The sequence below is a fragment of the Crocuta crocuta genome, unplaced genomic scaffold (genome assembly GCF_008692635.1).
Source record: "Crocuta crocuta isolate KB4526 unplaced genomic scaffold, BGI_CrCroc_1.0 scaffold32, whole genome shotgun sequence".
Taxonomy (NCBI): domain Eukaryota; kingdom Metazoa; phylum Chordata; class Mammalia; order Carnivora; family Hyaenidae; genus Crocuta; species Crocuta crocuta.
Genome location: NW_027529424.1, coordinates 3,557,179 through 3,623,514, shown reverse-complemented (window position 1 = coordinate 3,623,514; position 66,336 = coordinate 3,557,179). Strand labels below are relative to the sequence as shown.

Sequence of the window (66,336 nt, the reverse complement as noted above, 5' to 3'; positions counted from 1 at the left end):
CTAACAGGAGGTAAGGAAGGGCGGTGGAACAGTAGAATTACGGAGCGCCGTTAAGGACAAGTTTGGCCACGTGATCCTCAGGGGAGTTTCCTGGAGCGAACGTAAGGGAGAGGTCTAAGAAGGGAAAGTTTGATTGGACTAATTCAAGGGATGAGGTTGAAGATTTAGGTAGTTGGAAACGGGAGAAGTTAAGGAATATGGCTGGTGAGGAAGGTAGAAGTTGGGTAGAAATGGGTCTAGACTTAAAAGTGCCCTAGAAAGACTACGAAAGCCCCGTGGGGAAATTTCCAGAAGCAGTTTCTAGATGTTCGACGTAAAAACAACCTAGAGTGAAGAAGAATCAAGGTTTTTCTCAACAGATCTTAGAAAATACCCTGTTCTAGCAAGCAAATCTTAAAAATTAAAATGAAGTCACCTCTCTGAAGTCATTATTGTAGTCATCCGTTTAAAAATTGGCTTGTCTTGGGGCGCCTGGGTGGCTTAGTCGGTTAAGCGGCCGACTTTCGCTTAGGTCACGATCTCGCGGTTGGTGGGTTCGAGCCCCGCGTCGGGCTCTGTGCTGACAGCTCAGAGCCTGGAGCCTGTTTTGGAGTCTGTGACTCCCTCTCTCTCTGACCCTCCCTTGCTCACGCTGTCTCTCTCCTAGAAATAAATAAAACATTTTTAAAAAAATTAAAAATTGGCTTGTCTTGTCATTTCTTTCCAATGTGAAACGAAGTCAGCTTTTTAAAATAGGTATTAGTTTATACACACAACTTAATTCTGTTAATTTCTGGAGTTTGTGTATCCGGCCTCCGATTTTTATCGAAACTGTGCTTGGATTTGCCAACATGATTTAATGGGGTGTTCATATAGATTGGCTTTGGCTGGTCAGGAGTCAAAAAAACAAAGGTGTAAAACTGGTCTTGATTCTTGCTTGACATGTGGCGCCCCACCCGATATACAAGCCCACAAAGTGAGCTACTACCAACCTCAAATATTTGAGGCAGGTCTAGGTTCACTCATATTCAGCATTTGCCCATTTGCTTCTATTTACTATTTTTGCTTCCCATTTATCATTAGCATGCAAATTGCCTTCACAAGTTGATTGTTAATGTTTCCTGTACTCAATTTTTCCCCCCAAAACACTACTCATAGGTCAGTCATTTAAAGGGTAGTGAAAGAGAAAGACAAATACTACAATTCTGTACCTCTCATAAACAATTAGGAGAGAACTGTCCCCAAACACCATACTGGTGATGACCACCAGCGTTCTTTTCAAAAGTATTTTACATTTTGTCTGTTTACCTTAAGAAAATTTACCTACGCTGTTAATGAATAAATTCTGCTTATCCTAATTCATGACAATCTTTGCCTTTGATCAAGTATTAAAAGGAAACCGAGTGAATACATGGGATCAAAAAAGAGGAGAGCGTTTTTATTGAGCTTTTGCTTATTTTAAATTTGTTATAATTAATAATGATAATACTGTCGGTATTATTCTTATTTTACAGAAACAATCATAGATTAATTCATTATCACAAAACTGGTAAGCATAGTATTATATGCAAATCTAACTCTAAAAACCTAAGCTTTTTTTTTTGATGTATCCTACTGCCTTTATGCCTAGACTTTTTCATAGACTGAAAATGCTTCCCATTGTTTTCTTTACAAAGAAAAATGTCAAAAGCCACTGGAGCCTTCTGATGTGGGGATATCATTGCAATCTCTTATTGGAAAAAACACGTTTCTCTGAAGAAGCCATCATTTTTGCGTTCTGATAATTCAAGCTTCGTTATTTTCTGTAACTACATTATATTTAATTTTTAAGTGTTTAAATATTTCATTATTTGAGAAAATTCTAAAAAATGCCTTTTCCTTTTTGCCTGCTTCAGTTGACAGAACTGTATGATATGAAAAAAGAAAGGATGGATATATATATATGTATATACCTATATATTTACATGATACTATTTTCTATTTAAGGGGAACCTGGGTGGCTCAGTTGGTTAAGCATCCAACTTTGGCTTAGGTCCTGATCTCCCAGTTCGTGAGGTCAAGTCCTGCGGCAGGTTCTCTGGTGTCAGCCCAGAGCCTGCTTCGGGTCTTCTGTCTTCCTCTCACTCTACGCCTCCCCTGCTTGCTCTCTATCTCAAAAATAAATAAACATTAAAAAAAAATTAAATCCAGTTACAATGCTGCTTCTCAGAAGAAAGCAAACACAAGAGAAAGGGATTACAATTTCAGGGCAAGACAAATCCTAAATTAAAACAAAAAAAAACAAAAGAACACCTCATGTGAGATGAACTGCCTGGTGCCCTGCCAAAACTGTTCTGTACCTTGAACAAATCCATCTCTTTTAGATGCTGATGTCTAGTTGGACTAAGCTAGCTTAAGCTACCTGTTTCTTTAAGCACGCACCTTTTCAAAGTGTACAGTGGAAATTTTTTAAACAACTTTACCTTCATCCCTCTACTTAACAGTTTCTCAAATGAATGTGTTGTGATATATTCATTCAATAAGAAATCTTTAAGTGATTGAGGGTACATTTAAGCAAATGTAAATATCACATATATGAAACATAATAGTACTAGTTACCAAATCATTGAGATATCTCATGGGACTGGAAGATTGAAAATCAGTTCACTAATACTGCCTTCTATTAATGTGACTAAAATAGAAATGAAGCAATGTGAGCTTACTCTTTTTTTCTTAGTTTTTGATAAATGTGAGTCAAAAAAGCAAAATAAATCACAAGACTTATGAAGTGCTTAGAACAGTGCCTACCAAATTAGTGAAAGTTCAGTAAATGAGATTACAATCTAATGAAGGAGGTCGATAGTAAATAAGCAAAAGGCTAAAGGGTTGGAATAAATGTGGCAAAGGAAATAAACAGGGTAATGTAATGGAGAGTAAGTGGAGAAAAAGAAGAGGCTGGCTATTGTAGAGTAGTCAGGAAAGGCTTCTGTAATGATGCAATTTTTGAGCTAAAACCTGAAGAGTTGAAAGATTTCAAGCTTTGCAACTTGATATATAGATATCCTATGGACAGAGAGGAGGGCTGTGGCCTAGACATGACAATTAGAGCATCACCAACATAGCTAGTATTCAAGGCCATAAGAAAGAATGAGATCACTAAAGAAAATGTAGTAAGAAAAAAGAGTCCAGGATTAAGTTCGAGAAACTTCCAAATATAGAGGTTAGGCTTCTAATAAGGAGACTGAGTAAGGAAAGGAGAAACCTGGAGAGTGTAAGTGTCATGAAAGCCCCCCCCCAAAAAAAAAAAAAGAGAGAGAGAGAAGCATCAGGAAAGGAAAAGTGGTTAACTGTCTCAAATATTGTTAACGTAATATGAGGACAGAGAAGGGCTCATTGGATTGGCACCATAGGGATCAATATTGACTTTAATTAATTTAATTTAATTCTAAGTCTTTGCTGTGGGACAGCTGTGATGAAATTAAGACAATTAGATATTCCACATATACTTCAAACATAAAATGTCCAAAATTGGACTTAATGTTGGTCTGCAACTCCACTACTTTTTAAATTTTTATTCTTTCAGTTAATGGTGCTAACGGGCATCAGGATATGCCACCCCAAATAGGACACTTCAGCATGATGATTATTTTCAGCTGAAGACAATTGAGAATCAACAGATGCAGGAAGAATTCTCTAGAACTCCCCCTATCTGCCTAAAAGCAGTGCATGAATTTCCCTTTGTGAAGGTTTCTGCTCCCCTCCCCAGCTCCAGTATCAGGAAGAAGAGCGGGATTCTATCCTTGGGGATAGTCAACACCCCGAAGGGTTTGCATAAACAGATCAACTGAAACAGCCCTCATCTTCCATCAGTTTCCCCATATATTTGCAAGTCACTTCCTCACGCTTTGTTGACCCTTGAAACGCAAGCTCCTTCTCCTTTGTTACAAGGTGCTTAAACCCTGAGTCTAACTGCTTCTTCCAGTTTTATTTCTTTTTGGTGAACTCCCGTGTGTGTAAATATTAATAAAAATAGCGTGCCTTTTCTCCTGTCAGTCTGTCTTTTGTTAGTTTAATCCACACTTCCAAATGAAGAACATAGAGGAAACGTTTTTCTCCAGTAGTTAGGTCGTTCTTAGTCTTCATCCCTTGCCAAATGCAGTCAGTATGTCTCAGAAATACCTTGCCTGGGTCCTCGACCATCTCTCTACCCCCACAGCCTTTGCTCGTACCCACGTAACTCAGACCCACACTGCTGGCAGCCGTCTCTCTGTTCTCCTTCCTAATTGCTTCTTCCCTTTTCCACTCCCAACCTCAGAGGGTCTTAGATCATTTAACCACCCTTAATGGCAATCATCCCCAAACTTTTTTGATCATATAATCGTATGGAGAGGAGACGAGGGCATCCTCCCAAAGCTTGTATATTTACTTAGGTACAAACTGTGTATATACATTACTACACAAATATATTACAGCCCCCACCAATAGAAAAGGTAAGAATAAAAAAAATCCCACAAGTTCTACTATTTTCACCTAAGTAAATCATCTTGCATACCCCTTTGTGCCAATCCACTTTGGAAGCCACTGACTTACAAGGTAAAATTCAGAGTCCTTAGCAGGAGACCCTAATAATGCATACCTTTGCCTGTATATCTAGTCTCACTTCCTGCTCTTTCCCCCTCTGGTCTAAGTTCTAGCCATAATAAATAACCTGCACAGACTAGACTTCCTCTTCCCTGAGTGTGCATATTATGCTTTTGTCTAGAATGTCCTTTCTCCTATGAATGTGTTCTAATTGGACGTTCAAGCATTATTTCCCCGGGGAAGCCATTCTTTATCACCACCACCCACATACATCCAATTAGGTCCCTGGCCTTATTTGGGTTTCCATAGCAGCCTCTGAACATCTCTGTTATAACATTCATTATATTATATTGAAATAATCTGTTTATATTATATTTGTTTTCTCATTAAAACTGTGAGCTCCTTGAAGACATGATTTATAGCTTATTAATCTTAGTGTCCTGGGGCCACAGAAGGCATTTAATAATATTTTGATAGAAGGATTATTAAGTAAATGAGTATGAAGGAGATTAGAATATTCTACTGCAAAATACGCCACTTTGGCATACAAATTATTTTGAGCTGAAGGCAATTGAGAATCAACAGACACAAAGAAGCCTTCGCGGACCTTTCATTGTCTGACTGAAAATAGAAACGTCTATGAAATGAGGACGTTCATTGATCTTCTCTCTGAGAGATTTGTGACTATGAAGAAGATGGAAAGTTGACCCTAAGAGGAGTCTGAAGAAACAAACCTTACTAAAGCAAGCCTTATGTTCCATCAGTTTCCACATATATTTGCCTTCCTACAATTTACTGCCCCTAGAAGTCCAAACTCTCCTTTCCTTTGTCCAGTCACTTTTGTATAATTTATCACCCATTATTAAAATGACATGTAAGCTGCTGAATCTACTTCTTTGGATTTTCACTTCTGTGTAGCGTCCTTGCATGTAAAATAAAAAACATAAAGTCGTAGACCATTTCCCCCTTTGATCTGTCTTTTGTTAGCTTAATTCACACACCTTAGATATAACACCTAAGAAGATAGAGGAAAAGTTTTTCCTCTTCTACAAATGCTGTCTTGGAAGAGGGAGAAATATCTGTGTACTGATGCAGGAATGTAGGATTAAACTAGAGTGAAAAGAAGGTGCTGGGTGGCTCAGTCGGTTAAACGTCTGACTTCAGCTCAGGTCATGATTTCGCGGTTTCTAAGTTTGAACCCTGCATTGGCCTCTGTACTGACAGCTCAGAGCCTGGAGTCTGCTCGAGATTCTGTGTCTCGCTCTTTCTCTGCCCTCCCCTGCTCTCTCTCTCTCTCAAAAATCAATAAACATTAAAAAAAAAAAAAACTAGAGTGAAAAGAACACAATACTTTAGAGGAAACAATCATAGACTGGAGTTTCATTTTTAATTAATTTTTTAGAGAGAGAGTGTGTGTGTGCACAGGGGAGAGGGGCAGAAATAGGAAGAGAGAGAATCTTAAGTAGGCTCCACACTCAGCACAGAGCCCAGCATGGGATTTGATCTCACAACCCTGGGATCATGACCTAAGCTGAAATCAACACTTGGATGATCAACCGACTTTGCCACCCGGGTGCCCCAACTTGTGTGTCAGTGGCAAAGGAATGGGTGTAATTTCCAACTTGTTTTTCTTTGGGAAGATTCTGTACTACAGACACAATTATGTATACATTAAACTTCCCTAAATTTCCCCATAAAAGCTGTAGAAATAGCCATGTCTATCGTGTTTTGCCCTCTTTCTTCAATCTTCATGAAAGACTCATCTAAACACTTTGGTTTAAATTTCTCATACCCAACATTCAATATCAGTTTAATAATAATGACAATAAGCCATCATCTTTTGGTACTTACTATTTTGCAAATTCTATGCAACTATTCTTTTTTTATTTTTTAGTTTATTTTATTTTTAAAAATACTTTTGTTTAAAAAATTTTTTTAAGTTTATTTATTTTGAGAGAGAGAGAGCATAAGCAGGGTGGGGGCAGAGAGAAAGGTTTGAGGGAGAAACAACTATTCTTTTTTAAAATTTTAAAACAGCTCCACTGGGTGTTATACGGAAACCAACTTGACAAAAAACTATTAAAAAAAATGAGAAAAAAAATTTAAAACAGCTCAATCATAATACAGCTAACTTTATTTCTTATGTGTCAGGCATTGTTCTAAACATTTTACATGCGCTAATTATTTAATCCTTACAATAATCCAATGTGATAGGTACTATTAAGTCCATTTTCCTAATGGGAAAAATGAGGGATAGAGAAGTTAGGGAACCTGCCCTCACTCCCAGCTGGACTGTCAGTGCAGAGCCCAGGGCGGGGCTCATCCCATAAATTGTGAGATCATGACCTGAGCCAATATCAAGAGTTCCATGCTTAACTTACTGAGCCACCCAGGCGCCCCACCCCTTCCACTCTTCCTCATCTCCCTGAATGGCATCAACATCAACTCAGTTGCTCCAGAAGCAAAGCTAAGAAGGAGACTGGGGAATGAGTCACTTACCTCAAGGATATTTTCTTAAGGGAGCCACATTTATAATAGTTTTCTTGTCTTTTCTTTATTTTTTTAAATGTTTATTTATTATTTTTTAGAGACAGAGCGTGAGCGAGGAAAGGGCAGAGAGAGAGAGAGGAAGATACAGAATTTGAAGCAGGCTCCAGGCTCTGAGCTGTCAGCACAGAGCCCTATGCAGAGCTTGAACCCATGAGCCATGAAATCGTGACCTGAGCCAAAGTCAGACACTTATCTGATTGATCCACCCAGGTGCTCCAACAATAGTTTGCAAAGACAAAGTGTTAACATAATAGTTGTTTTGGCTCTGATGAAATGATGTAAGAGGAAAGAAAGTGAAAATAAGACCATGGCACAAGAGTATGTATTTAAAAATACACTCCCTCCTTCACGAAGCTATAGGAGAGGATAAGGAGCTTGTTACAACCTGATGTTGCCCTTGAGTTATTTATCCTTGACACCTCTTTTTACTTGCCTAACTCCTATTTCATTTTTAAGGTTTCTGTTTATATAATCCTCCAGACTAGATAACATTCGCCTCAGTTATGTGGTTTCATAACATCTTATGCCTCCCTTTCATGATTCTTTTACAATTATAGTTAATTATTTATGTGATTACTTCTGTCTGAGATTGTAAGGTCCTGAAAGTATGGACATTGTTGACTTCTTCACTTCTGTATTCCAAAGCACATAGCACAATTCTGGCATATCGTGGGTACTCAATAAATATTAATTGAGTAAGTAAATGCCTGTTACTTTCCATCAAATGAATATATGCCAGATTGATTTTCAATACAGTAAAACAATGTCATGCTTCTGCTGTGTTAGGTAGGAGATGGGACTTACTGAGTTATAGAATGCTAGAATTGGAAGTACTCTCACAGAGCACTCAAGATCAACAACACTCAAGCAAACAGTTAAAAAAAAATCATTATCCTCACTCGAATACTTTATCTTTTGGGAGACAAGATAAACAAAGGGAAAAAATGTTCACCTGAAGACACTGCCTCTGTGTTATGGGAATTCAGGAGAGGAAGGGGTCAGCTTGAGTGCATCAACTAGATGTTTCACAAAGGTGGGAGAGCTGGGCTGCAAGTCTCAATGGTGACAGTTGGACTTTCTGCAAGAGTGAGCATAGAGATGAAAATCAGAAGTTGGAAAAAGAAAACGAGAGAAAAAGCATTCAGAATAGAAACAGAAAGGATGGAGGGCTGCCAGGGCAGAGTGTCATGGCGGCCAGTGGAAATGCTGCACGATTGAATGCATGGATAACAGGCCAAAAGGATGAGCACAGTGCATCCTGCAGTCATACATTTCTAAAAATGGTCACGTGGCTATGGTAGGTGTTCTCTAATATGGCCTCCAATGATGCCTCCTTCTGGTCTTCACACCCTCAAGTAATCCCCTCCCCTTGAATGTAGGCTGAATTTAGTGACTAACTTCCAGTGAGTAATACAGCACAAATGATGGTGTGCTAGCACAAATGTTAGTTTACAAAAACCAAAAGGTGGCTTCATCTTGGAGTTTTGTGTCTCTCTCTTTCTCTCTTTCCCTTCTCCCTCTGAGGGCAGCCAGCTGCCATGTGGTGAACTACCCTTTGGAAAGGCACACATAGCAATGAACTGAGGGAGGCTTCCGACCAACATCCAATGAGGAATTCAATCCTGCTAACAACTACGTGGGTGAAATGAAAGTCAATTCTCACCCAGATGAGCCTTCAGATGAGATTACATTCTCAACCAGCAGTCAAACTGCAACCTCATGAGAGACGCCTGGAGCCCCAGAAAGCTTTAGAATAAAAGAAACTTTTAGAGGGGGCGCCTGGGTGGCTTAGTCGGTTAAGCGTCCGACTTTCGCTTAGGTCATGATCTCTTTGCTGACTGCCGGCTCAGAGCCTGGAGCCTGTTTCAGTCTGTGACTCCCTCTCTCTCTGACCCTCCCCTGCTCACGCTGTCTCTCTCTCTCTCTCCTAGAAATAAATAAAAAAAAAAAAAAAAGAAACTTTTAGAAATGGAAGGAACGTTAAAGACAATGTAGACCATGAGGAAATAGAGTGGTTGTGTCCTCCCAAGGTCACATAACAAATCAATGGAAACAATGGAATTAGAATCTGGTAGCCTGATACCAAGCACAGCACTCATGCAACTATTACAGCTTTATATTTTAATTCTAGGTATTTATATAGAACTGTACAGAGAACCATCTCTACATAACTGTCTGTATCTATTCTATGTAGGCATAACATAATAGCAAATAAGAGAACAAAACATTTGTTTTCCAGGAATAATAAAACTATTAAATTATATAAAATTGTAGTTTTACAACAGCATTAGTAGTTTAGTAATGATTATAATAGCTCTTTTTCCACAGCCTGCTATGTATTTTTTAAATTGAATGTTCTAATTTTAAATTCAGGCAATAGCTATGTGAAGCCAATATTAATTCTAGGAAAGAAGTCTGACTCAGTGTGGAAGAAGTAGGGTAAGGCAAGCAATGACCCGAGGCTGAAAGGCCATTTAGGAAGCCACTGTGGTGCTCCTGGAGACAGGTGCTGATGGCCCAGAACAAGCAGTACTGATGGAGAGTAGACAGATTTGAGAACTCTTTTGGATATACTGTACTTAGGATCCAGATATGGGAATCTATATCGTCTTTATTCCCAGTTACTGCCTAGAGTTTTGCATATTTCTCTGCTGATTTGAATCCACACATTGTTGGGGGGGGTGGTTTCCTGGGAGGCTAAGTTGGTTGAGCCTCCCACTCATGGTTGCTGTTCATGTCATGGTCCCACAGTTTGAGCCCCGAGTCAGGCTCAGCGCTGTCAGCACAGAGCCTGCTTGGGATTTCTCCCTTTCTGCCCTAACCCTGCTTGCACGAGCACATGCGCTCTCTGACTCTTTCTCTCTCTCAAAAAATAAATAAGTGAACATTTAAAAATAAATAAATGAATCCATGCACTAGGGACATGCCATACCTTCTTCCGCTCCTCAGCATCATCTACCACCTCCCTACTTGTTCCTCTTCATTCACCAGAGGCTTCAATATATGACCAAGATGTCAATTCTGGCCATTTCCAAGGTGATATTAATGTTCCAATGGCAACTCATCTAAAAATCTGACCTCTCAGTTCCTTGACCTTCACACTCTCCTTTAGCCAACCAACTTTTTCATTGTCAAAATTTGCATCACTTCTTCAATTATCACATCAAACACCCCATTTTCTTACTATGACCTTCTGTTCTAGCTCAGATTCTCAGGCACCCCCAGTTTACCTATTCTTCAACCTTGTTGGAATCGCCAACCCACTGGCATCTCCATTATCAGTCCATTCTTATATTTCTAGCCTTTTTTTTTTCCAGCATAGAGCCCATGCTTTTGTTTTTGTTTTTAATTTCATTCTCTAACTAGTATCTTTTTTCAAATAATTTTTAATGTTTATTTTTGAGAGAGAGAGAAAGAAAGATGGAGTGCAAGTGGGGGAGGGGCAGATAGAGATCTGAAGCAGGCTCCAGGCCAGGCTCTGAGCTGTCAGCACAGAGCCTGACCTGACGAGGGGCTCAAACTCACAAACTGCAAGATCATGATCTGAGCTTAAGTCTGCTTAACCAACTGAGCAACCCAGGCACCCCTCTCTGACTAGTATCTTAAACGTCTTTGTCTCTTAGCCTGTTACATATGCTTGGAAAAACTACAGTCCTGAATGGATTCCATCATCATCCTTCTCACCTTCTCTGTACCAAGCCAAATGAGCAATAATGGAGAAAATCGCAAAAGAGCAGAAATTGGTATCTCTATTCATGGTCACCAACCTCAAAGGGGTAGCCCCCAAAACTTTAAGACAATCTTCTACATTTCACTACTCTTCTCAATGATGGTTTCGTACTGTCTCCACCTTTCTCAACTCTGACTTGCCTTACCACTCCCCAGCACCTTTTCAGATAAATCTTTTGGGGGAAATTATAGTCTCATACTTCACAGAGAAGAAATTCCCTCAGAATTCCACCACTGAATCTATAACTCCAATTGCTTTTGTACCAATCTTCTCTTATTTTCACCTGAATCAATAGAAGACACGTCTCTTCTCCTTTCCAGCATCGTCTGGGACCACATCCTTTCCCACCTCTGCATGGACCTCAGTCTATTGGATTATCCCTCCCTTCTGTATTTTTGATTTAGTACTTTGTAACATCTTTCAAACATGTTCTGGACTCTTCTGTGTTAAAATGATAAAGAACAAACTCATAATCACCATAATCGGCGTCATCCCTGAAGCTTCTGTTCTAGTGTCCTTTCCCCTTGGAGGGTTCCCTGGCACACCTGTTTGTAGTCCACGCTGATTTTCTGTGCTCACAGGGCACCTGCACACGCTGTGTCCAAGCATCTCTCATACTGTGTGTTGAGTTCAGTCTGCAACCGGACTGGGAACTGATTAAGGGCAGACACTGTTTCTTGCTAATCCTTGGCACCTAGCAAAGTGCTCTGTGGGCACCGTGGTTGAGCGAGGGAGGTGGACAGATATCTTGGGCTTGTATGTGTAATGTTCTTAGGAGTATGGGGTACAGCTGCACACTGACTGGAATGATGGATGACTGGCTAGGGAAGGATTCAGATCCCTTTTGTTGCCCCCCCACCGCCGCCCGCATTGGCAACGTTAAAGATGAGTGGTGGAGTAAATTAGTTTGGGAAATTCTGTCAGAGACAGACCAAGGGAGAATCTCAAATATATCCACACTGCCTGATTTCTCTTCACTTTTATTTTATCCCTTTCTTACAGGCTCCTCCTTTCCTATTTTCTACTTTCTCTCTCAGTGTTTTTTTTTTATTAAAAAATTTTTAATGTTTATTTTTTGAGAGAAAGAGAGAGAGAGAGAGAACGGGGGAGGGGCAGAGAGAGGAGGCAGCATCCGAAGCAGGCTCCAAGCTCTGAGTTGTCCACACAGAGCCCGACGCTAGGCTCGAACCCACCAACTGCGAGATCACAACCCTAGCGGAAGTCGGAAGCTTAACAGACTGAGCCACCCAGGCGCCCCGTCCCTCACTGTTTTTAAGGAACAAATAAAAGGTGCGATATTGATTTTCTGGCTCTTTCAGATGGCCTTTCCTTCTTGTGTCCCTTGATCTCAGTCCCACCACTTTTTTTGCACCCTGTCGCTGGTTTCTCCCTTCGGCATGAGACCCTGTCTCGTGTCTGCGGGGTTGTGTTCGGAAGCTTCCAGCAGAAGGGTGGTGGGTGAACACTCCTGGCGGGAATCTGCAGGATATACGGAGACACCTTTGTACCGGAAACCGGGTGAAGCCTGGCTCGGCGCTCCCGACTTCCCTCAGCTGCCAGAACCGCAGGCGCGGCGCCGGATCCAGGACGTGGCTCCGCCCCTCCGGCCCTTACCTGCATTGGCTCCCAGCGGCGTGCCCCTGGCCAATCAGGCGCGGGGGCGTTGTCCCGGGGCGGGGCTCCCGCCTCCCACCTCCTGCCTCCGGGCTCCAGCCCCAGCTTCCCGCTCCTCCCCCGCTCCGGTTCCAGGCGCCCCAGGAGCAACCCCTTCGGGCTCCGGGAGACTGCTGCCCCTCGTCTTCCGACCCCGGGTCCAGGCCGAGACATGGCCACGGCCACTGTGGCAGCAGCAAGACGAGGCTTCTGCCGAGCCCCTCCGCTCCTCCTCCGGCGCGGCTACCAGACGGAGAAGGGCGTCTATGGCTATCGGCCGAGGAAGCCCGAGGGCCGGGAGCCCCGGGGCGGCCTGGCGCGCCCCTCAGGTCGGGGATAGGGCCGGGCCGTGCATGTAGGGGCTGGGGAAGCACGGGGCCTCCCTGACAAGCCTGAGGTGGGGTGCTGTTGTGGGAGAGGCTGGACTTCTGAGGGTCTGCAGTGTGCGCTCAGGCCAGTGGGGAATAAGGGCACGTGAAGGGGCCAAGGGACGCAGGTTGGGCCGGGGGAGGATGTCTGTGTGAGGGTCACCCTCTGTCCAGCCTTAGTAGCTGGGGAACCGTGAGGTCGGGGTCTCGGCGCTGGACCCACACTTGGGTGATGGGTCGTGTTCCAACTGGTTTTGTGAGGTCTTGTCTTTCCTGTTCCTTGGATGTAAACTTGTGGGAACTTAGCTCTTTGCGAAGACGGGGCTGCGGGAAAAGAAGAGCTCTAAGATCTCCTAACTGGTCGAGCTGACTCAAAGATACATTTCCAAGGCCATCTCGAAGGCTCACGTGAGCAGAATATGTGGGGATCTTGACTGTACAGTTAGGGTGAAGAGGGCAGTTAGCTGGTGGTTGGACCCCAGTATGGTATTGTCTCCTTGACCTAACTAGCCTCTTACTTTAATTTCAGAGTTTAAAACTCTTTGCTGACTATACAGCATGTCACTGATGGTTTTAATGCATTAGGAGACATGAATATCAGTTTTTGAGACTTCTCTTTGCATGCTCATGTGCAAAAAACCTATTTGGAGTATTTAGTTTGTGCTGCAAAGTTGCGGTTCATTTAATCCTCACAGAATAGAAGATGACTACCGTGATTATTAGAGGAAGGTCATTTGGCATCTTTGATCCAGTTACTAGATTAACAGTGAAGATCGTCTTCATCATATAAGTACCTGAACTTTGACTCTTATATTATACACTGGGACCTCAAATATTTTGCTCTTGACTTCAGGTGACATTGGTAGTAAACCTGATTTCTCTCTCTTGGATGCAATGGGGTTCCTTTAGGGAAAGTATTTTGGCCAACTAGATTGTTCGTCCTTGGGGGTAAGACAACTGGTATCTTATTTCACTTTGCAAAAGAATTTTATATGTCAGTTTTTCTCAAAGTTAAGTGTGTCTTCAAATCACTTTGAATTGATTTTTAAAATACCAGTTCCCAAGCCTCCCCCCACCCCAGCGTTTTAATTCAGTGGTCTGAGATAGGGTTCAAAAATGTGGATTTTTATCAGGCACCCCTGGTGTTTCTTTAGCAGAAAGTCTATAGCCGCCTATGGCCAGATACTGTTATAGTCATAGGTCAAAAGTGTAGGATATTTTTGACAATCTCTTCTTCATCTAGAATCATATTAATGTGTGTTCATTGAACAATTATTGTGATCTTGTTTAAGGTTTCCCTTCACAATTGGGTCTCTAGTTCGTTCTTTCGTTCTTTCTTCCTTCCTTCCTTCCTTCTTCCTTCCTTCCTTCCTTCCTTCCTTCCTTCCTTCCTTCTGAGAGAGCAAGCTGGGGAGGGTCAGAGAGAGAGAGAATCCCAAGCAGGCTCCCTGCTGTCAGCACAGAGCCCAACATGGGGCTGTGAAACACATGAACCGTGAGACCATGACCTGAGCCAAAACCAAGAGTCGGTTGCTAAACCGACTGAGCCACCCAGGTGCCCCTCATTTGATTCTCCAGCCTGGCAGCTGAAAACTAAGTCTTGCCTTGGAAAACCTGGGCCAGTGGTTTTTACTTGGAAGACTGTATCCAAATCATTTTGGGAACTCTGGGCTGGTGTGGCTTGAAAAATATCTCTGGGGTTGATTTTATATGTAATCCCTTCCCTCCTCCCTTATCACCAAATTGTCTCTTCCCACTCCCCCCACCCCTCCAGACTAGTAATGATCTTGCTATACTGTGAGGTGCTTGGTGATGTTTTGAAATTTCAGTATTGAGTTAAGACTGCACCCCAAGGGTGGCCTCAAGTGGTATTGGGAGGAAAGAGTGAAATCAATGCTGGGAAATAATTTTTTGCTGCACAATTGCAAGATCTAGCTTAAGAAATTCTGTTGCTAAGGACAGTCTTTTCATTCTTTTTTTTTTAAGTTCATTTGTTTATTTTGAGAGAGAGAGAGAGAAGCAGAGAGTGGGGGAGAGAGAAAATCCTGAGCAGGTTCCCGGCTGTCAGCACAGAGCCTGACCCAGGGGTTAGTCTCATGAACAGTGAGATCATGACCTGAGCTGAAATCAAGAATTGGACATTCAACTGACTGAGCCACCCAGGCGCCCCTTCATTCTTCCTATTTTTTAACTATTCTGCATAAAACTGAAAGGCAAGTGATCTACTTTGTAACTTTCTTCAAAATTACCATTATATGCAGATCTATAGCAGTTTTTTCTTCTCTCTGTTTCAGAGCTTACCCATTATTTTGTAGTGACTCTTTTTGTAGATCACTGTCTCCTTCTAGGTGAGGTGGGAGAAAGGGAGCAAGGAGAGTTGCTGTCAATTCAGGTAGCATCTCACCGGCAGGACTTGGTCAGTATCTGTCTACAAAGGAGATTGGAAACCATCATTTTTATTCAGGGTGGCCATGTACCAGCTAAGAATTACTTGGGGGAAAATACTGGAAAATGATTAGTAACCACCACATTCCATCCCTTTGGCCACTCAAATTACCTAAGCTTTTTTCCTCCTTATATAGAATGTATTCTCCCTCCTCCATTCAGTTCTTAAGTCCAGCTCAAAGTCCATTATCTCCCCAGAACTTGCAGTCCTCTCTGTCAGGACTGGCTGCGTCTTCTCATGCTTTGGAATTTTGTGAACTGCCACACACCCCCTACTGACACATTCGACATACAGAGAAAACTCCCATCTGGAAAAGGAAAGAATGAGGAACTCCAGGAGTCGCTATGCAAACCCCTTACCAAATCCTGCTGGAGAGGAATGATAAGAGCTCTTTGATGTGTCTATGCGGCAAGTTCACTACATTCCCTTGGCTTTGCCTTGTGGGTCTTTCTTTATCCGTTGTCTTCCATGGGCCATCTCTGATGTGGACACTGAGGACTATGCCCTCCTTGGGGGCTGCTCACCTTCCACAGCCTACTTTATTTTGCTAAGGTTAGGAGCCTGAGAGTTACTTTAGGGGGTTATCAACTGCACTTTTTTTTTTTTAAATGACCAAAGTTGGGATTTCTTTGGCAGTAGTTTTCTCATGAAATTCATAGGTTTGCAGTCTGTTTGCTTGTGGTCATTTTATGATCAATTGCCCCCAGACAAAGATGTCCTCTAGAGCTAGTTTTTAAGCCGGAAAACTCCAGTCTTTTATTGACTGCTTCTGTGCTCCACCCACTCAGCTCCCCAAACTTAGAGGTGCTTACCTTGAGACCATCAAAAATAATAGGCTCGAGTGGGAAGGTAATACCCTTGATTGGACCTGAGGGCTATCTGGTTCCCATTGCCCAAAAGAGAATCTTTACTGGAAGGTCCTTGAAGAAGGGCCTGTCTGTTCTCTTCCCTCTTGCTAACACAGCTTCTTCCGAACCACCTTTTGTAGTTGCTTCTAATTGTCCAAACCTGCCAGGATCTGCCTTCTCGCAGAGCTGCATTTCCCTCCATCTCTTCTTGCCAATTAGCTTGCTCTAGCTTGACCTCATCTCTCTCCCAGGGCTTTCCTGAAAGTGACAAGAAACAATGATCACACACTACTGAGCGACAGCTCCAGGGACATAGAGTCTGCCTTGCGGGCTGTCACCGGTGACAGTTGCACCGCACGTTTTGTCAGATAGCATAACACAGTGCTCATTAGCTTTCTAGCCTGAGATATCTGGGTCCTTGGTACCTACCGCCCGACTGCTAAGCCAATGTCATATGTATTTTAGGCTGTTACGGTAGCAACCCATCTCGAGTACCGAATTGTGTATTAGGTAGGGAGGGTATGTTCAGGGGCTGGGTTGAAGATGTGGAGGAACAGAGACCTAAGTGAGACGAGTGAAGGTCTGAGCTGGTATGACAGCTTTGCTCTGCAAGGTCCGAGGGGGTTCAAGCTCCTTCTATGTTGTTTCTTCACCATCCTGTGGGTGTTGCTGTCTCCTCTGGTCCAGGCTGGCTCACCACTGCATCCACACTCAGTCCAGCAGGACGAAGGAAAGGGAGAAGGGAAAGAGGACACCTCTCCCTTTCAGGGCAAGACCCCGAAGTGCACACATCATGGCTACTACCTTCTCATTCATCAGAACTTATTCACATGGCCAACTGGCTGCCTGGAAGGCTGGGACATACATCTTTATTGTGGGTGGCCATATATTTGGTTATCACCATGAAAGAGAAGGGAAAATGGATCTCAGGAACTGTAGTAGGCTCTGAGACAGACATATTGTAAAAATCTGGGGCAAACAACCCACTTTCAACTTTTTCACCTCATGTTTCATATCAAATTTTGAGCACTGTGTTTCCCAAAGCCTTGATTTCTGTTTTCACTGTTGGGATCCTAATGTAGGCCTTTAATTCTGGTCTGCTGCTGCTGCTGCAAGAAAAATTAATCCAAGTGCTCCTGGCCAAGTCCATGGATCCCTGTGGAAAAGTTTCAGAGGGTCTGTGGACTTTGCACAACTGTGTGTGTGTGTGTATTTTTAAGCTAAGAGCCTGTAGCTTTCATTGAATTCTCAAAGAGATCCATGACTTCAAAAAGATAAAACTGCTAGCCTCCTACTATTAAAATTTGTAGCCTAGTTCCTTGCTGGCTTAGTACAGTTTCTCTAAAACATTGGTTTCATTGAATTATTTTCTTAACTCAAGTCTCCAAAGGCTCTGTTATGCCTCTCAGAATAAAGTACAGGTTCGTTAGCTTGATATTGAATGCCCTTCATGTTTCATATTCTGCCTTCTTTTTGACCTTTCTCTGACATAAATTTCATGTTCCAGTCTTTATCCAAGGCTCTCCACCCTCATTTGGTATGCCTTTCCACTTCTTACCCATTCTCCCTGGCTCATTTCCATTCCTATCTCTTCTGTGACATCTGTCCAGACAATGCCAGGCCATCCTAATCTGCGCTCCCTCAGCTCTCAGTATGGGACCCCCTCAGACTCTATTGAACTTTTTTTTTTTAATGTTTTATTTATTTCTAGGAGAGAGAGAGAGAGACAGCATGAGCAGGGGAAGGTCAGAGAGAGAGGGAGTCACAGACTGAAACAGGCTCCAGGCTCTGAGCTGGCAGTCAGCACAGAGCCCGACGCGGGGCTCGAACCCATGAACCGCGAGATCATGACCTAAGCGAAAGTCGGATGCTTAACCGACTAAGCCACCCAGGCGCCCCTATTGAACTTTTTATGACTGCAGTTTCATGTAGGGACCATCCTCTCATGTTGTAAGAGCTTTACCTGCCTGGTAAAGTCTACATTCTGTTCAGCTCTACATTTAATTGAATACTTATTAAATGAGTTATTCCTACTAAGAAATGGAAATATGTTTCTGTATATGCATTTTATTTGTGGCATTTAACACATTTGAATTTTGAGTGTGTGATTGTAACACCAAGTATCAAGAAAGGAAGCACTGTATACATTGGGTAATATACTATATTACTATGCTTTAGAAGAAGTAATACTTTCTTTTTTGCTGATGAACACAGTGAAGACTTGCTGGGTTTTTCCTTAAATTCATTTAAGTGTATGTTTATGGTCAGTTCCATTAATTAGAACAGGAGTACATGGTTTAATTGGCTCAAGTCTGTTTCACGATGCCTGCCAGTTGTCCTAAAAGGTACTATCTTGGTGGAGAGAGATTATTGGGTTGGTGTAATGGATCATGTCCACAACTTTTTGGGACTGGCAAAGTCAGTCAAAGGACAAGGCCTCCTGAAAATGAACACATGGCATCCTCCCACCTCAAAGGTGACATAGTGAGATGGGGCACAATCAAAGTTATGGTGCCTCCTCCTCCTCTTTGCCTTTCCTTCATCAGTCTTCTTTCTAAAATATTTATCTTGGCTGAAAATCAATGCCTGCATGGTGTGACTACATCATGCATGAAGACTTCCATTACGTTAAGGCTTTGAAGAGGTATTGAATTTTCTTCCAGTAACCTCTTAGATGGCATTGGTTTCACTAGTTAAAATTTGACCTGTGATGAGTGTTCTTTGTTGCTGCCTATTAGTAACAGCTTGTACTTTAACCTCTGTAAACCTCAATATGGGCAAACTTGAGTTTATTCATCAACAATCCCAGGTGAAAATGGAGGAGTGTTGATTCATGAGTATACATTTCATTATGGAGGATTTGGATTACAAAAAATGGCAGAACTTAGGGACGAGCAGGAGATGGGTGCTGTAGGATTCCAAGCAACATTTATGGTTACTGACCTTGGCAGCGAGCTTTAGTAGTTGAAGTGGGGTTGTGGGTATGTTGCATATTAGAAATAACAGGAGCCTTTACTGGACTCATGAGAAAAGCGGTTGAAGAAAATGTTATTGCATTAGAGATTTTTAAAAATCTAGATAATTCTGGAATACAAATGCCAACCAAAAAAGGCTAATGACATTAGCTCTTATGCTTTTTTTTTTCTAATATCTCAATGATTTCTAGTTTGCTCATCCTTTTTGCTGTAGGCTCTGGACTTCCCTTTTCAATTTTTGTTATAGAATAATGGATAAAACTCTGGGTTGAAGTCAAATATGCCTGAAGGTAGCTTCTTCACTATCTCTGTCACATTTTGCAGGTCACTGAACCTCCCTGAGCCTCAGTTTACTTTTCCGCAGATGAGGACACCTATTTCAGAGTTGTTTCAGGGTTGGGTAAGATGATGTGTGTGAAACATTGAACAAAAGTTAGTACTCACTATCATTCACTATCAATCTGTTATCCTATTTATCTATCTTGGCAGTGATTTAAGAAAGGATTGGGGAAAAAACCAGAAAGGACCAGAGCAAGGTTTTTGTTTGTTTGTTTTTTAAGTATGAAATATCTAGTGAAATAAATTTTATTTTATTTTATTTTTTAAATGTTTATTTTGAGAGAGAGAGAGAGATACCGTACACAAGTGGGGGAGGGGCAGAGAGAGAGAGGGAGAGAGAGAATCCCAAGCAGGCTCTGCGCTATCAGCTCAGAGCCTGATGCAGGGCTTAATCCCATGAGCCGTGAGACCATGGCCTGAGCTAAAATCGAGAGTCATACGTGTAACTGACTAAACCACTCAGGCACCCTGAGATAAATTTATTTTATACAGATATTGTGTTTGAGGTGGAAAGAAAGGGTATGATACAAAATGAACTCAGTTGCACAGCCTAGGTCTATCTGAGTTTATTGTACGGAATATAGTAGTCTGGTACAAAGTCTTGGTTTAATTTATTTCTTTCTTCTTTAAATGTTTACTTATTTATTTTGAGAGAGGGAGAAAGAGCAGGGAAGAAGGGGAGAGGGACAAAGAGAGACGGGGAGAGAGAATCTAAAACAGATTCCACAATCAGCACAGAGCCTGATGTGGGGCATGATCCCATGAACCTGTGAAATTATGACCTGGGCTGAAACCCAAGAGTCTGATGATGGGGTGACTTGGTGGCTCAGTGGGTGAAGCATCTGACTCTTGATCTCTGCTCAGGTCATGATCTCGCAGTTTCATGGGTTCGAGCCCCACGTTGGGCTCTGTGCTGACAGCACGGAGCCTGCTTGGGATTCTCTCTCTCCCTCTCTCTCTACTCCTCCCCAACTCATGCTGTCTCTGTCTCTCTCAAAATAAAATAAACTTTAAAATTTTTTTTAAAAAGTCTGATGTTTAACCAATGGAACCACCCAGGTGCCCCTAAAGTCTTGGTTTTAATGTGGTTATCTATGAAGTTCCTAAGCTGAATTGGGGGGGGAGGGGAGTGGCCATCACATTTTAACAAGGTTTGAAGGGTCTCCAGTTATGAAATTCTCTTTCTTGGAGTCTTCAGTCATTTTATAGATATCCAACATTCCCACTTGCTATAAGCATATAGAAACCCGTGGATATGATCTAGATATTTTTGGGGGGAAGCTGTTTGTGACCAGATGATGAAGAACAACTGCACTGACTTTTAGATTAAGTACTAAGTTTAGTTTATCTGTTAGGGTACTTCATGCTGGTTAATACGAACCCTTCTTTTCCCGAAAATAAAACACTCTTCAGTGCCCCGACTGTGCTTGCTTACAGAGAGAATAAAGTAACTGATGTAGATATCCTTATCATAATTTTTTTTTTTTACTCCCATATTGGCCAAGGTTTTTTTTTCAGTGTTTTATTTTTTGTGACAGAGAGAGACAACATGAGCGGGGGAGAGACAGTGAGAGAGAGACACGGAATCTGAAGCCAACTTCAGGCTCTGAGCTGTCAGCACAGAGCCTGACGTGGGGCTCGAACTTGTCAACCGCTAGATTATGACCCGAGTTGAAGATGATCTCAGCTGTAGTCGGACGCTCGGCTGATTGAGCCATCCAGGTGCCCCTCGGCTAAGGTTCTTTTGACCACAGCAGAAACCAACTGTGGCCACTTAAGGGGAAGAGGGAACTTTGTTTGAAAAGATGCAAGTGTATCTCCCAGAGCTGAAGGATGTGTGCAGCAACCAACGCTCAGTGGGGGAAAATCGGCACTAACTCTGGGAATAACGGCTGAAGCTGTGTGTGGGCCCACAGGGCGCAGCTGTTAATGTGCTCAGCTTCTGTGCTCCCCATAATGCGTGCTAGGAGCCCTCAAGACCACCCCTGCATTTAGCAATTCACCCAGCAGCCTCATGGCACTCAGCCTCTAGCTGTACTCACGGCTCAGATTCATCAGGGTGATGTAATAAGGATACACAGCTCTGTGTTGTAACGGAAAACAGCATAGGCACTGTTGTGCAGGCTTCCTCGTGCACTCTCTCTCCCATGAGGGGTGACGCAGAAACACTCCCGTTCGTGCAACACAAACAGCGTTATATGTGCAGGGTCACCCAGGGTAGTCCGTTTGAGATTCAGCACCCAAGGTTTTTATTGGCAGATGTCCATGTGAGCACCCTCTGCCCGTGTCGAAACTCCAGACTCCCGGAAGGAAAGCAAGTGTTCAGCATAAACCATGTTGTCTACTCAAACAGGAGGCAGAGTGGACACCTGTATCTCCCAATCCCAAGTCATAAATTCTGGAAAGGGTGAATCTGGCCTTTGGACCAGACTCAGGTGCCTTTGGAATCCATTAATTGGGAGGGAGGCAGAATGGAATGAGGTAGATATGGCCTTAAGAACCCATTCCCTGAAGGGTGCCTGAGTGGCTCAGTCGGTTAAGTGTCTGACTTTGGCTCAGGTCATGATCTCACGGTTCGTGGGTTTGAGCCCCATGTCGGGCTCTGTGTTGACAGCTAGCTCAGAGCCTGGAGCCTGTTTCAGATTCTGTATCTCCCTCTCTCTCTGACTCTCCCCTGTTCATGCGGGCTCGCTCGCGCTCGCTCTCTCTCTCTCTCTCAGAAAAAAATAAAAAAAAAAGAACCCATTCCCTGGAATGGGAGAGTGCAGTTCTCGGAAAAGGAGCTCAGGGGCACCTGGGTGGCTCATTTGGTTAAGTGTCCGACTCTTGATTTTGGCTCAGGTCGTGATCAATCCATGGGATTGAGCCCCGCATGGGACTCTGTGCTGGGCATGGAGCCTGCTTAAGATTTTCTGTCTCCCTCTCTCTGCCCCTCCCAATTTCTGTCCTCTCTCTCTAAGAAATAAAAAAAAAAGAGGGGCTCAAAGTGAGGAGGAAGATGGTCTCACTACAGCTCTTGTACTGCATGTTTGAGGTCCCCAGCTCTGGAGAACTTTCATCACGAGGATCCTGTACTCTCTGATGAGATGCTGAATCGCAGGACTTCATTCAGTTAATGACAAAACATTTTTGTCTTCTGTGTGCCAGTCCCTTGAGCCAGAAGCATGCCTTCAATATTTTCCATTTTGTTTTGAAAAAGAGTATGTATGTGTGTTGTCTTCCCTATTCTCTCTGGCTTCTTAGGGATTTAAACATCAAATTCTTCTAAATTTCTATGGATATGCTGAGTACTAAGTTATTCATGTGATAGTATACCTAACATGAAGACATTCGTTTTTCTTTCACAGTAATCCTTTCATTTATTTATCCAGTGATATGGAATTCTTTTTATGAACAGTATATGTATTCAATGTGTTCTCATCCTTTGAGATCTTATAATATCATTGCTGCAGAATTAATATAGATGAAGCAATTTTATTTGATGGATTTTTTAAATGTTTTTTTTTTTTTTGAGAAAGAGAGACCATGCAAGCAGGGGAGGGGCTGAGAGAGACACACACACAGAATCCAAAGCAGGCTCTAGGCTCTGAGCTGTCAGCACAGAGCCTCACACAGGCCTCAGACTCACACGGGTCTCAAACTCATGCATGAGCCGTGAGATCATGACCTGACCTGAAGTCAGACACTTAACCAACTGAGCCACCTGGGCACCCCTGATGGATTTGAAATTAGAATGTAGTCAGTTAATTTAAAAAACAAAAACCAAAAAGGAGCGCCTGGATGGCTCAGTTGGTTAGGCATCTGACTTCGGCTCAGGTCATGATCTCACAGTTTGTGGGTTCGAGCCCCGCGTTGGGCTCTGTGCTGACAGCTAGCTCAGAGCCTGGAGCCTGTTTCAGATTCTGTGTCTCCCTCTCTCTCTAACTCTCCCCTGCTCACACACTCTCTCTCTCTCAGAAATAAATAAAAAAATAAAAATAAAAAAGGCTTTAAAGCTAGAAGTATGATAAAAAATGAGAGATGCTTTATGTATTTTGACAAATATATTTCTTTTTGATTTTGTTTTTGCAGATCTTTAAAATTAAGAGCACTTACGGAAGCAATCTGAATGCAGCATCTCTCTAGATTTTTATGATTTCTCCCCTCCTTACTTTACTTTCTTCCACAGCACCAGCCTTAGGAACAAATATAACTGATTCTTACAAGCATAAAGCCCACTGGTGGGGATGGGTGCACAGGAGTGCACTATGGGTGCAGTAGGCAGCAAGTCAGTTACATGGATAAAATCGGAAGAGCTCTGCTATACATGTTCACTGTGGCAAAGTTAGCAAATATAATAAGCAAAAGAAAACACAAGGAATTTTGTACAGGATAATCACTAAATTTTTGGTCCATTTCCTTTATGTATATGAGATATATGTACACACATTCAAATATATAAAGTATATTGATACTCATATTATGCTATATAGACTGTAATGAAATATACATTAGGTACTGTACATATATACATTGTAACAAAGAGCAGGCTCATACTATTTATACTGTTTATAGTCTTTTTTCATCAATATACACTGACACCTTTCCATCAGGCTCCTCCTACAACCTTATTTTATAATAGCTGTTGACATTGGTTGGAGATTAGTTGATAACTCTAGGCCATGTCCCCCTGGGGGCTGGGGATTTGCAGAGTTAGAGGACTAATGTGTGTGTGTGTGGCGGGGGGGGCAATGTCCCTGAGGAATTAAACTCCACTTTCAGTACTTGAGGGGTCTGTGTGGTGACCTTTACCTCCTGTTGTCCCCTGGGAGAAAGCAGGTTCCAGCTAGGATAGGGATATAAGGAATGTTTATGGAGGAGGGTAAGAATGCAGAGAGGTCGGTGGGTCATGGAGCAGAATTCCAGAGGTCGCAGTGGGAGGATCTGGGAGGCAGAGAGGGAAGGAATATGGGACTGGGTCTGGAACAAGAAACCAGAGTCATGGCGGGAGGAGGGTCTGAGAGACTATGTGTTGCCGGGATGGCTGTAGGGTGTGGCCAGAGATGTGAGGGCAGCGGACCTCTCTCTCTGGCTCTGCCAGAATAGTAGTTTCCACATGTCCCTGGGACTTGCTTTTGTGCCAACTTTCATGCCATTGCTCTTAGCATTGCATGAAAAGCCTGATGAACCGTTAGAAATTGGGGTAGTTGGGGCGCCTGGGTGGCTCAGTCGGTTGTGTCCAACTTCGACTCAGGTTATGATCTCGCGGTTGGTGGGTTCGAGCCCTTCGTTGGGCTCTGTGCTGACAGCTCAGAGCCTGGAGCCTGTCTTCAGATTCTGTGTCTCCCTCTCTCTCTGCCCCTCCCCTGCTCATGCTGTCTGTGTCTCTCTCTCAAAAATAAATAAAACATTAAAAAAATTAAAAAAAAATAAATTGGGGTAGTAATCTCTGTGAGCTGATGGGGGTTCACTGAGAGAATGTTTCCAACAGGGCTGCTCATTTGAGGATGGTGATGATAACCGTGTGTATTTACTATTAGACTTGCCCCACTAGAGATACAGTTTTATACTTGTTCCCGGAAGCCCTGGGAGGCACAAGAGATCACCCAGAGAGACAACAGCTTGAGAAAAAGGCTCCCGGCAGACCTGCAGAGCACCAATATTTTAGAGATGGACAAAGAAGAAGAGGTTCCCCCAAAATGACTGAGGTTGAGTAGCCAGTGAGTGAAGAGTAAAGCCAGAATCTGGCGATGCCACAGAGCTCAGGGAAGAATGTGGGATTTGTTTTTGTTTTTGTTTGTTTGTTTTGCTGTTTTCTTGTTTTTTGGTGGGGAGGAGGAATATGTTTTTAAGAAGTGACCGGCAGGGACAATGCTTTAGACATGGTCATGTGAAGGTTTCCTACTTTATAACACAGCAATTGAGAACTTCAGTAAGATTCAGAATAGAACCCTGTTGCAATTTATATGACTAACCTCCAGACTGGAATCAATTCATTTACTGGGATTGTTTAATCAGTTTACTAGTTTATTAGACATAATGTGGGTCCTCCTAACTGTTGTGTTCGTGTGAACACACCCTTTATGTATTCGGTACATCTCTGTTCTTTCCTGCAGCCGTGACAAGACACATACTTTGCAATACTCTGAATACAAACCCAAGCACATATGTAGCTCACTGCATGGCAGTACAGGTTCATAAAATGGTCATTAAATGTTTCAAAATATGCTAAATTTCTCTGGGTTCTAAGAATAAATACATGAGCCAAAAAAGTGTTCAGAAAATGTTCAGAGATAGTGGATCTGCTCATCATCAGGGATTTGTGATATTTGTAAGACTGCCTTGTTGGACTGAAAGTTAGTGGAATATGGGTTTAAAGGATTTTTTTTTTTCAAATTTTGGAAGAACTTTCATATGGAAGAGGGAAGAAAAGCAGTTTGGACTCAAAATAGAGTCATCAATTGGATTCATTAAAAGATAATGCTTCTCCTCCAAGCAAAGACTGACAAACTCATTTAGGGCTTTCTAAAGGGTTTGTTTCTTGTTTTGTTTTGCATTATGTGAGTGACAAGACCATTTAAAGTTTTTTCTAAGTTTATTTATTTTGAGAGAGAGAGAACATGTGCATGAGTGTGCAAGTGGGGGAAGGGCAGAGAGAGAGGGGGTGGGGGGAAGAGAATCCCAGGCAGGCTCTGCACTGTAAGTGTAGAGCCCAACTAAGGGCTCAAACTCACGAACCATGAAATCATGACCTGAGCTGAAGTTGGACACTTAACCAACTGGGCCACCCAAGTGCCCCATGACAAGATCATTTTTAAGACCTTTTTCTAGTCCAAGATTTCATGAGTCTATGAAATAACTCTGTACGTGGGCTCTTTAAGCAATAGGGAAGGAGATGTAACATTGATTTTGTAGTTCTACCTATGTCTAATTTTCAAGTAAAATATTAAAAAGTCTCAAATACTAATTAAGAGGGCTGTAATTATCCATAATCTCAGCATTTTAACAGTTCTTTTCAATGGGGTGTCTCCTTTTGCTATCTCTCTATGGGCATAGTTATTATTACAAATGTTTACCCATAGTTCTATCTCCTTTTTTTTTTTCCTTCATTGACTTTAGCAATCATGAGATAAATTTAAAGAAATAAGTGTGTTTTCCTGGGGACACCGGAGTGTCTCAGTCGGCTGAGTATCCAACTTCAGCTGAGATCATGATCTTGTGGTTTGTGAGTTTGAGCCCCACATTGGGCTCTGTGCTGATAGCTCAGAGCCTAGAGTCTGCTTTGGATTCTGTGTCTCATTCTCTGTCTATTCCTCCCCAACTCGTGCTGTCTTCTCTCTCTCTCTCTCTCTCAAGAATAAACATAAAAAGAAATGTGTGTTTTCCTGGATTCTGATAGTCTTTAAATCTGAGATGTGGTGGGTAGGAGCAATGTGTTAAAAATGTCTAAGGCCACAAAGGCTTCTTTGAAAAACTGATTTTTTTTTTAGTTTTTGGGCATTTCCTAAATTGTTTGTATTGTTTTATTTTCTCCTTGAATTAGTTGATCATGGCCTTGCCAGACTGGTGACTGTATACTGTGAACATGGTCATAAAGCTGCCAAAATCAACCCCCTCTTCACTGGACAAGCCTTGCAAGAGAATGTGCCTGAAATCGAAGCTCTTGTGCAGACCCTACAGGGACCCTTTAATACCACAGGTAAAGCCCATTAACACTAGACTGTCCATGTAACAGTTAACTGCCAAGACAAGGTATGGCTCCTTTCTCCATTCTTTTTTTTTTTTTTTAATTTTTAAAAAATTTTTTTTTATTTCTAGGAAAGAGAGAGACAGACAGCGTGAGCAGGGGAGGGTCAGAGAGAGAGGGAGTCAGACTCTGAAACAGGCTCCAGGCTCTGAGCTGGCAGTCAGCACAGAGCCCAACGCGGGGCTCGAACCCACGAACCGCGAGATCATGACCTAAGTGAAAGTCGGACGCTTACCCGACTAAGCCACCCAGGCGCCCCTCCTTTCTCCATTCTTGAAGAACTCATGTGCCCCCTGGAGCTGAGGCTCCCATGGGGTGTGAGTTGACCGTGAAGGGAACATTCAGGCACTGTCTAAGAGGACCAGCCTTGAGGTTTTAGAATAGTCTTTTGATAGGTCCCATTCCCTCTGAGTTTAAAAGCATTTACCAAAGAACACATACAAATGGCCAACAGGTAGGATGCCTGTGTGGCTCAATTGGTTAAGGCAGTTGGTTTGTGAGTTTGAGCAATGCATAGAGCTCTGTGCTGATGGTTCAGAGCCTGGAGCCTGCTTTGGATTCTGTATCTCCTCTCTCTGCTCCTCCGCCACTCGTGCTTTGTCTCTCTCTCAAAAAAGATTAAAACAAACAGACAAATAAATGGCCAACAGGTACAGGAAAAGGTATTCACCATCACTCATCATCAGGGAAACGCAGATCAAAGCTGCCATTAGGTATCATGTCACATCTGTCAGAATGGCTGAGACACAAGATAGCAAGTGTTGGTGGAGATGCAGAGAAAACCTCGTGCACTGTTGGTGGGAATGCAAGTAGGCGCAGTCACTGTGGGAAACAGTGCAGATACTCCTCAAAAAATGAAAAATACTGTATAATCCAGCAATCCCACTTCTGAGTATTTATTCAAAGAAATTGAAGTCAGGGTCTTAAAGAGTTATCTGTACTTTTATGTTTTTTGTGGCGTTATTACCATACCCAAAATATAGAAACACTTAACTGCCCATCAATGGATGAATGAATAAAGAAAATGCAGCATGGGGGCATCTGGCTGGCTGGCTCAGTCCCTAGAGCCGGCGACTGTTGATCTTGGGGTTCAAGCCCCACGTTGGGCATAGAGCCTACCCCCCCCAAAAAAAGATTAAAAAAAATAAACGAAAATGCAGTATATGCACAGAATGGAATATTATTCAGCCTTAAAAAAGAAGGGGATCCTTCCATTTGTGACAACATGGATGAACCTCGAGATGTTATGCTTAGTGAAATAAAACCAGTCCCAGAAGGACAGGTACTGCATGCTCGATCCCACCACATGACGAGTTTTAAATCATCAAACTCGTGCTTGCTTCAGCAGCACAGAGACTAGAATTGGAATGATACAGAGAGGATCAGCATGGCGCCAGCACAAGGATGACACACAAATTCGTGAAGTCTTCGATATTTAAGAAAAATAATAAAATAGTCAAACTTATAGGACCAGGAAGTAGAATAGTGGTTTGCAGGGTCTGGGAAGAGGTGAAAATGAGGAGGTATCAGTCAAAAGGTACAGAGTTTCAATTATGAAAGAAAAATAAGTTCTGGAGATATTCTGTACAACATGGGGCTGTTGGCTAGTATTGTATTGTATACTTAAAATTTTGCTAAGAGAACAGATCTTAGGTTCAGCATTCTTACTATGAAAGAAAACTATTTTTAAAGTGAATAAGGGGCACTTGGGTGGCTCAGTCGTTAAGTGTCCGTCTCTTGGTTTCGGCTCAGATCATCGTCTCACGGTTTGTGGGTTCAAGCCCCACATCCGGACTCTGTGCCAATGGCATTAAGCCTGTATGGGATTCTGTCTCCCTCTCTCTCTGTCCCTCCCCTGCTCGCTCTCTACTCTGTTTCTCTCTCAAAAACAAATAAATAAATATTTCTAAAAATATATATATCTTTAAAAAAATGAACAAAAATTGCAAGCCCAGAGACAATAATTAAAGAAAAGATGAACACCCATTATGGGCCACTTTACATCTGTTTTGTCAATTCATTCCTATACCTACTCCCTAAAGAAATTACTGACATCTTTATTTTACAGACAGGGAAACAGACACTTAAGTAACTCATAGATAGGAAGTGGCAGAGGTGAGGTGACAATCCAGCTCTCCCTTCCTGTTTTATTTCCCAGCCTGGGAACTTAAAAAATATGGGGCTAGATAACCAGGCAGAATCTTGGGCTCCTACCTCATGCCATTTTTTTTTTACTTATTTATTTTATTTTATTATTACTATTTTCAAAAGATTTTATGTTTAAGTAGTCTCTTTACCTGACGTGGGGCTTGAACTCACAACCCCAAGATGGAGGATCACATACTCTTCCAACTGAGCCACCCAGGCGACCCCTGTCATGTCTTTTTTTAAAAGTTAATGTTGGCCAACATCACATTCTGGTATATACATCAACTGGTAATGTTCTGGTAATGCAGTGACTTTTAAGGGCACAACAATTTCATTATCTTTCAGTTCCAGGATCTGACTGGAGTCAGCTAGGTAAATCTCAGCTGGGGGTCTCAGAGACAATCTATGCTTCCCTTGTAATTTAAATGGCCCTTCAGGAATGGAAAAGCTTAGTGTTTTAGTATCCACCCCATTCGCCTTGTTGTGCCTTCCTCTTCTTGTTTTTTTTTTTTTTTTATGTTTATTTATTTATTTTGAGAGAGGAAAGAGAGAGAGAGAGAGAGAATATGGGTTGGAGATGAGCAGAGAGAGAAGGAGAGGGAGAACCTGAAGCAGGCTCCACCCTGTCAGCACAGAGCCCGATGTGGGGCTCCATCCCACAAACAGTGAGATCATGACCTGAGTCAAAATCAAGAGTTGGACACTTAAACTCCTGAGCTACCCAGGTGCTCCTGTTGTGCCTTATTCTTGCTGAATCTACTTATAGATCCCTAATCTTGTATCAACTCATACTCCCATAACTTTGCATGGAATGTCTTTCCATCTCTACCCAGCCAACCTTGGGCATTCCTGTTCATTTTTAAGCATGCTGCAAGCTCTGCCCACTCTGTAAGGCAGAGCTAACCACAGCTTGCCAAGGTTGAGTTCAGGATCCCCTCACCTGTACACTCATACAGCTGTGTGCAACTCTCAACAGTAGTGTATCTACCAAAACAAATAAAGAACTTAATCTGACTTCAGAATAAAGCTATTCTAAAAATACTCTCAAACCCTCCATTCCGTACTCACTGTAAATATGAAGTTACTTAACAGAATGTGCAATCTTCTTAGTGGGAAAAGCCATTAGTTTATATGACTTGGTATTGTCATTACTTGTTTATAAAATTTTCCCCATAAGGCTTAGATTTTCTTTAGGAAAAAGACTCTTTCTTTCTTTCTTTTCTCCTAAGTAAGCTCTAGGCCCAGCGTGGGGCTCAAACCCATGACCCTGAGATCAAGCATCACATGCTGTACCTATTGAGCCCTCTTGAAAAAGACTATTTCTTAGTTGTGTTTTTGTACACTCAGTGCAATACAGCTTCTGGCATATTGTAGCTCTCCAAATTTGGTTACTGGATGGATGAAACTATGTTTATCTATAACCATGTGTTTTTATGTCTCTTCTTTTAGAAGCATGATGGATCTGTGTATTTGAAATACATGTAGTTAATAAAAATAGCAGAAAATGTGAGAAACACAAAGCAATTGTTAAGCTGCATGCTTTTCTTTGTCATCACATTTAATAGTTTTAAGTTTTTGAAAAATTTTATTGGGTAAAGTATACATAGCCATTGCCACTGTAACCATTTTATTTTAAGTAATTTCTATGCCCAACTTGGGGCTTGCACTCACAACCCCAAGATCAAGAGTTGCACACTGTACCACTTGAGCCAGCCAGGTGCCCCTCAACTCAAACCATTTTAAAGCATGCAATTCAGTGATGTTTCATACAGTCACAATGTCAACCATCAATTTAGTTCCAGAACATTTTCATCACCCAAAAAGGAAGTCTTGTGCCTAGAAAACAGTTACTGCCTTCTCCTCAGCCCCTGGCAACCACTGATCTACCTTCTATTTCTATAGATTTGCCTATTCTTGACATTCTGTATAAACGAAGTCCCAGTCTGTGGCCTTTTGGGTCTGGCCTTTTCCATTTAGCATAATGTTTCCAAGTGTCGTCCAAACTGTAGCATAAATTGGTACTTTATTCCTTTATGTGGCTGAATAATATTCCATCGTATAGTGTGGGGAAATAAGTTCAAGAATTCCTTATACTTCTATAGATGGGTTAAGAAAGCTTAGGGCGAAAAGCCACCACCACAGGGCAAAAGAGTCCAAGGTTAGTCATTAAGTAGGAAAAAGTTTGGGGCCAAAAGCCGCCACTACTGGGTGAAAGTGCCCAAGGTTAGTTAGCGAGATATTATAATGGGATCACGAGTAACTTGTTATATCACCTGCAGGAAACTACTTTCTATCTGGTGCCAATATACTTTGATCACAAATACCACTTGCCCCCCAGACCCTTTGCTTCTTACACACACAAGTTAATAATTAATAATTACTGTCTGATTATTTTCTTCATGTTCACCACATGTGTAAGATCGTGAGAGCTCTATAAATACAGAGATGAAATCCCTGTTCAGGGCTGTTGTCTCCTCCTGGACATTAGCCTCTCTCATATTCAATTCTGCATCCACTCTTTTGCTGGACAAGAGAGAACTCCAGATTCATAGTCTGTGACAGTATGGCTATATTTTGTTTATACCATCAATGGATATTGGGTTATTTCCTATCTCATTTAATCTTTAAAAAATTCTTTTTAACATTTACTCATTTTTGAGAGACAGAGTGTGAGTGGGGGAGGGGTAGAGAACGAAGGAGACACAGAATCCGAAACAGGCTCCAGGCTCTGAGCTGTCAGCACAGAGCGTGACATGGGGCTCAAACCCATGAGCTGCAAGATCATGACGTAAGCCGAAGTCAGATGCTTAATCGACTGAACCACCCAGGCACCCCTGTCTTATTTTATCTTAACAACAACCCCATCCTGTGCTCCTGTTTTATAGATTAAAATGTGAGGCAGAGAAGCCAAGTGATATACAAAGCAATTTTTATAACTTGAATGGTCAATCAGTATCAAAGAGCTAAAGTTTATTGTAAGAAACCACAAGCAATAATAAAGTAAATGTTGGTTTGTTAAAAACTCAAGTTGTAGGGTTAGATAAATGACTGATCATTGATTTGGTGCTGAGCTACTGATATACTACAATGCTCTCCTTTTTTTTGACCGAGGTTCAGGCAGATTTCCCTTTACCTTAAAATGTTGCTCTGCTATCCAAATTAATCACATTTAGACCAACTGTTTAGTGGTAGACATTACTTTATAAGTATTAATATAAGACTTAAACATTTGGGGAGATATTTGTGATAAAGGTAGAATACCTGATCTGTAGCTATAAAGCAGATGAGTGTTAAATTTCAATTTTTAGTTTGAAATTACAGTAGAATCAAAATTTGGCATGAAGCGGTATGGCTCTCTCCTTGTGGAAAAAGACTTATATTCTCTCTCCTAGTCTGACTATTTCGTGGCCTTTGACCATATTTTTAGTTTTGCCTTTAGAAAAATCCAGATAGCCATTGATGATGACCCGGCTTATCCAGAACAAAATGCACTGAATTAAAATAATATTTTTGGTATGTTCTATAATTAATTACATGGTTGAGGGGCGCCTGGGTGGCTTAGTCAGTTAAGCGTCCGACTTTCGCTCGGGTCATGATCTCGCGGTTCGTGGGTTCGAGCCCCGTGTCGGGCTCTGTCCTGACTGCCAGCTCAGAGCCTGGAGCCTGTTTCAGAGTCTGTCACTCCCTCTCTCTCTGACCCTCCGCTGCTCACACTGTCTCTCTCACTCCCCTAGAAATAAATAAAACATTAAAAAAAAATTTATAATTAATTACATGGTTGATTGTTTCTTAAAATGATCCCTTTGATTCCATTTTCTAGGGTTATTGAACATGGGGAAGGAAGAGGCCTCTCTTGAGGAAATATTAGCCTATCTCAACCAAATCTACTGTGGGCAAATTTCTATTGAAACCTCCCAACTTCAGAGCCAGGAGGAGAAAGACTGGTTTGCCAAACGGTTTGAGGAACTGAAAAAAGAAGCCTTTACCACAGAAGAGCGAAAACATCTGTCAAAACTAATGCTAGAATCTCAGGTATAAAAGTACCAGCTAACATCAAAGGAATAGGATGGCTCATTTTCTACAAAGATACATCAACATTGAACAGAGGGACTTAAAGCATTTACTTACCCCTATTTACCTCGTTGCCTCAACACAACAGAGAATAGAACACACACCACTTTTTTCTAAGTAGGAAAAAGTAGATCACCAAACAACTGTCAAAATATATACTTTTTATATATTTGCCTATTCACTCTGTAAAAGACTGCAAAGTCCTTAAGACCTTGCTTCTCTTTTTATGACCTGGAGTGATCAAAAAAAGAACGATGCATGGAAGAGACTCTTGGTACAAATTAATGGAGCTGAGTCTGTCAGGGCTATGATCAGGACTCGGGGGCATGTCAAAGATGACAAGAAAACTATGTCCAGTAATTTGGATAGTTGGGTCATTTGCAGCCTTGATGAAATAGTACCATAGAGCCCTGTACTAAAACATAAGGCTTAGGAAGGACAGGCTCTGGCCCAGCCCCTACTCTAGAAGAACACATTCTAGGAGGATCCCTCTTGGGGTAAGTTATTCCACCACTCAAGTGGTTTTCTCTGCAATCCGACTGCAGCCTGCTCTCCTTTAGGCTTTCCTGCCACGTTCTGGATTAGTCATTTCTGTCTCTGGGGTGTGTCGTGAAGGAGCACAGCTGCGGCCACTTGAAGCAGTGTAGGGTGTTCCTACAATACACACGAACGTGTCTGACTTCGACCTAAGTAGTTGGCTGTCTTCCCGCCATAAGTGTGTCTGACGTGATGTTCCATAGGAGTTTGATCACTTTCTGGCCACCAAGTTTGCCACGGTGAAGCGGTATGGAGGCGAAGGAGCTGAAAGCATGATGGGCTTTTTCCACGAGTTGCTGAAAATGGCAGCCTACAGTGGGATAACTGATGTAATTATTGGCATGCCCCATAGAGGGAGGCTTAATTTATTGACAGGCCTTCTGCAGTTCCCTCCAGAGGTAAGGTACTTTCTATGATATACAATCAACTGTAACAGAATAGAACTGATGATGCTAGTAATTCTTTCTAGAAGCCTGAGTAAACCTCTCAGCCATTGGTCCATGAGGTAGCTTAATGAACTGATGGAACCTGGGGCTCCTGGGTGGCTCAGTTGGTTAAGCGTCCCACTTCAGCTCAGGTCATGATCTCATGGTTTGTGGGTTCGAGCCCTGAATCAGGCTCTGTGCTGACAGCTAGCTCAGAGCCTGGAGCCTGTTTCAGATTCTGTGTCTCCCTCTCTCTCTGACCCTCCCCTGCTCACACTGTCTCTCTCTCTCAGAAATAAATAAAAAACATTTAAAAAAGTAAAAAAAAATTAATTGATAGAACTTAACACTGGTGATAGATCTGGTATTTGAGTTGATTCTCTGTGTATTCTGTAATGAATTCTTTCTTCTCTCTGGGAAGGTAAAAGTTTGTTTTCTCAAGGATGATATGAATAGATCATTTCTTTGAAATTCTCTCTGTTCTTTGAAGCACGCTTTTCTAATGTAATAAAAATTGCTCAAGCAAACATTAAGATCGGTGAAATTATTTCACCTTCCAAGGAGTCAATTTTCCCTTCCATTTATTTGCAGAGTTTGTACTTAACATATTATACTAAAACTAATAATACATTGTCATCCTGGGAGACCACTCACATGAGTGGTTTCGTGGATAATTGGATCTTGGTGCTCCTCTTTCATCCAACTCAGCTTCTCTATCAGTCTCTCAACAGACTTGAGAGTCAAGATTGCAGATTTGATGTCCAGGAACATCAGAATGACTTGCAATTTAATAAGATTGTGACCATTGTGTGTGGCTTAACCTTACCACTGATCTGGGCCAGGAGATTAAAAGTAATTATAAGTGTTAAAGGGACTGTGAAAGTTAATGGAATGAATGGAGCCCACGGAAGGATGTGTTATCCTTAAATCATTAGAAAGTATATATGATGCCATGTTTGGGGCCAAGCTTTACCACTACTCATCATACCTCAGTTTTTCTGATGTTGAGAGATTGATAATCTGCTCTTAAAAGACAGAGACTTTAGACAAGGCAGACAATGACCGAATCAAGTGATTGACAAATGTGCTTAAATATATGTAGAAATCTGTAAACCCAAAATTACATTCCCCAAAATATTGCAGACAAAAAGTGACTCCAAGATGCTGAATTATAATTGACCGTATTTATGAGAAACACATATGTATACACACTGCGAGTACGTGTGTTCCTCTTTGGAGACTGGTCAATATGAAGCTCATGGGTCATTCAAACCATTTGGGTAGTTGAGAATAACATGTCTTTGGCAAATGCCTTGGCTTGACCCAGCTTTGTTACTTGGTGGCCCAAGGACCTTTAACAAGTTAATTTCTCTTGTTTGTGCATTTTTTAAAACTGTAAAATCATAAATATTTAATTTTTTCTTTTCAAATTTGTTTAAATTCTTCCATGAGTCACTTTTTTTCTGTCTGTTCATGTGCATCTTTGTTCTCTAAAACTTCCAATTGATTTCTTGGGTGTTCAGAATAATTTGATATTTATCTAGCTGTTCCGGGGGGAGGCAAGCTTGGGGTCACCCTCCTCCTCTGCCATCTTAACCTCTAGCTTGTGCATTTTTAAAATGGGTAGTAATGTTTGTCTCGTGGTAAGCTATGAAAATGAAGTCAGAGAATGTATGCAAGGAAGTCCTTTGAGAATTAGACAGTAGAAGTTTTATTCAGTGTGATTTGAGCTGATTGGTGCATGTCATCTTGTGTCTAAATGGGATTAAATTCTATTCTACCATTTTCCTGTCTGCCTTTAACAAGATTCCTACAAAGTTCATTTGGAAAATATATTCTAACAGGTGTATTTAAGAAAAAATTATTTTGCTTATGGCAAGGTAGAGATGACTTACTATCTAACATCTTAATACCTAACTTATCGTCTATATGTCTAACTATCATGTTAGACTCTTTGGAAAGTGTTAGTACCTCAGGGGTGCCTGAGTGGCTCAGTCAGTTAGGTGTCCGGCTCTTGATCTCAGTTCAGGTTGTAATCTCACAGTTTGTGAGATTGGGCAAGGAGCCTGCTTGGGATTCTCTCTCTCAATTTCTCTCTGTCCTTCCCCTTTTCTCTCTCTCTCTTTCTCTCACTTTTAAAATAAATAAATAGGGGCACCTGGGTGGCTCAATTGGCTGGGTATCTGACTTCAGCTCAGGTCATGATCTCGCAGTTCCTGAGTTCAAGCCCCACATTGGACTCTCTGCTGTCAGTGCAGACAGAGCCTGCTTCAGGTCCTCTGTCCCCCCTCTCTGCCCCTCTCCTGCTTGCACTCTGTCAAAAATAAATAAAAAGAATTTAAAAAAATAAAACAAAATAAAGCAAAAAGTATTGGTACTTCATTTGATAGTAAAGGTCTCCAAGTAGGTCTGTGCATTTGAGCAGTTAGAATTTTGTTTAATGCATGTCGATAATAGTTATACAAGCATGTACATAAAGGGTTTTTTGTTTTTAATTGTATGATTTAAACTAGCCCTCTCTTCCCTGGTATCCATTGTGATAAAAGACATTTTTCCTCGTATGTTTATTCATAACAGCTGATGTTCCGTAAAATGCGAGGCTTAAGTGAATTTCCGGAAGACGTTTCAGCCACCGGAGATGTTCTGTCTCACTTGACCTCCTCAGTTGACCTGGACTTTGGCGCGCACCATCCCCTCCATGTGACAATGCTGCCTAACCCCTCACACCTGGAAGCTGTCAACCCCGTGGCTGTCGGGAAGACTCGTGGAAGGCAGCAGTCTAGACAGGACGGGGACTACTCTCCAGACAGTTCGGCTCAGCCTGGAGACAAAGTCATCTGCTTACAGGTACTTGTAGCTTCAGGAAGTGAGGCCAGAGGTTGGGGAGAAGGGGAAGATGGGAAGCCCAGGCTGGTAGCTCTGAAAGGAGATGGTAGAGGGGCGCCTGGGTGGCTTAGTCGGTTAAGCTTCCGACTTTCGCTTAGGTCATGATCTCGCGGTTCATGGGTTCGAGCCCCGCATCGGGCTCTGTGCTGACTGCCAGCCCAGAGCCTGGAGCCTATTTCGGAGTCTGTGTCTCCCTCTCTCTCTGACCCTCCCCTGTTCACACTGCCTCTCTCTCTCTCCTAGAAATAAATAAAACATTAAAAAATTAAAAAAAAAAAGAAAAAAGAAAGGAGATGGTAGACATCCAAGATGAAGTTGAGGTGAAAAGAAGATTCCAGGCTTGTTTTTAAAATTAATAGCAGATATGAGGTCTCATCTCAAGGCAACTGACTTTAGACAGAGGTTTCACTGTGGTTTTTTTCTCTCTTATGAGGTATTTAAGGGAGCATTGACTAGTATCCCTGATGCTTTTCAGAGGAGAGATGTCAAAACTTCTCTGAAAATATGCCCCTCTAGGAAACTACCTGGTATCCATATATCTAACAAGGCTGTAAGAATCTGGCTTTCATTTGTTAGCTTCTTGTTTGTTTTAAAATGAAGGTCTTTGACATTAAGGCAACCGATACATATTGTTAATGTGGCTCTTGCTTCCTTTACCCCCTCAGTTTTTTGGAACCTGACAGCCTAGATGTTTGGACTGTGGATCACTTTTTTTCTTTCTTCTATGAGTATTCATTTAAATATGAACCTTTAACTACTGGGCAGTAATTAATTCTTGGTATCAGTAGCTGAGTCTTTAAACCCCATAGAAATACGTACCTCTATAAGGCAGGAGAATATTTGGCTGCATTTTTACAAAAAACAACTTTATCTTATTCATGTTCATTTTCCATGGGCCAGAAACTTACAGTAAGTAAATTGGGGGTATCCAGCATTGCATTTGACTATGACATAGTTTTTCAAAGTGAAAATCTTAACATTGTTAGCCAGACATTCTAGTTACCGTTCGCTTGACTTAATTCACCATACTCTAAAATATTTTAGTCGTTCACATTAGCAAGTCTTAACATGGACTTTAGAAGCAGGAGATGAAAATGACATTTTCTTTGTTTATTTTTGAAAAAGGTGGGGGGAGGGGCAGAGAGAGAGACACGCGCACACAGAATCCAAAAAAGGCTCCAGGCTCCAAGCTGTCAGCACAGAGCTGATGTGGGGTTCGAGCTCATGAACCTCGAGATCAGGACCTAAGCTTAAGTCAGATACTTAACTGACTGAGCCATCCAGGCACCCTGACATTCTCGTTAAAGTGATAAGAAACTGCCCTCCTTTCTCTACTTTGTGTTCCCAAATCACCTGCCCTACTGTATCTATACGTGACCTGCTGTGCTGATTTCTTGTGGGAACTCTAGATTTGGAGCCTATAAAATTATGGTGGGTGAGATTCTGGGTGCTACTTTTTCTGCCTGACCTCTTCTCTTTATTTTGATCCTGAACCTGGTGAAAGTAGATTGTCATTTGTGATCAGTGTGTGTCCAAACCCGCTTGCCATGTTTAGCTACGGAGCTTCCACCTCACCCAGCATTTGTTTGTGCTTACGGACCCTCACTCCCAAAAAGCGCTATGCAGAAGAGTGGAGTGGTTTCTCCTCTGATTTGAGAAAAAAATAAAATTAGAAAATGGTGCCTGTGTGCCATGAATCTGAAGACCATGATAAAATGATGCAAGTTGTGAGCAGATGTTATGTTACTTTAAAAAAAATGGGTTTTTTTTGAGAGAGAGAGAGAGAGCACAGGTGCATGCATGCGTACATGGGTGAGTGGGGAAGGGGGGCAGAGAAAGAAGGAGAGAGAATCTTAAGCAGGCTCCATGGTCACCTTGGAGCCTGACTCATGACTAGATCCCACAACTGTGAGATCATGACCTGAGCCAGAATCAAGGGTTGGAAGCTTAACTGACTGAGCAACCTAGGTCCCTCTAAAATTTTTTTATTTGGATATAGTTGACACCAGATGTTATGTTCTTATTGATGCCTCTGATATAACATTTTATAAAGGAGAAGAGAAATACATCTTCCTTCCTTTACTGAACTCCTTTCCTTTTTTCTTTTTTTAAAAAAATTTTTTAATGTTTTATTTATTTCTGAGAGAGAGAGAGAGACAGTGTGAACAGTGGAGGGTCAGAGAGAGGGGGAGATACCGAATCTGAAACAGGCTCCAGGCTTTGAGCTGGCAGTCAGCACAGAGCCCGACGCGGGGCTCAAACCCACGAACCATGAGATCACGACCTGAGCCGAAGATGGAAGCTTAACCGACTGAGCCACCCAGGCGCCCCTTTTTTCTTTTTTTCTGAGAGAGCGAGAGAGAGATGGAGAGAGACGGAGAGAGAGAGAGATGGAGAGAGAGAGAGAGAGATATGGAGAGAGAGAGAAAGAGCGAGCAAGCGCACATATGCACAGGTGAGCAGGGGAAGGGCAGAGGGAGAGAGAGAGTGTGTGAAAGAGAGAGAGGGAGTCCCAGCAGCCACCACACTCAGCTCAGAGCCCAACTCGGAGTTCCATCTCAAGACTGTGAGGTCACATACGGAGCCAAAATCAAGAGTTGGATGCTTAACCTATTGAGCCACCCAGGCGCCCCTAATGAATTCCTTTTCTATCACTACTCCCAAGAAATCCCATCGGCAAGGAGGAATGTTCAGATGCCAGGAGACCCTGGACCTTGTGGCTAAGGGTTGGACTTGACATTGTAGCATGGTGTAGAAGAGACAAACACTGGAACCAAGACGATGAGTTCAAATCCTGGCTTTGCTGCTCTCTGGCTTGGTGTGCTTGGTTCTGTTATGGTGGTTCCCTGAATCTCATAGGAAAATGGGAGTGTGTTATATTCCTCATCAGGTTCTGAGAATTAAGAATGTGGACATTGTAAGTTACTTGATCTAGGAGAAAGGCTTGGAAGAGTGGAGGTATCATAGGAGGCCCAGGGTCTAGCCCAATGTGAAATATACACTCTTTGTGAGCCTTGGTTTCCTCCTCTGCAAAAAGGACAGTAGTGACTTCCTTATCCGGCCCCCACCTGGTTGTTGAGTGGATTGATACTGTGGACATAATGTAAGGGTGTGTTATTACTAGGTATAGATACTTCCAAATGAGACTCATCCCTATACACCCTTAGCGAAGGGAAGGCGGGGACTGGAAATTTCCCTGAGGCAAAGGAGTGCTTCCTTTCTTTGACAAAATATTGTACTTACATTTAAAAAAAATGACTATTTTAAGGACATTGTCCTTAAAATAGTCCTTTTAAAAAATGCACTTTTAAAAAATGCACTTCGAAGTATTCTTTCTTCATTTATATTTAGGTCCTTTTAAAAAATGCACTTCGAAGTATTCTTTCTTCATTTATATTTAGGTCCTTTTAAAAAATGCACTTCGAAGTATTCTTTCTTCATTTATATTTAGGTCCTTTTAAAAAATGCACTTCGAAGTATTCTTTCTTCATTTATATTTAGGTCTTTTACTTCTGTTATTATAAGAGTCCCAGTGGTTACCTTAAGTTGGAACATATCGGATTGTTTTATTGTTTATTATTATTATTATTTATTATTATTTTATTTTAGAGAGAGTGTGAGAGGGCGAGTAGGGGAGAGGGGAGGAGAGGCGGGGAGAGAGAGAGAGAGAGAAAATCTTTAGCTCCATCCATGCTCAGTGAGGAACTTGACCCTGGGATCATGACCTAAACCAAAATCAAGAGTTGGCTGTTAGGGGCACCTGGGTGGTTCAGTTACTTAAGCATCCAACTCTTGGTTTTGGCTCAGGTCTTGATCTCACACTTTTGTGATTTCGAGGCCTGCATCAGACTCAATGCTGACAGTGCAGATCCTGCTTAGGATTCTCTATCTCCCTCTTTCTGTCTCTCCCCCACTCATGCTGTCTCTGTTTCCCTCAAAATAAATAAATAAACATTTAAAAAATTAAAAAAATAAAAGTTGGATGCCCAACCAACTGAGGCCCCCAGGGTACTCCAGATAATTTATTCCTAAATATTTATTTATTTTTGAGAGAAACAGAGAGAGAGAGAGAGAGAGAGAGAGAGAGAGAGAGCAAGCAGGAAAGGGGCAGAGCGAGAGGAAGACACAGAATCTGAAGCAGGCTCCAGGCTCTGAGCTGTCAGCACAGAGCCCAATGTGGGGCTTGAACTCACAAACCAACAGATCATGACCTGAGCCAATGTCAGACGTTTAACTGACTGAGCCACCCAGGTGCCCCTTTTATTCTTTAGTTTAGCATTTCAACTATTTATGATACTAGCCTTTTATTTATTTTTTTATTGCAATATATTTGACAATAGCATTATGTAAATTTAAGGTGTATAACATGTTGATTTGACAGATAATTGCTTGCCTTTTAGCCTGAAGTCAGTAGAACTCATATCTTCTTCAAAGATCTTCTAAGATCTTTAATTCCCTCATTATTTGCTTTCAACTTTTCCAAAAAAGATTTCCCCTTTTATCTACTACTTTCATCTATCAGGTTTTGTAAAGATGTTGTGATCTAACAGACTTCAGATGTGCTGGAAGAAGAACACATTTCAAATGTTGTGTGATAGTATTTTGTTGTTTCCTCAAAGCATCTTTTNTGTTTTTGTTGTCATATCACCCTCCCCGTCTTTGTGTTCACAGTGTGGCCAACACACCCAGTGGGGATTAGGTGATGTGAGCTGCACTCTGTCTCTTTCAGAGGCAGGATGATTGGGGGAAGAGAGAGAGAGTTCAAAGCTGTGCACTGTTCCTCATGTCTTATAAGCTGTTTTCATGAAAACTGTACTGGAACTGATTTTCCTTTGTTACCACTGATAGCCCTTCCTTCTGTGGTGCTGCTGCATGTTCTAGAATGTTGATGGGTATATTAGAAGTGATGCGTGTGAGTGACAATTTGGGAGGGAAGGATAGATCAACTGGTGGTGGCCATAAGCAGTAACAGGCTTTGAAACCTACTTGAGATCAGCCTAACCATTCTTTCTTTTTTCTTTTTTTTTTTTATAATTTTTTATTTTATGTTTTACTTATTTCTGAGAGAGAGAGAGAGACAGCATGAGCAGGGGAGGGTCAGAGAGAGAGGGAGACACAGAATCCGAAACAGGCTCCAGGCTCTGAGCTAGCTGTCAGCACAGAGCCTGACGCGGGGCTCGAACCCACAAACCGTGAGATCATGACCTGAGCCGAAGTTGGATGCTTAACTGACTGAGCCACCCAGGCACCCCCAGCCTAACCATTCTAGAAAGTCTTGTATGGAACCAGCAGATTTTTAGGAGGGCAGGGGAGCAGTAAGAGCGTGGTTGTATTCATTCCTGTTATTATTTGAAAACAGTTTATTCCAAAATGGAAACATAAATCTCTCCACCCCTTATGTTCATTTTCTTGTTTTCTCCCCTATGACTTAGGTTCACGGTGATGCTTCTTTCTGTGGTCAGGGGATTGTTCCCGAAACATTTACGCTGTCTAATCTCCCACATTTCAGAATTGGTGGGAGTGTCCATCTGATTGTCAATAACCAGCTGGGTTACACCACTCCTGCAGAAAGAGGAAGGTCTTCCTTATACTGCAGTGATATCGGTATGTGACATAGGGAGGCATCACTAGGGAAACATCTAGTTCAATATGGAACAGCAAGTGTCCCTGGTTATCCCGTTTTAAATCAGGGGTCAGATATGGTTAGTAGTTACCAACAGTGATGTCCATATTCCTTCAAAAGTCTGAGTGTGACCTTTGAATCCGAAGAAGTGCAACAAGAGGGAAACAGAAAGGGTGCCATCTCCAATCGCCCAGGTATCTAATTGAATGCTCTTATGGGAACCAAAGGTCAACACAATTAGCACAACACCAGGGTGCTTATCTTTAGGAGATTCAAACCCGGGGTGCCCAAGACCTCAGTCAAGAATGATACTGAATTTGGCTAAGTGGTCTTGGTTAGAAATAAGATGTGAAGAAGCAAAGTTGACTTGTTTTACCCTGGAAATTAGCAGTATTAAGAGAAAGGCAGGGCTTTTTGTACCCATTCCCCCAAGTCACAAAATTATATGACTTGTTAGATGGTAGGAACTATTCCAGTTTTGTACCCAGCCCTTGGCCTAGATGCCTTTTGGGACTATCTACGTGAATGTTTTGTGATAAGTTTGATAGATACCGGAAACACATTCTAGGGTTTTTCTTTGAAGAAAATTCATTTTTCTTCAAATTTTAATGACCCTTTTATCTCAGGAGGAAAGATATAGTAGTAATGACAATAACAAAATAAATAGTAGTTATTATATACCAGGCACTATTCGGCACTTTATATGCAGTAACTCATGTAATCTTTACAACATCACCAGGAGGTATAGGAGCTGTTATCCCAGGTTTTTTGATGAGAAAACTGAGATTCATAACTACTAAGGTCACAGAGTGCGTCACATAGCTGGGGCATGACCTCCTTCCTGTCAGCTGGACTCCAAAGTGTGGGTTCTTAACAACCCAGCCAAATCATCTCTGAGTGTGTGGGCTGCCTCCCCATGTGGGCAAGAGGGCTTGGAGGTGGGCTGATGGCCTTTGGGGCTGGCTCACCGGCTTCATCTGTCTTCTCTGCCTCAGGGAAGCTGGTGGGCTGCGCCATCATCCATATCAATGGAGACAGCCCAGAGGAAGTGGTTCGTGCTGCACAACTGGCTTTTGAATACCAGCGCCAGTTCCGGAAGGATGTGATTGTTGATTTGTTATGCTACAGGCAGTGGGGCCACAACGAGCTGGATGAACCCTTCTTCACCAACCCGGTCATGTACAAAATCATCAGGTATAATTGTAAACCTTTGTTGAAGATCCCCTTACTCCCATAGTGCTTCCATTGTTTTTATTATTTTTATTAGCCACGCTGAGGTAGGGGGACCATCTCCCTGGGTTGCCTGAGACACGAAACTTTTGGGGCTGAGACTGGGATACTCCTGAGCAAACTGGGATGGTCATCCTATGGACCCCAGGAAAGCTCCCCAGATTCTTCAAACTCTACACGTTTACTCTGTGAATAAACAAAGGCAACTTACCAACCTCACTTGGCCAATGAGTAACTGAGGTAAGAAGACTTGGGCAGAGCCCTTAGCCCAAAGCTACTTAGTGTGTCATTGACAGGACCAGAAACAGATCCATGATTCACGTGGTACCTTGCCAAGAGGCAACATGATGGATTTTAAGGAACCCTGAGAACTCTGCTGTCCAATATGGAAGCCAGTACCATACATGGCTATTGAACACTTGAAATGTGGCCATTCTTGCTGGGGATGTTGTGAGAAAAAAGTTGAGAGAAAAAAAGTTGTGAGAAAAAAAGACTGTCAGCTACCTCAATAAGAATTTTTATGTTGGTAAAGTATTGAAGTGACTATATTTTGAGTATACTGAGTTAAATATGTTATTAAAATTCATTCTGTTTATATTTTTAAGCTTTTCTAATGTGACCACTAAGAGATTTTTAATTACATGTTGGCTGGCTCTGTATTTCTTTTGGACACCATTGAGACAGGAAGCTAATGAGATGGAGAGGAACATGTTACTTTGGAATTTCCTTTTTTGATACTAGAAAGTACAATAGAGCCCCCTTCTCACATTTTATTTCCCCATAGATATAAATTAAAGTAGAGGAATAAATTTGGTGACATTTTATAGGTCCTTCTGGTCAGAGGTAGCACACTGCTCTTGGAAGAACAAATCTGGGTTCTCTGTTTAGTTTAGAATTTAGCTGCTGGGTGACTTGATGTGGCTCAGGGCCCCATTAAAAAAATCTATCCAGTCCATCTGTCACTTTTGTCATGATTAAATATGATAAAATATGTGATCAAACTTTGTTATTTAAAGTGTTACTTGAGCATAGAGTGGCATTATTATTGTTGTAAAACCGAGATACTGATTATTATAGTTTCTGGATTATTAAAACCACCTGAAATAGTTATTGGTGACTTTGAGTTCAATACTTTTTGAAATAAAGGGGTAACACAATGTAGGTCAGTCTCATAAATATTTGTCCAGAATGTAGCAATTCATACAAAAACTCTACTAGTTATGTCTACCTGTATATTTAAAAAAAATTTTTATTAATTTCTGAGAGAGAGAGGCAGCATGAGCAGGGGAGGGTCAGAGAGCGAGGGAGACACAGAATCTGAAGTAGTCTCCAGGCTCTGAGCTAACTGTCAGCACAGAGCCTGACATGGGGCTCGAACCCACGAACCATGAGATCATGACCTGAGCCGAAGTTGGACGCTTAACCGACTGAGCCACCCAGGCGCCCCTAGTTATTTCTACCTAGATGTAGATAAAACCTTATAAAGGTGAATTTGTTTTTTCTTGCTTGCCTGCAAGAGGTTGTTACTCACCATCACCTTTAAAAAAATATATTGGAGGGTAAGTTACATAACATAAAATGGATCATTTTATTTTTTTATCTTATTATTTAAAATTTTTTTTTAATGTTTATTTTTTAAGAGACAGAGATAGACAGAGCACGGCAGGGGGGTGGGGGCAGAGAGAGAGAGGGAGACACAGAATGTGAGGCAGGCTCCAGGCTCTGAGCTGTCAGCACTGAGTGCAACACAGGGCTTGAACTCACGAACCGTGAGGTCATGACCTGAACCGAAGTCAGATGCTTAACTGACTGAGCCACCCAACCACCGCCCCTAAAATGGATCATTTTAAAGTGAACAATTCAGAGGCATTTAGTACGTTGGCATTGTAGTAAAACCACCCCCTCTATCCAGTTCCAGAACATCTCCTGCATGCCTTTTTACAGTGACGTGGTTCTGCGTTACTTCGACAATGAGTGTATCTGTCACGCTTTGGTTTTACAAATCCAATGGACTTTTCTCTCCTCTTTCTTGGACAGAGCCCGAAAGAGCATCCCAGACACATACGCAGAGCACCTCGTTGCCAGTGGACTCATGACCCAGGAAGAGGTGTCAGAAATCAAAACCTCCTACTATGCAAAGTTAAATGACCATTTAACTAACATGGCCCACTATAGCCCCGAGGCCACCAACCTGCAGGCTCACTGGCAGGGCCTGGTCCAGCCGGAAGCTTGCATTACTACCTGGGACACGGGTGTGCCCCTGGACCTCCTGCGGTTTATCGGCGGGAGGTCTGTGGAGGTGCCGGAAGGACTCCACATGCACGGCCACCTTCTGAAGATGTACGTTCAGGTAGGGAGCATTACAACTTCCGGTTGTCGTTTGTTTGTCTTGTGCAGCAAAGAAGTTGGTTGTTGATCTTGTGTTTTCGGTTGGGCTAATGAATTTGACATTTATTGTTTGTCACTAGGTTCTGGGAACTGACCCTAGTGATGTTTTGGTAGTGATACTCTCTTAACTCAGATTTGTCTACTTGTGCATTTTTCTTTCCTTTGTACACACGTACAGGTTTTTGTATTGATAGTCTGTTCAGATTTTGTCTACTTTTCATTTTCCTCCATTTACTTATTCATTCATTCATTCATTTATACATATATGTTTAATACATGTACGTGCACTACATGCACATTATCAAGAATACACCAAGACAGAAATCTGTGTTTTGATTTTTTTGATCAGTGAGCAGAAAACACTTTCATTTTGAGGGCCAGCTTAAATAAAAATAAATACACATCAGTACACATACCCCTAAAGGCAACCATTTAGACCTATATATGTGTTGATGTTTTACATATTGTTTCACGTTGAAGATAGATTGAAGCTTTGGTTTTCCTGGGACTTTGGAATTCCCCGGAACGTGGGACCCCTTGTGCTTAAAGTGGAGAAGCAAGGAGTTAAAGGCCCTTGCCTTCCTTAAACTTGGATAGAAACACTTTGTCCTCTGAATGCAATGCTTACTTCATTTTTAGGTTTTTTATTTTTACTTATTTATTTTTAAATGTTTATTTATTTATTTTGAGGATAGAGAGGAGTGAGCATGAGCAAGCTAGCAGGGGAGGGACAGAGAGAGAGAGAGAGAGAGAGAGAGAGAACCCAAAGCAGACTCCTTGCTGTCAATGCAGAGCTCAACTCAAGACTTGATCTCACAACTGTGAGATCATGACCTGAGCTGAAATCAGGAGTCAAACACTTAACCAACTGAGCCCACATAGGCACCCCTAGGCTTTTATTATAGGCGTAGTGACTCTTAAAATAATCTGTGTTCTTACCATCCCGCTGAAGAAATAGAATATTACAAGTATAATTCCCTGTGGGCCCTCCCTGGACCATCTCCTTCGTGCACAGGGTTCACCACTAACCTGAGTGGCTGCTTGTTTTGCCTGTTTGAAAACCTACAATTGTTTGGGTGCCTGGGTGGCTCATTCAGTTGGGCGTCTAACTTTGGCTTAGGTCATGATCTTGCAGTCTATGAGTTCGAGCCGCGCATTGGGTTCTGTGCTTACAGCTCAGAGCCTGGAGCCGGCTGCACATTCTGTCTCCCTCTTTCTCTGCCCCTCCCCTGCTCTCACTCTGTTTCTCTCTCAAAAATAAAATAAAAACATAAAAAAATTAAAAAACCTACAATTGCTATCATACTCTCATCTTTCCCTTCGGCACTTTCTGTTTTACTTAACGTTCTAATTTTGATACTTATTGTTGTTGCATTATGTTTTTTGAACTCAGCGTGGGAAAGGGCATAGACTTAAAAGTGTCTTTTTTCCTCCCCTTCCGTTTTTCACAGTCCAGACTGGAGAAAGTGATGGATGGAACAAAATTAGACTGGGCTACAGCAGAAGCTCTTGCCTTGGGCTCATTACTTGCTCAGGGTAAGACGTTTCTGTTTAGTTGCATAGCTGGTAGGGAATGCTTTATATGACATTTGCTGTATGTCACCCCTGCGGTTTTGAGAAACACTATCTCCGGTTGTTTTCAGTGACTAGAGAGGTTCTAAAATGTGTTAACTTTTCTTACTCCACAATATTATTTAATCTTTAGTATAAGTTGTGTTGTAACCTTCATCAGAGAATAGACTTCAGACTTTCTTGCTGGGACACGAAGAGCCCTGTGCTGGTTGAATTGGAAAGACATTTTCCTCTAAAAATTGTAGGGCAAACGATGGCCCTCCATTCTTGTATGATCTTGCCTTACACAGACTTCTGAATATAGGACAGGTATATTTTAACGTGGTTAATCTAGTGTGAAGGGAAATTCTCAGGATGAACTGAGGGGTAAGAATTCAGGGTCACCGTGCCTTGTTAATACTTGGGTCATTTAAGGGAATCTCTTGTTTTTTCCTCACTCAAGGTTTTAACGTCCGTCTGAGTGGGCAAGATGTTGGCCGTGGAACTTTTAGTCAGAGGCATGCCATGGTTGTTTGCCAGAACACCGATGACGCCTATATCCCTCTGAACCATATGGACCCGAATCAGAAAGGGTTTCTAGAGGTAGGATGTCTCAGTGTCTATTGTAAAACCCAGGTGCTGATAATTACAGTTATAGGATTCTTGAAGCAGCTGGAAACAGATATGAGAACTTTGGGTTCAATATTTTTTAAAAAAATTTAGGGCGCCTGGGTGGCTCAGTTGGTTGGGTGTCTGACCGGCGCAGGTCATGATCTTGTAGTTCAGGAGTTCGAGCCCCGCATTGGGCTCTGTGCTGACAGCTCAGAGCCTGGAGCCTGCTTTAGATTCTGTGACTCCCTCTCTCTCTGCTCCTCCCCTACTCACACATTCTCTCTCTTTCTCTCTCAAAAATAAATAAAAACATTACAGTTTTTTAAAAAAATCCAGTAGAGTTAACATGGTGTTTTATTGGTTTCAGGTGTACAATATAGTGATTCAGGACTTCCATACCTCACCCAGTGTTCATCTAGATGAGTGTACTCTTAAAAATGGGTTAACACTAGTTTCTTCCTTAGGAGTCTGTTTTTTTGTGTGTCTCTTTCTTTTTGTTCATGTCTTTTGTTTCTTAAATTCCACATATGAGTGAAATCATTCGGTATCTGTCTTTCTCTAACTTATTTCATTTAGCATGATACCTTCTAGATATTACTCAGCCATACAAAAGAATGAAATCTTGCCATTTGCAATGACATGGTCTCAATTCTTTTTGAAATAAAGGGTGCTGAGTGGTGGAGAATGTGGGTTTATACATTTGGAATGAAGTGTCATACTAGTGAGTAGACTAGAGCTATTCTACTCTAGCTACTCACCTGTAGTCATGTAAATGTCAAATGGATGTTCATTTGGTCAATCCAAAATTGACATTATAATCTCTGCGTTGCTGAATTCATTAAAGTCAGCCAAAGATGTGGATAATAAGCCAACATTTCTTGCCTGTTATAAAAAAAAAAAAAAGAGGTCTTGGGGCATTTGGCTATCTCACTTAGCAGAGTGTGCCTCTCTTGGTCTCAGGGTTGTTAGCTCAAGCCCCACGTTGGGCGTAGAGGTACTTTAAAGAGAAAAAAGGCCATGTTTCATCAAGGTTACCTCATTTTCTAAGGGTTAGTGGACTTGATGAATGCATGTATTACCATGTATTTCTATGTGCTAGTTGTTGGACTGTACTCATTAGAGTCAAGGGTGGAGGCTAGGTCTTTTCATTTTTGCCTCTGCCAACAATTAGAATAGTGCCAGGTGTACGATGTTTATTAAAATAAATTGTCCTTCAAGGTATGCTTAGTGGTAGGTCATCTTTTTTCCTACTCTAGTCATTTCTTTGAGTATAATCTTGAGTTTGCTGATACTAAATATTAAAAAAAAAAAAAAATCACTTGTCAGCACACCTGGGTGGCTCAATCTGTTAAGCGTCCGACTTCAGCCCAGGTTGTGATCTCATGGTTTGTGGGATCAAGCCCTGTGTTGGGCTCTGTGCTAACAGCTCAGGATCTAGAGCTTGCTTCAGATTCTGTGTGTGTGTCTCTCTCTCTGTCCCTTCCCTACTCACACTCTGTCTCTCTCTGTCTCTCAGAAATAAACATTAAAAAAAAATTCACTTGTCAAAGGAAGATTCTGGGACGATTACTTAAAAGAGTGTGAAGCTCATCTTTTCTTTACATTAGTCTAAAATCTACCCCTGGATCAAGTTAGATTGGTGAACTAGTTACTGAAATGTTAAATATCCCACTACCCCAATGTCTTTTATTGAATTGTGACTTGATATATAGTATCAATTCATTTTGAAATTACTAGTTAGAAAGCCCTAAGTGAATGCCTCGCATCTGTTATGAAGTTGCTGTCAAATATTTGATTGACAATCGAAAACCATGTCCTTTATTTATTATTTTAAAAATTATTATTATTATTTTAAATTTACATCCAAGTCAGTTAGCGTATGGTGCAATAATGATTTCAGGAGTAGAATCCAGTGATTCATACCCTACATATGATACCTAGTGCTCATCCAAACAAGTATCTTCCTTAATGTCCCTTGCCCACTTAGCCCATCCCCCTACCCACAACTCATCCAGCAACCTTCAGTTTGTTCTCTATTAAAACCATGTCCTTTATATGTAGGACCCTGGGAGGAACTCCCACTTGCTCTTGGTACTGAGTGATTGGTACTTCTCTTGGTACTGACTGAGTTGACTGAGCAGTGGTTTGTCTCTGTGGTGTGTGCACCATGAATTCTGCAACTGAGCGACATTACTCTGTCAGTAATGGCTCCCAGGAAGAGGTGGGGGCTACCATGCCCTTGGTGACTGTCGGTCACCAGGTTGTCTTTCCCCTCCATTCTGTATCTTAATCTTTATCTTTTTTCTCTCTATGTACTTTTATGTCATCACATTGTACATTATATATATTTATGAACCATCTCAAGTATGTTTTGGGATAAATAAAAGGATTAATAAATCCAAGAAATGAAAGTAGATGTGTGTATACTAGAGTACAAAGTACAATGAATGTTTAGTAGGAGGCACAGTGAATCTCCTTGGGAGTAAGGAACAACCTTGGGAGAGAAGCTGGATTTGAGCAGGGCTTGAGGAGTTGCCACCTAGTCTGATGCATTCAGGGAGAACATTCCAGACACCATAGCACGTACAAAGCCTGTGAAGCAAGAAGACAGGAACTACAAATAGCTTCATGTGACTGGAGGTTAAGTTGCAAAGTGGAAACAGGAGTAAGGAAGAGGAGGCTGGCCAGACTCCCCACATTGTATAAGACTTGGAATGTGTGTAAGCTGGAAACCATGGAGGAATTTTGAACAGGTGATCAGATTTTTGTATCAGAAAGAACCCTCTTCATTGTAGCTTGGAAGCTGAAGATGGATGAGAACATCGGATGGTTTTTCTACCCAGCTTTATTGAGGTATAATAGGACAATTTCTTTTTTTCTTTAACAATTTTTTTTAATGTTTGTTTATTTTTGAGAGAGATCATGAGTGGGACAGGGGCAGAGAGAGAGGGAGACAGAGAATCCAAAGCAGGCTCTCTGCCACTAGAGCAGAGCCCAGCATGGGGCATGATCCCACGAAAGATGAGATCATGACCTGAGCTGAAATCAAGAGTCAGACACTTAACCAACTGAGCCACCCAGGTGCCTCTGTTTTATTATTTTTTAAATTGAAGTATAGCTGACACACAAAGTTGTATTAGTTTCAGGTGTAAAATGTAGTGATTTGACAAGTCTGTATATTATGCATTGCTCACAAGGGTAGCTACTGTCTGTCACCTTACAAGGCTATTACGATACCGTTGACGATGTTCCCTATGCTGTACCTTTCATCCCTGAGACTTATTCATTCCATGACTGGAAGCCTCTACTTCCTATTCTCTCCCACCCATTTCGCCCATTCCCCCCACCACCCCTCCCACCCCCGCAATCACCAGTTTGTTCTCTGTGTTTATGAGTCTGTTTCCACTTTTGTTTGTCTTTTGTTTCTCTTGTTTTTTAGATTCCACATATAAGCAAAATCCTATGGTGTTTGTCCATCTCTGTCTGACTTATGTCACTTAGCATCGTACCTTTTAGATCTACCCCTGTGGTCATATGACTGGGTAGAATTACATTGCATTTAATTGTCCTGTCTCTTTTATCTCCTCAGAGATCTAATTTTGTATTCTGCTTTTCTTTTCTTTTTTATTTTAACATCCCATGATGGTTCTTTTGCTTTATTGTGCAGATAGGATATTAGAATAATGGATTCTAACCACAGGTAGGCCTTCTTTTGGTAACTTTCTCCCCTTTGTTTTGTGATATATATTTTTTAAAAACTTGTATGACACAGTTTTACTCTAAGCGATCAAGGTAGATCATCTGAGAAGTTAATTTTGCTTATCCTTAAAGAACACCTTTAATGCCCATATTGCATTCTTCACCCCCTTTCCTTGTGCCACCTTCCCCCACGTGCATCACTCACAAAGGGCAGTAAATGTCCTTTCTCAAGAAATGAGGAGATAAATGGAAAGGGAGCTCCCCTCTGTGCCCCGCCTCCCTTCTGAGAGGTTTGTGACGCTTTACCTTGACTGATCTATGTCCCCAGCTTTCCTTGCAATGACAGTGTTTCTGTTCTCGTCCTTTGCATTAGGTCAGCAACAGCCCGCTGTCAGAAGAGGCTGTCCTGGGATTCGAATATGGGATGAGCATCGAAAGCCCCAGGTTACTGCCCCTCTGGGAGGCTCAGTTTGGCGATTTCTTCAATGGTGCTCAGATCATCTTTGACACGTTCATCTCTGGAGGTTGGTGTCAGCAGATGCACATGGAATGGTGCATAGCACTGGCCTCGTGGGGACAAATGAAGGGGCCATAGCTGCTGTACCACAGCCACTGAGGAGAGTTTGGGGCTGCCCTGCTGTCTCCTAGGGCATGACGGCTATTGGCTGGTTATGGAAGCTGCTGGAGGGCTAGGGGCCACTCCGTCACCATACAGGCAGCACTTTCTCCTGGCCAGTATGCTTGGCCGTAGGGAGGAGGATGTGTGCCTGCCAGCTCCTAAGTAGTTTGGCTTTGGGGTCTGCACTTGGGGGTTGTTGAGTAACTGTGACATGAGTACCAAGCAGGCAGTGGGGACATAGTAAGCACCTGTGATCAGAGTGAATGGCAGCCTTGAAAATCCACTTCCCTCGCGGCGCCCGGGTGGCTCAGTCTGTTGAGCTTTTGACCTCAGCTGAGGTCATGATCTCACAGTTCTCAAGTTCAAGCCCCACGTCACAGTCGGATTCTCTGTCTCTGCTCCTCCCCTGCTCATGCTCTGTCTCTGTCTCTCAAAAATTAAAAAAATAATAAAAAGAAAAGAAAGAAAATCCACTTCCCTCAACTCAGGGATGTTCAAGTATTTAAAGGCTGGTAGTTGTGCATCTTTATTGTTTTGTTTTAAAAAAGTTTTTTTAAGTTTATTTATTTATTTTGAAAGAGACAGAGACAGTGTGAGTGGGGGAGGGGTAGAGAGAGAGGGAGAGTGAGACAATCCCAGGTAGGCTCTGCACTGTCAACACAGAGCCCAACGTGGGACTCAAACTCACAAAACCATGACATCATGACCTGAGCCAAAGTCAAGAGTCAGACTCTTTTTTTCTTTTTTTTTTTAATAGTCAGACTCTTAACCTTAACAGACTGAGCTGCCCAGGTGCCCCTTGTTTTGTTTTGGTATTTGTTTTTGTTTTTGTTTTTTTTTTGAGGGCACAAGTGAGCAAGGGAGACAGAGAGAGAGAGAGGGAGAGAGAAGAGAGAGAGAGAATCCCGTGAGGGGGAGAGGGAGAGAGAGAGAAGCAGGGCTCACCAGAAGTGGGCTCGAACTCATCCACCTGAGATCATGACCTGAGCCACAGTTTAATGCTTAACTGACTGAGCCACCCAGGCGCCTGCTTGTTGTTTTTAATCATCATTTACAAAAGCAGAACCTACTTATTATAAAATTCAAAGTATAAAAGTATAAGTGTGAGTCCCCATCAGCCCATTTTCTGGAGGTAACCACCCCCACTTGGATTCTGTGCACTCTAGTCGTCCCTCTGGCCGTGTTTCTCTGTAACCTTGTGGTTGTAGGGAAGGAAAGTGGCTCGAGGAGACTGGATTTTGACATGTCCCGAGACTGTCTGGAAGTGTCCACGCCTACAGCCCGAGGACAGTGGCCTGTGTTGTGACTGGTGCTGTGAGGGGAAGGCCAGAGCCTCCTGTGCTCAGTACAAGCTGTGTCTGCAGTGGAAGCAGAGCGGCCCACACTGTCCTGGACACCCATCCATTCACCTTGTGGCCTGTGTTCCGTCTGCTACCACCCATTCAGTGAGCGTGTCATATAGGGTTGCAGGCAGTAGGATGGAGAGTGTCCTCCTGAGCGTGTAACACTGATGGAAAGCGCAGGGGACGGAAACGACTCTAGGGGATCAGACAGCAAACTAACACTTGTGTCACTGCCCACGTCACGTCAGACGGTTCTGTTCCTGCTTTGGAGCGTTCTTACCCCCTGTCACGTGCTTTCCCAGGGGAGGCCAAGTGGCTCCTTCAGAGTGGCATCGTTATCCTTCTTCCCCACGGGTATGATGGGGCCGGACCCGAGCACTCCTCCTGTCGCATAGAGCGTTTCTTGCAGGTATGTCCCATGCCTTCTGGACTCCGGGAAATGTTTCCCTCCTAGACTTACCTCCTGTGGATACTTGATGCGTACCTTAAACTATGAGACCTTGTGGTCTCTGTATGAAACGGCTTCAGTGCAGGGTCAGTGTTCTTTATCAACATGATGCCTTGGGGATAGGAGTATCATGGTTTTCTGGCAACTGAAGTCATTCTTTTTTTTTTTTTTTTTATGTTTTATTTATTTCCGGGAGAGAGAGAGAGAGACAGCATGAACAGGGGAGGGTCAGAGAGAGAGGGAGACACAGAATCTGAAGCAGGCTCCAGGCTCTGAGCTGTCAGCACAGAGCCCAACACGGGGCTTGAACCCACGAACCGTGAGCTCATGACCAGAGCTGAAGTCGGACGCTAAACCGACTGAGCCACCCGGGCGCCCCCAGCTGAAGTCATTCTTTTTTTTTTTTTAAGTCATTCTTGTATGGAAAACATCAGTGATTCTCAAACCAGGCCGATCCTCCACAGAGCTTTTTGTAAACAGAGATCAAGGACTAACACGAGATCCGATTCTGCAGTGTGTGGCCTAGGAACCTGTATTCTTATCTAAAAAATTATTTTTGAGTAACGATAGTATTTTTTTTTAATATTTTTATTTCTAAGAGAGAGAGAGACAGCGTGAGCAGGGGAGGGTCAGAGAGAGAGGGAGACACAGACTGAAACAGGCTCCAGGCTCTGAGCTGGCAGTCAGCACAGAGCCCGACGTGGGGCTCGAACCCACGAACCGCGAGATCATGACCCAAGTGAAAGTCGGACGCTTAACCGACTAAGCCACTCAGGCGCCCCTATGATAGTATTTTTTTATGAAATGATTCATGATCATTAAAAAATGTTTCAATAGCCATGCAGAAATAACCACAGTTATTATTTCGTAAGGATCGTTACCTATGTCTTTTTATGCATGTGGCTTCCTAGTATTTTATTAAGAAACTTTTCAAACACACAGGAAAGTTACAAAATTTTACAGTGAACATTCATATGCCAACCCCTTAGATTCTACGGTTGATATTTTATTATACTGTACATGTTTTTGTCACATCTGCTCGTCTCTGATCCATCATCTATAAATCTGTATTATCTGCTGATGTATTTCAGAGTAAGTGGAGACATGGGTCCACCTACAGGTTACAGATGTGTAATCTGTACACATTATCCTAAGTGCATGAATATCATTAATTATTTTAGCATATGTTCAGATAAAATATATAGCTAGATGGCAGATTAGTCGAAAGGTAAAACAGTAGATAGATGGATGGTTATGTTGATAGGTAGTAATACAGAAAAATGATTTTATAAAAAGTGGATTACAGAAATAAATAAATTGAAGGTTAGCTAAAGACTGCATGTGAAATACAAAACTACAGTTTTGGGAAAAAATACAGGAAATGAGTATGTGGAAGATATAGTTAGAGAGTTGTCAGTATACAGATGGGCGTCCCTTAGGACAGCCTGTGTCCTTGCTATTGAAGAACATTTACTCCTTTCATTTCTCTCCCAGATGTGCGACAGCGTAGAAGAGGGGGTAGATGGAGACACAGTGAACATGTTCGTGGTACACCCGACTACCCCTGCTCAGTATTTCCACCTGCTCAGGAGACAGATGGTTCGGAATTTCCGAAAACCCCTCATTGTTGCTTCTCCGAAGATGCTGCTCAGGTTCCCTGTAAGTAGAAACAACTGGTTAGGAAGCCTTTCTCCTTCTTTCATTTTTATATGCATTTTTCTCTGTTTTCTATATCCATTGTTATTTATTTAAAATGATTTTGACTTTTTAAAATTTTAATTCCAGGTAGTTAACATACAGTGTTATATTAGTTTCAGGTGTACGATATAGTAATTACACACTACACATCACCCTGTGCTTATCACGACATGTGCACTCCTTAATCCCCATCACCTATTTAACCCGACCACCCCGCCCCCGCAACCTCCCTTTGTGTCTAATTATATTTAAAAAGAAACATCTAGGGGCTCCTGTGTGGCTCAGTCGGTTAAATGTCCAACTTTGGCTCAGGTCATGGTCTCTCAGTTTGTGGGTTCGAACCCTGCTTTGGGCTCTGTGCTGACAGCTCGGAGCCTGGAGCCTCCTTCAGATTCTGTGTCTTCCTCTCTCTTTGTCTCTCCCCTGCTCACACTGTCTCTCTCTCACTCTCTCAAAAATAAACATTAAAAAAAATGTTTAGAAACATCTTTTAGTTTTAATTAAAAAGTTTTTAATGTTTATTTATTTTTGAAAGAGAGAGAGAGACAGAGCACAAGCGGGGGAGGAGCAGAGTGAGAAAGGGAGACACAGAATCTGAAGCAGGGTTTTATGCTCTAAGCTGTCACCACAGAGCCCAGGGCTTGAATCCACAGACCATGAGATTGTGACCTGATCCAGACGACATTTAACCAATTGAGCCACCCAGGTGTCCCAATCTTCTTAGTTGTAGCTGGCCTTGCAGCTTTCTCTCTCTTAAAAAAAATCTCTCTATAATAACTAGGAATACAGAGAGCACCTCATCTCACAGTGAGCAGAAATAATTCTATAGAAAAAGTTTTAAAGTACAAAGAGTCTAAGCACCAATATCCTTCCCTGTTCTGTGGGGAAGGTGTTCTAAGACTCCAGTGGCTACTGTGCTTTTTCCTGTACATACATACCTGTAATAAAGTTTAACTTATAAATGGGGCACAGTTAGAGCTTAACAACAATCATTAGTAATAAAATATAACAGTCATAACAATATACTGTAGTAAAAGTTATGTGACTATTTCTTTCTCTCAAAATATCTTCCTGTACTGTACTCAACCTTCTTCTTGTGATAATGTGAGGTAATAAAATGCCTACACGATGAGACGAAGGGAGGTGAATGACGTAGGAACTGACGTAGTATTAGGCTACTAGTGACCTTCTGACCATATGTCATGAGGAAGACCATCTGCTTCCAGTCAACTGTGAATAACAAACTGTGGAAAGCAAAACCACGGATAACGGTATCTTGTGTACTATATTGAGGGTAGCAAGTTGGGAATTTAAAGTATTTTGATGAAAACCAGTGGTATTATCTGTTAGCTTTTATTTAGATTTTTTTCTGTTAAATGATATACTCCTGTTTCAAACATTATAACGATATAGCTTATTTCTATAGCGTTTAAACCATTTTCTCTCGATTTACCTGAACTGATTGTTAGGCACACAATATGTTCTTTAAATCACAACAATATGCTCATTGTCAAGTGGCAGAGTTCAAGATAATAAATATTACTAAGCATATATTTATCGCATCTGCTATAATTTTTTCCAGTTTTATACGAGCATCTTAATTAGGATTAGCATTCAGAACATGTTTGTGCTTATTTGGATCCTCCGCAGATGAGGTGAAGTGAGTCATTTAGGATTTGGCTCTTCAAAACTACCTTGTGCTTCGCGCAAAGGTTCGAGAGTGTATATTTGGCGTTGAGGGGTGTTGAGGAAAGCAGTGAGTGATTTGCCTCCCCAGGTGGGCAGCACTTACATGAGCCTAGAGTGGGCGTGTGTGTGCCTGCACTGCCTGTCCTTGGTCCCCACTCTGGGAGTCGGGGTTGAGGAAATGCTCTTCCCATTCTTTCCCCAGTGGCAGGGTTCACGTGTTTGATCTCCTCATTGTGTCTTCCTCAGCGTGCCTTGAACAACGTAGCACATCTCAAGATGGCTTCATGACTCTAGTGGAATCACAGGACATTTAAGAAAAAGTAACGCAAGGTGGCTGAGTGGCTCAGTTGGTTGAGTGTCCAACTTTAGCTCAGGTCATGATCTCACAGTTTGTAGGTTTGAGCCCCATGTCGGGCTCTGTGCTGACAGCTCAGAGCCTGGAACCTGCTTCAGATTCTGTGTCTCCCTCTATCTCTGCCTCTCCCCTGCTCATCCTCTGTCTCTCTCTGTCTCTCAAAAAAGAAATAAAAATTTTTAAAAAAGAAAAATTAACACAATTCTTTTAACACAGTCTTTCTGATAGGGCTCTTTTGACACACACACACACGCGCGCGTATATGTATATATTTTAATATTAAAAATTAAATTTTTTTTTGTTTTTGAGAGAGAGAGAGAGAGAGAGAGAGAGAGAGAGAGAGAGAATGAGTGGGGGAGGGGCAGAGAGAGAGGGAGACCCAGAATCTAAAGTAGGGTCCAGGCTCTGAGCTTTCAACACAGAGCCTGATGTGAGGCTTGAACCCATAGACCTGTAGATCATGACCTGAGCTGAAGCCAAGAGTCAGACACTCAGCTGACAAAGTCACCCTGGCACCCCTGACACTGATATGTTGAAACAGCAATGTAAAAGGGGCCAAGTCATAATGCAAATTAATTTATTTCTAAGAAATATGTACATCTGGGATTCTTCACCCAACTTTCATTGTAGCTGCAAGATAGTCACCTACTCCCTCAATCATTACTATAAAGGAGCAAAATCATATTAAATATAATATATGTATGTTTAAGTATTGAGTGAACTCTTGGAAATATTATTGAGAATTTCTTTTGCTGTTTGTAACTGAGAATAAGAGTTCATATTCTGGCCCTCGCTGTCCACTCCTCTCCTCATGTCTAATCTATAACTTACCAAATAAGTGAGGCCTTGCTCTGGAGCCTTTAAAATATCAATGGCTATCCCACAGATTTTCAAGTAAAAAACTACTATCTTCATTAGACATATAAGTCCTTTTAGTAATTGAAAGTGAGTACCACCATTCTTGAGGTCTGATTTCTTCCTGAAAATTAGCTATTGTACCAATAGGTACAAGTGATCTAGCAGAATAGAAGTGCACTCTTTCTTTCCATGGCCCATTTGGTGATGACTTGCTGTTGATAAACACGACTTGGGGCTCTAGGGAGTTTGCCTGTCACATAGTACCTAAATTCTACCCCAATTTCCCTCCCTGCTCTCAACTCGAGTTCCATTTTTTTCTTTAAAAAAAATTTTTTTTAATGCTTTATTTATTTCTGAGAGAGAGAGAGAGAGACAGTGTGAGCAGGGAGGGTCAGAGAGAGAGGGAGATACACAATCTGAAACAGGCTCCAGGCTCTGAGCTAGCCGTCAGCACAGAGCCTGATGTGGGGCTCAACCCCATGAACTGTGAGGTCATGACCTGAGCCGAAGTTGGACGCTTAAGCGACTGAGCCACCCAGGTGCCCCGTCCTTTTTTTTTTTTTTTTAATTTCTTAGTGAACTCTATGCTTAATGTGGGGCTTGAACTCATGACCTGGAGATCAAGAGTCTTTGGGCTCTAGGGAATTTGCCTATCATGTGGTACCTAAATTCTACCCCAATGCTCTACTGACTGAGCCTGCTGGGCACCCCTCCAGCTCTTTCTGATTCCTGCTATAGAAGTGGAAGCTGACCAAGGGCTCTGCTTCAGGATGGAGAAAGATTGATTCTATCATACATTATTCAGCAACAAGAATAAATAAAGAATATACATTTATATATATTATATATATGATTTACATATAATATATTTTATTTTATAACATATATATATATTGCTAATATTATTTTTTGGGTTACATCACAGTGTCCTACATCAATGTGGTTGCCTATCAGTGGACCAGTCAAAGTCTCATCTTCCCATTTGGGACTAGGCTATAGGGAAATGAACTAGATGAGGAAATGGGATCAAATCCCCAACCTCCTTAATGGTCTACTCTAAGTTCTTTGCAACAAGTATTTAAATTGAGCCCCTTAATACCATTTCTTTTCATCACAGAAATATCCATGTATTGTTCCTGTTTGTTCTGTGACTCATTACATTTCACTTATAAATTATGGTCAAAATTCCAAAGACAGAAATCACTGCCCTAGCTTAGGCTGTTTTCATTCACAGATTCCGTCAACTGTCCTCTCCGATTCCAAGAAATTAAAGCATATTTTTTATTGATATTAAAGTATGATCGAACTGAAATGTTGATTCTCAAAATGTTACTGTGGCATCAGACAATAGGCAATTTTAAGTCACCTTGAACAAATAATCTTATTCCAAAATATACAGAATAGATATTTTTGGGAAAGATATTGTGCTTATTAGTACACATGTTTACTTCCAGTTCTAGAAGGGAAATTTAGTGTTATTTCTTGGTAAAGATCCCTTATGAATAAGGCACCTTCGGCTCCTTTCCTTCAGCTAATAGATTTGTGGCTTTTTCCCCCTCTCCTTAGGCAGCCGTGTCAAGTCTTCATGAAATGGCACCAGGAACAACATTCAAGCCGGTCATTGGTGATTCAGCTGTGGATCCCAAAAAGTAATTTGATGTGTGTCTCTGTTTTCATGCTCTGTGGTAGAATTTTAATTAGTGGGGAAACTAGTTCATGTTAAGGAGCCCACAGTGACCCAAATCTCCCGTATCCTGAAAGAAGTAAGTCCTTTGTGTCCTTGGGTCAGGAGTTAGAGTATGTGTGGAAGAGTGAACTTTGGAGGCATACATCGCTGGAGAAGGCTTGCNGATGCCTTTTATTCTGAATGGTCTCCTCTTTCTTCTGATACAATTCTTTCATATATTTCTCCTCCACCACATTGTCTCTCTTCTACCCAACAGTGTTAAGAGTCTAGTATTCTGCTGTGGCAAACATTTCTATGCCCTGCTGAAACAAAGAGAATCCTTGGAGGCCAAGAAGGGTGACTTTGCCATCATCCGATTAGAGGAACTCTGTCCTTTTCCACTGGATTCATTACAGCAAGAGATGAGCAANTATGAAAAAAAAAAAATGCTAAAGCCAATGTCTCCTTGTTCTCCTGGTGTTCCATTCAGTCTTCCCTTCTCTCTTTGTCTCATGACAAAGAAGGCATGTCATTTCTTTTTTTTTTAAATATTTTTTTAATGTTTTATTTATTTCTGAAAGAAAGAGAGACAGCGTGACCAGGGGAGGGGCAGAAAGAGAGGGAGACACAGAATCCCAAGCAGGTTCCAGGCTCTGAACTGTCAGCACAGAGCCCAACGCAGGGCTCAAACCCATGAACTGTGAGATCATGACCTGAGTCAAAGTTGGACGCTTAACCGACTGAGCCACCCAGGTGCCCCAAGACATGTCATTTCTTGAGAGGTTGGAGGTAACGTCTGCTATAATATTACTTAGGATAAATCGATATAAGTATAAAAGGCAAGGCTTTGTGGGGCTGCCATAATTGGACTGGAATAATTGGATCTCTATGCACTGGGTGCAGAAATTAATTCAAGATCACAGACCTAAATATAAAGTGTAAAACTCTAAAACTTCTAGGAGAAAACCTTCCTGACCTTTGGTTCGGCAAAAAGTTCTTAGCTGTGACACTAAAAGAACATCCCATAACAGAAAAATTGGACTTTATCAAAACGAAAAAACCTTTTGCACTGTGGAAAGGGGTTGCAGAGAAAATAGACACGGTGTGGACTGGGAGAAAGTATTTGCAAATACATATGTGACAGAGAACTATCCACCTTGTTCAGAGAATTTCCAAAACTCAATAGGAAGAAAACCAAATACTCCAAGTTTTCAAAAGGTGCAAAAGATTTGAACCAAAGAATGGGATGGGAAACAACCATATAAAAAATGCTCAACTGTAATTAGTGATAAGGGAGATGCAAGTGAAACCAAAATGAGATATGGCTACACACCTAGTAGAACAGCTAGAATTAAAGCGGTAAGGTGGCAGTGTCCAGTGCGGATAAGGAAGCAGAGCATCTGGAACCCTCATTCATTGTGGGAAGGAATGGAAACTGGTCTAGTCGCTCTGGAAACGTGTCAGTTACTTATAAGGTTACACGCAGAGTTGCCACACAGCCCAGCGGTCCACCTGGAGATATTTACCCAAAAGAAATGAAAACATGTTCACAGCAAAATGTCTCCAGCAGCTTCATCCATAGTCGCCCCAAGCCACCAGTGCATCCTTCAACCTGTGGACAAGTAAGCAATCCGCGGTGTATCCTTATAATACCTGCTACTCAACTATGGGAGAGTGACGTATGGCTACAGGCAAAATCACAAATGGATTTAGCCAGTTCAAGGGAGCCAGAGCCAAAGGCTACATACCATGTGTTTCCATTTATCTGATGTTCTGGAAAAGGCATAAGCTGTAGGGATAGAGGAAAGATCAGTGGTTGCCAGAGGTTGGGGTGGATGGAGGGGTTGCCTTGAAAGGGCCAGGTTGAGGGAATTTGGGGGGTTGATAGAATTGTTCTGTATCACAAGTGAGGTGCTGGATATATGACTATGCATTTGTCAAAAAGAAAAGAAAAAAGACAACACTCTGCCATATTGGAAAAGCATATATTTACTTGAGGAAAGCTATATATACATACACACTATATATGTACATATGTGTATACATATGGATATAATGTGTCTGTGTAGATACATAGTATATATATGAATCCACTGTGTATACATACATATATATGTATATATATAGTGTGTGTGTATTTAAAAATTTTTTAAAAATTTTTTTCTTAATGTTTTATTTATTTCTGAGAGAGAGATAGCATGAGCAGGGGAGGGTCATCGAAAGAGGGAGATACAGAATCTGAAACAGGCTCCAGGCTCTGAGCTAGCTGTCAGCACAGAGCCCGACGTGGCGCTTGAACCCACGAACCGTGAGATCATGACCTGAGCCGAAGTCGGACGCTTAACTTACTGGGCCACCCAGGCACCCCTTAAATTTTTTTTTTAATGTTTATTCATTTTTGAGAGAGAGAAATAGAGCATGAGTGGGGGAGGGGAAGAGAGAGAGGGAGACCCAGAGTCCAAAGCAGGCTCCAGGCTCTGAGCTGTCAGCAGAGCCTGATGGGGGGCCGAACTCAAAAACTGCAAGATCATGACCTGAGCTGAAGACTGATGCCCAACCGACTGAGCCACCCAGGTGCCGTGTGTGTGTGTGTGTGTGTGTGTGTGTGTGTGTTGTATGTTTACCTGGAATACTGAAATGAACTTTCTTCTGTTACAGATTTTATTTGGAGTCAGGAGGAGCCTCAGAACATGGGTCCATGGTGCTTTGTTTCTCCAAGGTTTGAAAAGCAACTGGCCTGCAAGGTAATAGCTTTCTCTCTTGCAACATTTTGCGCATGTGTGTAATTTCTCCTGGGGTGCCAAGAAATCAGTTTGTCCCCTATGAACCCGGTGCGGGGCTTGAACCTATGAACTCTGAGACCATGATCTGAGTCAAAGTTGGGTGTTAAACCAGCTGAGGCACCCAGGCGCCCCTCCAATTCTTTTAAAGATAAACAAAAATATAAAATCTAATTTTAGGCTCTTTTTTCAGAATAAAATGTTGCATGTTTATCAAGAAAGATACATTTGTGCACATGCTAGTATTGTGCACGTGCTAGAAAAGTGATTATACTTAAAACAGTAAAAGCCCTTCCCTGTCAGCTACCTTTCCTACTAATTCATTCAGAAGTCTTGTCCCAAGACTCAGTATCCAAGCCCCGGGGAACAGGGTGACGAGTGGGTTATGTTACAATGTGGGGGAAATGGTGGCCAGTAATGCTTGTCCCAGGCTCATCCACATAGCTCGCCTCCCTCAAAGGCCAAATTCTTCCTGATTATGCTGTAGGAAGGGAAGAACAATGAGAAGGGCAAATGTGCTTCTGTTTATCTTCCTATCTGCTTCGATTAGGACTCAGTTTACGCTTTTGTTACTAGTTTGCTGGGCCCAAATCATTTTCACCTATAAATAGTTCTAATTTAGGAAAGTCTGTGGGTAAAACCAACTAATACTTACTGAAACATAGGACATAATTCAAGAATTTATCTCACCTCATGGTGCCTGGAATTTAGTTTTTTGTCGTGACAAATATCTCCTTCCAGTCTATTCTAGAGAACTCACTATTTTTCCAAAAAGGTGATTTGTGATTAAACAAGCTAAGAGAAATGCATGGACTGCCTTGGGAGAAGGAAGCAGGGCTCTCATCAGGTTCAAATACCATTTTATTTCTTTTCTGCTCCAATGACAGCTCCGTCTCGTGAGCCGACCCCCTTTGCCGGCACCCGCTGTAGGAATTGGCACCCTTCACCTGCAGCAGCATGAAGATGTCCTCACCAAGACCTTTGCTTGATAGTGTCTGTTGAGCCACTACTACTTCCTTTTAAGAAAACTTCCGTGAGGGGCACCTGGGTAGCTCAGTTGGTTAAGTGTCTGACTTCGGCTCAGGTCATGATCTCACAGTCCTTGAGTTCGATCCCCACATTGGGCTCTGTGCTGACAGCTTGGAGCTCAGAGCCTGGAGCCTGCTACGGATTCTGTGTCTCCCTCTCTCTTTGCCCCTCGCCCACTCATGCTCTGTCTCTCTCTGTCTCAAAAATAAATAAACCATTAAAAAAAAAAAAGAGTTCCATGAAAAGAAAGGCGTGCTTCTGACTCTTTTCTTCCATTAGGTAACATGAAAAGCCTATGTTCCTCTAAGATGTTGGGATTGATGAGGGTGGTTTAATCAGAATACATGGAACAGCCAAGGGAATGAATTATCCATCAATACACGAATCTGGCCAGTCCATTTTGTCCTTAAAGGTACAGTGGTGTTTTCTTTTGGTTAGATCTGAGTGAGTTGTAGAGCTAGTTCATGATCCAGATTTTTTCAAACCACTCTTTCTCATTACCTATATGCCCAGGAAAAGTTCTTTAGCTTAAATTTGCAGCTCTGTACAGATTACTTCAACATTACTTCTAAGTTTGCTTGCTGCGTGTCACTTTGATTAATTTTGCCATTGTGACTATCAATATTTTCTTTTGATGTAACATCTAGTGCTGCTTTCCAGCCACTGTGAAAAATGTTTCACCAAATCCTGTAGCAAAACTGTATTCGTCCTGATTCATGTTTTTCAAGATCGTTGTTTTCACCCATTGTCCTTAAATATCTGTCCAATTCAATACAACTCTCTGGATGTATAATCTTTGTATAATCTTTTTATTATTAAAGAGTTTTAGCTACAATGAATTTTATTTGTGGGCAACATAGTATCTTTTCCCCCTAAATTGTTATCTTGATATTTTTAACTGACTTTGGGTATCTGATGTGGGGATTTCAGATCCTGGTTAGTCAGTCTTTGCTTCTAAAATGTGTGAGGAAGTGATGTTCATTTGTAGTGTCTAAGGAGCTTTTTTTTTTAAAGTTTTTTTCACGTTTATTCATTTTTGAGAGATGGAGAAAGACAGAGCATGAATGGGGGCGGCGGAGGGGCAGAGAGAGGGAGACACAGAATCAGAAGCAGGCTCCAGGCTCTGAGCTGTCAGCACAGAGCTCGACGCGGGGCTCAAACTCATGAACTGTGAGATCACGACCTGAGCCGAAGTCAGATGCTCAACTGACTGAACCACCTAGGTGCCCCGTGTTTAAGGAGCTTTTTAACTTTGACGCTGGAAACTTCCCAGCACCAGGTACTTGGGGATTTATAGAGATCACTGACCCACTCCATTACTTCTGAAACTTTGTGGAAGCAAAACTAAACAGCAGCAAATGAGGCAGCTTTATGTACCTTGGTGCTGCAGCGACTCGGCCATCTACCATTCTTGTGCCATGACATTTTGCTCAGAAATGATGGAGCACATGCTGAGGCACTTTTACTGGCAGCTGGTCATGTCTTTCAGAACCAAGGTGTAGGTTAT

The 66,336-nt window shown here is 42.0% G+C and overlaps 1 protein-coding gene and 1 non-coding gene across 2 annotated transcripts; both read left to right on the top strand.

Annotated features, from left to right (window-relative positions):
* The first annotated feature begins 12,540 nt into the window (after window positions 1-12,540).
* DHTKD1 (dehydrogenase E1 and transketolase domain containing 1) lies at window positions 12,541-65,601 on the top strand. The gene is made up of 17 exons (XM_077758512.1): window positions 12,541-12,801; window positions 26,971-27,126; window positions 33,143-33,354; window positions 34,134-34,328; window positions 36,933-37,202; window positions 42,674-42,845; window positions 43,860-44,058; window positions 46,132-46,444; window positions 47,934-48,018; window positions 48,497-48,636; window positions 52,718-52,868; window positions 54,609-54,715; window positions 56,249-56,413; window positions 60,921-61,003; window positions 61,298-61,452; window positions 63,664-63,764; window positions 64,688-65,601. The coding sequence occupies exons 1-17, from the start codon at window positions 12,645-12,647 to the stop codon at window positions 64,787-64,789; spliced, it is 2,763 nt and encodes a 920-aa protein (XP_077614638.1). The 5' UTR covers window positions 12,541-12,644; the 3' UTR covers window positions 64,790-65,601.
* LOC144227038 (U6 spliceosomal RNA) lies at window positions 28,507-28,613 on the top strand. Its single transcript, XR_013333833.1, has one exon. It is a non-coding gene; the product is annotated as a U6 spliceosomal RNA (small nuclear RNA).
* Window positions 65,602-66,336: the final 735 nt, after the last annotated feature.